The sequence below is a fragment of the Cajanus cajan genome, chromosome 3, assembly GCF_000230855.2.
Source record: "Cajanus cajan strain Asha chromosome 3, NIPB_CcT2T_4, whole genome shotgun sequence".
In the NCBI taxonomy this organism is placed as follows: Eukaryota; Viridiplantae; Streptophyta; class Magnoliopsida; order Fabales; family Fabaceae; genus Cajanus; species Cajanus cajan.
Genome location: NC_138519.1, coordinates 71,848,640 through 71,920,728, shown reverse-complemented (window position 1 = coordinate 71,920,728; position 72,089 = coordinate 71,848,640). Strand labels below are relative to the sequence as shown.

The 72,089-nt window shown below is 30.7% G+C and overlaps 6 protein-coding genes across 10 annotated transcripts; 3 read left to right on the top strand and 3 right to left on the bottom strand.

Moving 5' to 3' along the window:
* Positions 1-4,110: 4,110 nt before the first annotated feature.
* ROC7 (rotamase CYP 7) lies at positions 4,111-6,812 on the top strand. Its single transcript, XM_020355235.3, has 7 exons — positions 4,111-4,266; positions 4,518-4,596; positions 5,402-5,449; positions 5,540-5,563; positions 5,859-6,041; positions 6,158-6,233; positions 6,438-6,812. The coding sequence occupies exons 1-7, from the start codon at positions 4,201-4,203 to the stop codon at positions 6,574-6,576; spliced, it is 615 nt and encodes a 204-aa protein (XP_020210824.1). The 5' UTR covers positions 4,111-4,200; the 3' UTR covers positions 6,577-6,812.
* Positions 6,813-10,333: 3,521 nt separating this feature from the next.
* Positions 10,334-17,567, bottom strand: LOC109819139 (smr (Small MutS Related) domain-containing protein). Of its 4 annotated transcripts, none has more exons than XM_020384787.3 (12): positions 16,815-17,567; positions 16,407-16,432; positions 14,879-15,001; positions 14,557-14,642; positions 13,151-13,401; positions 12,785-12,898; positions 12,059-12,135; positions 11,883-11,939; positions 11,375-11,442; positions 11,180-11,298; positions 10,973-11,043; positions 10,334-10,778 (listed from the first exon to the last, which is right to left on the bottom strand). In XM_020384787.3, exons 1-12 carry the CDS (start codon positions 17,359-17,361, stop codon positions 10,650-10,652), a joined length of 1,668 nt encoding a protein of 555 aa, XP_020240376.1. In that variant the 5' UTR covers positions 17,362-17,567; the 3' UTR covers positions 10,334-10,649. The 4 variants fall into 4 exon arrangements, with proteins under 4 accessions (XP_020240376.1, XP_020240448.1, XP_020240523.1 ...); XM_020384859.3 differs by having other exon boundaries at positions 11,180-11,286; positions 16,815-17,566; XM_020384934.3 differs by lacking the exon at positions 12,785-12,898 and having other exon boundaries at positions 16,815-17,566.
* Positions 17,568-33,243: 15,676 nt separating this feature from the next.
* LOC109797559 (HSP20-like chaperones superfamily protein) lies at positions 33,244-36,183 on the bottom strand. Its single transcript, XM_020357634.3, has 5 exons — positions 35,997-36,183; positions 35,768-35,916; positions 35,612-35,660; positions 35,321-35,463; positions 33,244-33,596 (listed from the first exon to the last, which is right to left on the bottom strand). The coding sequence occupies exons 1-5, from the start codon at positions 36,043-36,045 to the stop codon at positions 33,510-33,512; spliced, it is 477 nt and encodes a 158-aa protein (XP_020213223.1). The 5' UTR covers positions 36,046-36,183; the 3' UTR covers positions 33,244-33,509.
* Positions 36,184-42,979: 6,796 nt separating this feature from the next.
* Positions 42,980-48,956, top strand: LOC109799581 (vacuolar cation/proton exchanger 3). Its single transcript, XM_020360167.3, has 11 exons — positions 42,980-43,282; positions 44,244-44,311; positions 44,406-44,434; positions 44,609-44,805; positions 44,920-45,135; positions 46,665-46,784; positions 46,896-47,012; positions 47,130-47,183; positions 48,085-48,201; positions 48,318-48,411; positions 48,629-48,956. The coding sequence occupies exons 1-11, from the start codon at positions 43,049-43,051 to the stop codon at positions 48,637-48,639; spliced, it is 1,257 nt and encodes a 418-aa protein (XP_020215756.1). The 5' UTR covers positions 42,980-43,048; the 3' UTR covers positions 48,640-48,956.
* Positions 48,957-50,425: 1,469 nt separating this feature from the next.
* LOC109800151 (NAD(P)-binding Rossmann-fold superfamily protein) lies at positions 50,426-53,193 on the top strand. 2 transcript variants are annotated; one of them, XM_020360890.3, is made up of 2 exons: positions 50,426-52,771; positions 52,887-53,193. In XM_020360890.3, the coding sequence occupies exons 1-2, from the start codon at positions 51,657-51,659 to the stop codon at positions 52,924-52,926; spliced, it is 1,155 nt and encodes a 384-aa protein (XP_020216479.1). In that variant the 5' UTR covers positions 50,426-51,656; the 3' UTR covers positions 52,927-53,193. The 2 variants fall into 2 exon arrangements, with proteins under 2 accessions (XP_020216479.1, XP_020216471.1); XM_020360882.3 differs by having other exon boundaries at positions 50,500-53,193.
* Positions 53,194-53,371: 178 nt separating this feature from the next.
* On the bottom strand, positions 53,372-69,222 carry LOC109804364 (ABC transporter G family member 31). Its single transcript, XM_083071218.1, has 23 exons — positions 68,722-69,222; positions 61,992-62,105; positions 61,620-61,715; positions 61,230-61,314; positions 60,865-61,021; positions 60,691-60,767; positions 60,448-60,592; positions 59,215-59,516; positions 58,848-59,129; positions 58,166-58,482; positions 57,706-57,866; positions 57,509-57,612; positions 57,253-57,409; positions 56,935-57,104; positions 56,487-56,819; positions 56,106-56,396; positions 55,936-56,019; positions 55,416-55,549; positions 55,007-55,234; positions 54,726-54,897; positions 54,553-54,640; positions 54,118-54,284; positions 53,372-54,033 (listed from the first exon to the last, which is right to left on the bottom strand). The coding sequence occupies exons 1-23, from the start codon at positions 69,039-69,041 to the stop codon at positions 53,752-53,754; spliced, it is 4,266 nt and encodes a 1,421-aa protein (XP_082927344.1). The 5' UTR covers positions 69,042-69,222; the 3' UTR covers positions 53,372-53,751.
* Between the last annotated feature and the right edge of the window lie 2,867 nt (positions 69,223-72,089).

Below are 72,089 nucleotides of genomic sequence, written 5' to 3'. Positions count from 1 at the left end.
TTACCTTTTTATCTCACACTGTGTTATTATTTTAAGGAATATTTTACGAAATAATTGGGCCTTAGTTCATGTTTGATTTAATTTATTTGGGATAATGCAAAAAGAAATGGATAATATAACAAAATAAAAATGAAATAAATAATGAAAATGTAATAAAGTAAGTTGTGAGATCAAATTAATTTGTTATGGTGTAAATATTATTTCTTTTTATAAGAAATAAATAAATAATTTATCCAAACCAAAAAAAAATAGTTAAGACAATTTATTTTCATTAATAATAATAATGTCATGGAATTGAATTTTATTTTAAAAAATATCATTTAAATTGATTGATTTAAATACTAATATAATTAAATGACACTATGCTTAATTTAAGATATAACTTTTTTTTATCAATGAGTGTAATTTGTATTGTTAACAGATTAAAAAAAATGTGTCTACTTGTAAAATCATATAAAAGGAAATTAACAATCAATACATCTTAAAATAGGTAATTGTTTCTTATAATTAGAATAAAAGAAAAGTGTACACATTTGTTTTTTATATAAATGATTGAAGGAAATAACTATGTTTTATTTATTATGACTTGTCTTGTTAATTATATTCTTTTTGTTATGTTATTTAATTGCATCATCTTTAGTTAATGTGAGACTTAAAATTTTTTCAATATATTTCTTCACGTGTAACACTATTGGATTTGGTATGTAAATAAATGATGAATGACCCTTTTAATGATTTAGGATAGGTGGGACACGATTTTTTTTCAATACACCTCACTTCCAACACTATTGAACTTGGTAAATGACCCTTTTATACGAAATTTAGATATCTTTGATACCATCTTAAGAAAGTGGGTAAAAAGTCTAACTCAACTTTACAAAATTGGCTTATAAGGCAAAAGTTGTATTGTATATATATACTTTTTAATTATATTATCTCTAATTGATATAAAACTTGGATGTTTCCTAATAATAATTTTATCAAAATAGCTTGCTCTTTAAATAAATACATTACTTAGAATTATGCTTGTTGAATAATTTATAGAGGGACAAATTAGTAAAAAAAAATTAATTATTATTATATTAAAAAGTAAGAATATCATTTATTTTGAAATATGTTTCAAATGTTAAAATTATAGTCATGACGAGACGAAGTAAGTATTTGTTGTTAATCACCTGAGCGGGGCCTCCGTTAAGGTGACCCCCTCTCCCCCTACCTTTTCATCATAGGCATGGAAGGCCTAACTAGTCTTATCAAAAAAGCTGAAGAGGCCAATGACTTACATGGCATCCAGATTTGTCGCAAGGCTCCCAAGATCACCCACCTCATGTTCGCTGACGACGTTTATCTGTTTTTCAAAGCCACTCACCAAGAAGCTCAGACGGTCTCTAATATCATTAAATGCTTTGAGAATGCCACCGGTCACGTGGTCAACTTGGACAAATCAGACGTTGTCTTCAGCAAAAATACTCCTATTGAGTTACGTAGCACCATTACAGATGTTTTGGGAGTTCAGGAAAACAGCACACCAGACAAATATCTGGGACTCCCTTCTTTCATTGGGCGCAACAAAAGAGAGGCTTTCAAATTTGTTAAAGATCGTATCTGGAAAAGAATTAACTCTTGGAGTAGCAAATCTATATCCAAAGCGGGCAAAGAAATCTTTGTCAAATCCATCCTCCAAGTTTTTCCAACTTACACCATGAGCATATTTCTCCTCCCTCACTCTGTCACCGACTCTCTAGAGAAGATGGTCAACACCTTTTGGTGGAGTTCAAATGGCAGTAACAAGAAAGGCATCAATTGGCTAAACTGGAACAATCTATCAACCCCTCGCAAGGATGGTGGACTTGGCTTCAAGAATTTGGACACTTTTAACATGGCGCTTCTAAGTAAACAAGTATGGTGCATTCTTACTAACCCCGAAGCTCTCGTGATTCGTCTGTTGAAGGCTAAATACTTCCCTGATAAGAGTATTCTTGAAGCAAACTTAGGTCACAATCCTAGCTACACTTGGAAGAGCTTTTGGAAAGCTAAACACTTCCTCAATGATGGCCTTAGGTGGAAAATCGGTTCTGGTAAAAGCATATCTATTTGGAACGAGCCTTGGATCCTGCACAACCAAACCTATATCAAATCTCCTAGTTGCACCAATGACGTGTACAAGCACCTTCACGTTAGTGACCTCATCTCTTCCGATACCCTCAAATGGAATCACAACATCATTCATCATATTTTTGACGAAGCCACAACTAAAGACATCCTAGCCACTCCCGTTTACAGCCACTGCACAGATGACTCTTACGTGTGGAAATGGTCCAATGATGGATGCTTCACGGTCAGGTCTGCGTATAAAGCCATAACAAGCTCTCTCCTCCCAACTAATACTATGGACCCCGACAAAACTTGGAACATCATTTGGAGTCTTCCTATTCCTGCGAAAGTGAAACATCACACATGGAGAGTCTATAAAAATATCCTTCCTACCCGTGCCCAGCTTCAAAAGAAAGGTGTGAGCTGCCCCATCAGTTGCCCAAGATGTGATGTTGGTATCGAGAGTTCTTGGCATGCGCTGTTTGGATGTTATGATGCGAGAATTTGTTGGTTGGCTAGTAACCTAAAGGATAAGATGAGCTCCAACATTGATCAAGCTAATGGTACTTCTGATCTTGTGAACAAAATCCTTAATCTTTGGTCCAAATCTGATGCGGCTGACTTTTGCATGATGATGTGGAGTATCTGGACTAGCAGGAATAATCTCTTATGGAAAGATATGCCTTGGAATACATTGGAAGTTGTCCACCGTGCCCGTAACTCCAGACAAAATTGGACTTTGGCTAACCAGCGGCCTCTTGATGCTAGAGGTATTCCTGGTCCCACCCCGACTACCCAATGGTCTCCCCCACCCCATGGTTCATACAAGTGCAATTTTGCTACATTCCCTAACCCTGATGAGAATACATTTGGAATCGGTCTCTGCATTAGAGACAGCTTGGGTTCCTTTGTGGGTGCACGTACCCTCAAGATCCCTGGTCTTCCTCCTGCCAGTATTAGAGATGCTATTGCTCTCATGCAAACCATCATTTTGGCTTCGGAAAATCAATATTCGCCCATCCTCTTCGAGTCCAGTAGTAGCAGAATTGAAAATTTTCTCCTTCATCCCAACCTGAAGGATAGAACTGAATTTAGTGACATTATGAACCATTGTAGAAATAAGATAAGTTCTTATGCCAACTTTAATGTAAGTTTCACTCATAGATCAGCTAATTTGGTGGCTTCCAACCTTGCAAAGGCCCCCAAATGTTATGCTAATCTTAAGGATTTTGCATACATCCCAAATTGTATCTTCTCTCTTTTTGTTAATGAATTGAGCTAAGGCTCAGCTCTTCAAAAAAAAAGTATTTGTTGTTAGTAAATAAATAAATACTACTCTATCCTCCTAAAAATAAATACCAAAATACTCTAAAATAAATATTAGTGATTAAATACTAAAATGTAGAAAGAATTATTATCGATGATTTTTGGGTTTGGGACAAAATGGCATTCTTGATGAGCTAGAAGAACTTCACCCAACAAATCTTCATAGTTTGTAGACCCAAATACCAGTATTGGGTTCTTATCTAACGAAGCAAGGTCTCATTCGGCGAGCGTGATGAATACAATGAACACGATAAAGATTAAAAGAGTGTGAAAAGTTCACGTGAAATAGATAGAAGACAAAAAATAAACTAAATAAAAAAAAATGAAAGAGGCAGTTATAAGATCAATTTAGTAAAATGTTGACCAAAAAGAGATATTATCTATTTTATTATTATTAGTGTAAAAGTATTGGTCATAGATTATAAAAATTATAGAATTATAGATTATAGATTTTTTTTTTTCCTTCAGAATTATAGATTATAAATAGTATGCAGTATGCTACACATTCCATCGGTCTATATTAAGAGAAGAATTTGTTACTGGAAACAGCATTAATGGCCCAAAACGGGAAGAGGCTTTAGTGTGATTCGTGAAGGCCCATGTAAGTAATCAACAAATTGGATCAAACCATTTGAAAGAAGTGCTTACGTGTCAAATGTCCATTGGTTCAGATGACAAACGCCAAACCGAGACTTCTCATATAAAACGACAATCCCAACACACACACAGTGTCGTAGTTGTAGCGGCGAAACTGAGATCATAGAGAGAACCAAGCAGGAGATGGCCAAAACGACGTCGTTGCTGCTCTGTACACTGCTCCTCTTCGGAACCCTGGCTCTCATCCAGGTCTCAGTTTCCCTATTCAAATTTTAGATTTGCTCCGATCTCTCTGGGATCGAGGGAATGGGTGCAACAATTGAGCTTGAGATCGAGATTCATTTTTCTATTTTATCAGAGGAAAAATCTGTTATATCTTTATTTTTTTTAAAAAAAATCCATGTTATAGAATTTATTTGAGTTGCAATTGGGTGTGGTAAAAATTTTAATTTTTAATTTTTAATTTTATTCAATTTTGTCGGCAATGTCTGGTTTTACAGGCGAAGAAATCGTCGGAGGATTTGAAGGAGGTGACTAACAAGGTTTACTTTGATGTTGAGATTGATGGAAAAGCTGCAGGTCTTTGAACTTATTTAATTCCTCGTTATGCCTTTTATTCAGTCGTTGTGTTGTGTGATTGTGTCCTTGTTTTGCTTTCCTTTATACGATTCTAACTTTGAAGTTAGGTGATGGATGATTGAGTGAGCTTATTTCTGCTTAGAGTAAGCTTCTAATATTCTAATTGAGTAATGGTGCACACAAACTTTCACACAAATCAATTCCCGTGACCAAATATTTAACTTATTTTAAAGAAATACTATCTAACCTATAATGGAAGGGATAATGATTCAAAATAGGTAAAGTATTGGTTAAATAAGTTTGATATTCATTTAGTGGAAGTGGTTTTGGATTTTGTGGAGATGTGAGAGGAACTGGTAGTGTGCGTGTGAGTGTGTAGATTCTTTTCTTATTAATGAATCCTTATAGCAATCCTAAATTATCAGAATTCCCTATTTCCCTCTATATGTAAAATTGGTAGGAAGAGTAAGAGTCTAGGGAGAACTTATCTCTGCTTGGGAATTGATTGGTGAGCAACATTTTCATTTTGTTAGACAGTTAGAGGTATAGTTTTCCCTTTTTTCCTTGATCCAGTATCCTCATGGTAAAGCTTTAAGTTAACCCTCAGGCTGGGGATGGTGGCTAGTTAAAACCCACCCCAGAATTGCAACTAACATTACAAGTAAAATTCAGTAATTCACCGGTGTCACATTTCACATCTACTATAGTTGATAAATAAGTTGGTGTTTCATTATTCCTTTCCCCCAGAATTTTGAGTATCAAAATTTGACCTTTGGTATTTATGCTGTGATAACTGATTTTCCAGGTCGTATTGTGATCGGTCTTTTTGGGAAGACAGTTCCAAAAACTGCAGGTACGATTTCCAGATTCTCTGCATTTCAATTCTAATCGATTACCATTGTTAACATTAACTGAAGCCTTGTTTTTATTTCTCTTTCTGCAGAAAACTTCCGAGCTCTTTGCACAGGTTAGCTTGTTTCTGCTGCTTCTATGTATTGTTTTTATCATATAAGCAGAGGATTTGTTTCAATCCATTTGTTGGGTTTCATCTTCAGCTGTGTTGCTGAAATAAGTAAATAAATAGATTCACCCAAACAAGGACAGATGTTTGAGTCTAATAACATTCCCTCCTCCCTTGTTTAATAACATTAGATAATGATATCACTGTTTGAGTTTATAAGGTGATTATTTTCATCTTACAAATTAAAATATATTATCTACTTAATTTTACATTTTTATTCTTGTTTTGTCCATATTATTAGGCGAAAAGGGAACTGGTAAAAGCGGAAAGCCTCTTCATTACAAAGGTAGCTCATTCCATAGAATTATTCCTAGCTTTATGATCCAAGGAGGTGATTTTACGCATGGCAATGGAATGGGTGGAGAATCAATTTACGGAGAGAAGTTTGCTGATGAGAACTTCAAGATAAAGCATACTGGACCAGGTAATATTCTTCTATTTTCTCCTTTTATAGTTATACACTTATAGTTGTGTGATGAACATAAATTCAAATGAACCTATGATGGGATTAAATTTTTTTTTCTATTTTGGTGTGAACAGGACTTCTATCAATGGCAAACGCTGGTCCTGATACCAATGGTTCACAATTTTTCATTACAACTGTGACAACTAACTGGTAACTAAATCTACATCAATAACTTAATATTCGTAGTGCTTAATACTTTTGTGAAGGTCTTTATTTCTGGTAATCTTTTATGCAGAATGTATAGTGTGACTTAAGATATATGAAAGAGTTTCTTTGGTATTTCATTTGTCATAAGTTATTGTCATGCATTAAGAAACTACTAATTATTAATGACTTAATATATATCTATGATAGGTTGGATGGAAGGCATGTTGTTTTTGGTAAAGTTCTTTCCGGTATGGATGTTGTTTACAAGATTGAAGCTGAGGGAAGGCAAAGTGGTACTCCCAAGAGCAAGGTTGTGATTGCTGACAGTGGTGAACTCCCTCTATAAATGCACTTCTCAATTCTCAACTTGGACCTGTTGAAGGTGTTCCCAGTTTTCATTTCAATTCCCTCTACGAGACTAATTATCTTTTATAAGCATCTGCTAATAGGTTAATGGTTAGTTGTATGTTTGTGATACCCCCAGTAGATGGAGTTTCCCCCTTAATTATAAACGAAAAATGGCATTTGTGAACATGAAATTTGTAGAGGAAAATCCTAGTGAACATGTCTGTCAAAGATAAATCATAGCCCTTAATGTGGAAGTATGTTGAACTAGGAAAAAAAATGGACACAAAATCGACTTATGTTCTGCAGTTATAGTGGATGGTTAAAATTGGATTCAAGTAATTATTCATGTATAATTTTAGCATTAAGATGAAACTTTTTCCACGATTTTATTAAACGTGAGAATAGTGATACTATCTGAATTGGATCAATTGTTTTAGTCCTAAAAATTGGTGGAACAAAAAGTTGTTGTTTATAACTACTGGAAATGGCTGGCAAATTTAGTTTGAATTGGTCTTAATTTTGTATAAAAAAAATATTTTATAGCTAGGTTCGTGCATAGCATGATACTACGTATTTATATTCTAAAATTATTTTTTAAAACATTCTCTTTTGAACAATTTTACTTTTTTATTGGGTGAAATTTATTAAAAAATTATAAAAATCTTAGTTTCACATTCTATTTAATAGACTTTAATTATAATTTTGTACTTTTTAATAAATTTTAACAAAAAGAAAGTGTTCAAGAGTGTTAGAATTTTTTTCCTTGTGATGTTTAATGTGGTTTTTGTACGCTAATACAAAATTTTATATAACCACTGAACATCCTTAAAACATATTTCAAAAATACAATGTGTATACGGTGAAAATCAAATTATTTTGTCCACATTTTTTTAAAGTTACGAAAAGTATAAATTGATTTATCTAAACATAATATTTTAAAAAAGGAGATTTAAATCAATAATGCAATTTTCAAACATTGCAAATTTCTTGAATTGTAATAATTGTACATCCAATTACAATGCATTTATCAACTCGAATTTTAGATTTTAAATCCTAAACTTCCAGAACTGAAAGAGTTTATTAAATTTAAAAAATAATATTAAGAAAATTTATAAATGACATATTCTTAAGTTATAAAAGACGTGCTCTTTTCAAATTCAAATATAAACAAGGATGAATTGTATTTTTTTATTTTTCTATTTTCATTCATTTGTAATTTTTGTCTTCTTAGTTTTTAAATAAAAATATTTAATCATTCTAATTTTAAAAATATAGAATTTAAGCTCACTTGTCAAATTAACATCTATTAATTATTAAATCTCAATATTTACTTATAATTAAATTATGTAATATATAGCGGTGACATAATATTTGAAAATAAAAAAAATTAAAATAAATCATACAAATGAAATTTATTAATAAAATAAATATCAATTATTTATTAAAATAAATATAAATAAAAAAAATTTATAAGTTATTTTTTAAATTTTTATTCTTATATGTCATATTATTAAATATCATATCATTAATATTATATCAAATTGATGGTAAGACTAGAATTTTATATTTTTAAAAATAGGGTGACTAAATGTCTATTTTAAAATTACAAACTAAAATACAAATTAAAAAAAACTGAGACTAAAAATGTAATTTAATCAATAAAAAACAACTAAATTTATGCTTAATATGAAAGTTAATCGGCATCATTTAATTTCATATCTTAATTAAAATATTTTTTTTCTTAAATTAACCTTCATGAGAAATCATATTTAAAAAAATTCATTGAAAATAAAATCTTGATTAAATAAAAGACATCTTGGAGATATTATCATTAAATATGCATAAAATTAGTTTGATTCATTTATATTTTAGAACATACATTTTTATTTTGCTTATATTTGAATTGGATGAAGTAGATATTAACATAATAGTCTTAATACATTACTATTGTCAAACAAATCATAATAAGAGAAATGATAATTGTAAAATAAATTCGTTTTGTACAACACTTTTTTTTTTCTTCATCGAATCACGTGAAGATGGGTTAAGTCACAATTTTAAAATACACCAAAGTTCCAAAGAATTAGGTTTTATCTATATTAATAATAAAAAGGATATTCTCTTATATGAATTTATTGGGAGAGTTCAACCTCTTTAATAGATTTTAATATTTTAAAAGATTACTCTTTAATTTTCAGCTAAGAAATACTCTTATTTACCGAAATATGTATATATATAGAGTTATAATAATATCGGTGTAACTTTTACTAAGTATTACACCTCTCAATAACTTTATATTAAATGCGAAATTTGTAAATTCAACCACTAAATTGAAAGTTCGTATCACTTAGATCATATATACAAAATTTTATATTAATCCAAGATAATTTAATACTTCATTTTTATAAAACAAAATTGATGTAATATATTCATTTCAAAATATACTAAAATATGAACACTTTGATCACCTTTAAATTGTTGTTCAATTTTAACAAAATTTGATATACACATATAAAGTAATATGAACTTTCAATCTAATGGTTGGACTTACAAAATTCACATTTAATATAAAGTTATTGAGTAGTGTAACACTTAGTAAAAGTTACACCAGTGTAATTATAGCCCCTCGTATATATATATATATATATATATATATATATATATATATATATATATATATATTCTTTTTGGGTATACACATTTTCTGTACTAATTTATCTTTATGATTTTTCTCTTTCAATTTCACCGTAAACTTTCCACTTCTTACAACTTTCAAGTAAATTTTTTTTTTTTTTTACTTTATATTGTTTTATTTAAAAAAAAAAAATTGAGAGATACGGAGTGTCTTATTTTTCCTTAGTGTTCATATAATATAATTATCAACATTAACACTAATAATAGATAAGTGAAAACAATGGAGCGTAATGGACTCGCAAGCTGAATGGATCATAAAAAGCTTCACAAATGAAAACATGCAAGAGGAAGGTTGTTAATGGACATGGTTATGGTAAGTTAGAATATTTTTAGCTTCATTTTAAAAAAATTATATATATATGCAAGAGGAAGGTTGTTTATTTTTACTTTTGATAATTAATGTATGTTTACTGAACAATGTGTCTATTCATTTTCTAATGTACCTATTTCTCCTCTAACCACCCAAAAGATATAGCAGTAAAATAGGTAATAAATACTTTAAAAAATTAAAACATCAATCATTTTCTTAATTCTTATGCATAACCAATAAAAAAAGGGGAGGGACTATAATGGTCAGATGATATATCGACTTATATGACATGAATTTATGTGTTGATAATAATTAATAAATAATAAATAAATTCTCATCTAGAACTGACACAAATGAATTGAATACAAATCTATATAGAGATACTGACCGGTAGCCATCTGTTAAAACGGGTGCATCACGTTAATTCAGGAAGAAAAGATGCAATACCCACGTCAAATTTAAGCCAGAGCAATTCTAGACCTTTTTAATTTTTAGCTTTATAAACTGAATTTTTTAAATCAAAGCAATATCGTAGAAGCTTCGCAAATGAATCATGGAACTAAGGGAGAGATGGAGAGGAATGACAAGAAACATCCTAGTGGAAGGTTATTGATCATTCAATGTAATAGAATTGAGAACCAAAAGCATTGGGCCTATTTCTTAAAACGAGTTTGAATTTAACTCAGACGTAAAGCTTGCAGAATTAAACATACGCAAGTAATCCAAAATGGCTCAATAACAAGGGACGCAATTGACCAAACAACCATTAAAATAAACTTTCATACCATCTTAAAATTTGGGCTAGGACTTTAAAATTTAAATATCTTTACATATTCATGTATGTACACCTTTGGGTCATTAGCCTACTCTGGAAATTTAATTCTGACTCGTACGACCAGACTCAATAGAGCTACAGGTTCTACATGATATGATAGACCCAAGATCTAGCTTGGCTAACAAATAATAATGTACATGTCAATGTCACGTCTCTAATTTATTTATTTATAGCCAGGCTACTCATCTAAATATTGTACAACAAAATGATGCACTTGGCTCGTGCAACATGCTTAATCATTACTATCACTGTCACTGTTTTCCACAAAGCTATACTCTCTGCATCCGTTGAGTTTAATCAACACAGTTCCCCGGTTCTCTTCAGTCCATTCAATTGCTTCTCTATCTAAAAGGCTTATAATCTGTGTTAAGCAAATGACAAGACACCGCCATTTAGAAATAGTTTTGGTAGGATTTAAACAAGAAAAAATAAGTCAATTTCCTTGTAGCAACCAAGTTCCAAAATATAAGCCAACATGTATATTCATTGAACACTATGTTTCACTACATATCAAAACATAAAAGATAGGATAGAAGAGGGTGGATTAAACCATACTGATTGTTTCAGCTTAGACATTCCAACACCATGTGATCCACATCCTGTAATAACCCTTAGTGTCTGGACAGCTGAATGCAATGGGAAAAAGTAAGCAAATAAAATGCAAAAGCAAATGCAATTGCAATTGCAATTCAATAATGCAATTCTATTTTAGTCTAATGTCATGAGATAATGTGAGAACCTAGATCCTCAGAAAATGCTTACAGGGAACATATGATCCAAACAGAAGGTGAAGTTTCAGCATTCTCATTGCTTGTTTCACGTGCTGCCCATGTAAATCAATGGTTATCACATTTTCTATGCCCTTGTTTCTGCATATATCACTAACAATAGCTTAATACACAATAGGAAGAAAATGTGAAAAAGGAAGTTATCTGGCTTTGGACTTAATGCACCAACCTAGCTACAAAAATATCATGGCTGGCCCTAGTGTCAGCTTTCTGAGCTAATTTAGTTTGTTCTTTTCCCTAATCAAACAGAGAAATAGTTAGCATTATATAACAAGGTGGCACATACTAAAGGATCTGACAAAATACAGGTAGTGTACATGTAAACCACCACAAAATAAAAGTAGTCAGTTTCCAACCAATAGACCTTGAAAAGGAATAGACTAGACACGGTTGTATTTGGATCATAACCCGATCTTATCATATACTTTAACATATAAAAGGGGATTAAAAAAAAAAAGAGAGAGAGAAAAATATAGAGAGAAAAGGAGAAAACATAGGAAAAAATTCAGACAAAACCTTCCTGCCAAGATAGACCAATATTTAGGGGGGGGGTGTCTCAATACAATTTGCTTGCTATAACGTAAAAGATAAAATTACACCAAAATTGATGATTGGTACAAAATAAGTGTCTTGTTTTTCACTCAAAATCCCATCGTTCTTTTCAAAGAAGAACGAACCTGTTCAGAAAGATACGCAGCATAAGCTCGATCCCCTTTGGTATACGCTGTTGCAGCCTGCAAAATAATGTCACCCATGTATGTTCTCAACTGATACTTGAACTACATAGCAAACCGACTTAAAGAACACAAATTGAAACAATCCCAGGAAAAGGCCAAATGTGAACTGAATTTACTTTCTTATAATAAGATTTCATTGAATCGTAATGCTGCTGTGAGTCTTCCCTAAACACATGATATTCATCTCCTTTAGCTACAAATGAGGTAAGCAAAATAAGTAAATGAACCGTCATGGTTCAAATTCGATAGCCTCAAGGAAATAATCAAATTGAATCATACAAAAATAAAAAATATATATAAACAACTAAATACATGATAAGATTGATGACTTTGGAGTAAATGAAATTCATGGTTGAATAGCTTTGAAATTCTCCATTCCTCATTTTTTTTAAGAATAAGAAAATTGAATAGGCCACCAACGCCAAGGAGTAGTGCTTTCAACTAGTACAGGTTGTCAGGACAGTGTAAACACATACTCTGATAATTAGTTAATTTTAACAGAACTTATAGTACTTTCTTAGAAATATAACATTAAATACTTTTACTTATTTCCTAATTTGATGCTTTGATCTCTTTCCCATTTACCAATAATATATCACTGACCCAATTTTTCCTCCAATTTGTTTAGCATTTTACATTTTTTATGAATAAATTTATTTCATATTTTACTCTATACCAATTCCTAATTTTTTCTAAAGAAAACCATTGAAAACGAGACAGCACAAGCATTGCTTGAATTGTGTTGCTCTTACTAATCAAACTCAGAGACCAAGCAAATCAAACTCAAAAACATTTTTCTGGCCATATTCAACAAGATCCAGACTTTTTCAGTCAGATCCAACCTTTTCTAGCAAATTCTACCAATGTACTGTAGCAGAGGTAATCTAGCCAAAAACACTCGATGTATCCTCCTTGCCCCGACTCAGTTTGCTCAGGATGGCAGGCCCCCAAGCCACCTGGCCACACCATATGGACAAGTAACTCAACCATATGAACTTCTTTAAGCCTTAAAGTGAGTGAATTGCAAGCCAGCATGCTACGTAAGACCAATGACAAAGTCCCATTTCAAATCAATGATAAAAAGTAAAACAGAATGAGAAATGAGCATGCATCATATTCACAAAGGCACTAACCAACGATTACTATTCAAGACATGCAATATGCAAATAGATGCAAGTAAAAGTATTTCAAAAATTGCCATTATGTACCATAAGTACATTGCTGAGATTCTGCAACATGTTGAGAAGGATTGAACCTAGGTCCCAAAGACTGAATTTGCTTTACTACATTTCTCCAATTCATGGTATCTTTGCCATGTTCAGTGCTTTTGGGAATGTTAAACAAAGACTCCAACACCTTCTGAGGAATATCAGAAGCCTTCTGAGGAATATCAGACTTTGTATATCCTGAGCTAACAGCAGAATCAGCTTTAGAACTAGAGAGGACCTCCACATATTTCCTAAAACCAAGAAACAACTAATCTGGTGGAGTTAGGTTACAAATACCAAGAACATTGATTAAGTGGACATTGGGATTCAGATGCTAGGTGTAAACATAAACTAAAAGCAAATACTACAATAGGAGGATATCGAAGAAACAGGCAACCAAAATTAAAAAATAACAAGTTCTATTATCAACCCCTATAAATTAAACATTAACATCCTTCATGTGCGAGAATGTTTTTAGAGACTTTTTTTCGACAAGAGGTTTTTTAGGGTTTCTTTTAACTTTTTATCTAATTTGATTTTTATTTATTATAATTATTTATAATCAAATTTTAAAATTTTAAAATAAATTATCGATAAATAAAAAAAATATTGTGATACAATATAAATTATTTATCATAAATTTAAAATATAATTTGTGTTTGAAATTATCTATTTATACAAATTTTAAATACAATTTATATATTCAAACATAGTATTTATTTGTATACATAATTTATTATAAATTTTAGTCATATATAATAAACATTTAACCTATGCAATGTACAAGCTAAAATACTAGTTCTTATTTATTTTGGTATAATAATTGTGTTGAGCTTTGAACCTACAACAAGGAAACTACCCATGCCCCTCACCATTAACGCAATCTTATATTATTAATTCAATCTGTACAAAAGAGGCTTGTGTATTTTTTGTTTCAAGGGTATATCTCAGCCTCCAGGGATTGTGCTAAGATTATGGCACAGGTACGTGATTGTATTTACCACAATTCAATACAAGGAGTTGAGAATGATAATGTTTGGCTTGCTAAGGATAATTACAACCCTAATAACAGGATTTCAACCAAATGATTGTACCCTGAATAGTTGTATCATATTCAGTCACTTAGAAACATGAAGAATACAAATGCACATGTAAAGATTACTGCCAACTAAAATTTTAACCTTCAATAATTTTATTACCAGGTTACTTTAGCAGCTAAATATCATGATATGACAAAACAGATTAGATCACCGAAAGATGTTTAGATCAGCGAAAGATTATTTACAATAGTCATTTCCTTTTTTTTGGAAGGAGGTGCATCATAAGAGATAAATGAGAAGAAAAGGTTATAATTTATTGACTCTAGCACGAACTGGCAGCATGATAAATACATCGATATAATTTACCTGCCAAAAGATCCGACAGGCCATAGATTATCAGAAAGATCACCATCTGATGAAAGAGACGTGCTCTCTGATCTCCTATCTATCAACTGTGACAAAAATTTGGCAATTAATACTATGTACAGCAAGAACACACCTCCAAAATCGACAGTTTTGCAACACTGTAGAGGTGAATAGACAAATAATATAAAAAGCTATATGATACAACTGCAGTAGCTTAAGCACATTACCGAACTTTTTGGAAGAGAACACATGACCAGTTCAAAGATCAAAACAACTACAAATTTGAAACGAATGGTAAACAAAATTCTATCCTGCCACTTACATTGTCATTGGGGTCAACAAGGAATCTCTCATCATCTATGTTGTCTACTCTGTAGTTAGGATGTCTACCAGTACCGGATTTCTCAATAGTGGATGCAGCTAAATCAAGCAATACATCTGAGGCCTGGAAAATCATATTTACAGCTAATCATATTACAAAACTAGCATAACTTTATTTGATTAGTGTAGCTCCTTAAAACTCCTGTAGACATGTAAAACAAGATCCGGCAACACCACTACTATCCATTTGCACAAAATGTCCATGGAATTAAAACGAAGTAAAGCTAGAATATCCACACATAATAGCCACAAACTCAAACAAAATAGCAGTGGGATACGAATAGGGACTTGGGTACTATAGGGTGCCTAAGTCTCACATCAAGCAGTATGGGATGCCAAGTGAATAGTTTAAGAGCTTGGTTCTCGCCCCTTAACAGTTAGCTTTTAATCACATACAAACTTAAGAAATACAGATACAACACAATAAGCAAACATGATACGACATGACCAAGGGACTCGTATCATAAATTTTAAAAATCATTGGAAACAATAAGGCTATGACACAACATGTAAAAATATAAAAGGAAAATTTTAAACTACTAGAGAAAGTATGAGTCATTATAAGTACATAATAAAATGCTAAAATTTATCTAATTATTGCAGTATTGGTACAGAAATTAGAGTCTGTGCTAATAATAAATGAGGACTAACATTTTGACACGACATGACTAACATTTTGAAGTCTGTGCATACCAAATAAGGAAGAAAAAAAAATTATATTTACCAAAATATTGCTCCGTTTTTATTCTGTTTCCGGTTTCCCAAATTCTATTTAGTTCAGATATGAAGTATATATTACGTCTAATTGAAAGCCAAAAGACTTGGGACAAAGAATCATTAAATTAAGAATTGACAACAAATCAACATTTAAAAGAAAAGGCATTTTTGACCTCACTGTTAATAAACAGACGTGTAGAATAGTAAGATTCAACAGTAGCATTTAGGTGGGGCCGCATGAAGCAGTTAGGTAAGAAGAAAAATTGCTGCTTCATTAATGAAAGTTCCATAAAAAGGAAAAATTAGCACCAAAATATTGTCTCCCAATTCATATTCAGTTAGGACATCATGCCAAGATTTTTGTATTAAAGAAGACTTGTGAGAAAATAAGAATATAAAACAGAGAGGGGATGAGATGAAACCAAAACTAATATATCAACTTCAACTCAAAAGTGATCTCCAATCAACCTGTAAATTCCATACATAGACCCCACAAAACACAAACAAAAGACGAACAGGGGAGAACCATCCTGCTCTAAACATATGCAGTTATGCACCACAACAAAACCATCCTGCTCTAAAAATATGCACCACAACAAAACCAACAAAAAGAGCACAAACAAACGACAATAAACTTTTTTGAGTACACAGACAACAATTAACTAAAAGTAACAAGTGCAAAATTAAAAACAGTACACTAACATCAAGAGTTAAGGACATAAGTGAAGTACAATCTCATATTGTCATCATACCTTTTCAATATCATATCCACACTGACCTGCATGCAAACACAGATTCCAACGTCAAGAAATAAATAATAAACCAAAAGAAGCTTATCTCCTAAACAAAATTTCATAATTCAAAATCTCATAAAAACAAGTATACAATTTTAGCTTGCTTTAATGCACAAGCAAAGACAAAAAGTCTAAAACTAAGATCAAATCACCTGGTAATCTCTATTGACATTTAATTAAAATTCTATAACATAAATTACCAAGGTAAAATTTCAATTCTGACAACAAAAAAAAGTACCAGAAACGTCTATGAAACTGCACATAAGTTTTGTCCAAAGACAAATCCTGCATCTATCCTGATCAAGTTTCAACATACAAAATATAAAATTGAAAAAGAGAGAGAGAGAGAGAGAGTCAATTACTCACAAAAAACATCTCTAACAATAGCCAAGTTAAGATCACAATCATTCCCCAGCATAGAGCAGAGGAACTGCTCTGCCTCCTCCATGTCAAAAACTCCTCCATTACCACTAAACCCCTTGTCCCTCACGTTGTCCCTCCTCACATACTCCTTCCCCAAAACCGTTGAAACAGTGCCAGTTGAAGCCACCACCTTCTTCTTCTGCCTCCCGCCTTTGAAGCACCCCAAATCCCCCTCCCCCTTTGACCCCAATTCCGACCCCATGGAACCACCACCACTGCACGAAGAAGAAGAAGAACACGAGAAAGAATCTTCGGATCTGTCCACAAAACCCTTTCTTAGGATCTCCGAAGCCTTGTTGGGATCGCCCCTTGCAATGTCATAGGCTATGGAAGCTTCCTTCACAGAGGACAAGGCGAAAGCCTCCACCAATGCCTCCAAAACCCTCTCTTTTGTCTTCTCTTCTTCGTTTCCGTTATCAACAACAACCCCTTTTTTCTCCACAATCTTCTTCTGGGGCTTTGGCCTCTTCTTCTTCCTCGGGTTCTTCATCTGTGGAACACGACAAAACGGATCTGGGGGTGGCAAAGGAACGGAATTTCAGAGGAAAACGGGGTCGGAGACTGGTTGTGAAGGTGAAAGGATAAATTTTAGAGAGGGAATGATTGATGGGTATGTAGGGAGGAACGGCATGGGAGAATCTGTAAGTTTCAGAGGAAAACCCAAAAGCCTAAGAAAAATGTATATATGTTTTGTTGAATTGAAAAGATATATCAATAATAGTTATTTTGTAGATTTAGTAAAGTGGATAATAAATTGTGCTAACCTTAAAAAAATTGGATAATGAGGAATTAATTAATTTTTCTTTTATTTTTAGATTTTTTTATACCAAAAAGATTAATTCTTTTTATATTATTAATCAATCTTTAAATATTAAATATAAATAATTATATTACGTTTTTAGAAAAAAAATTTAATTAATTAATTTATAAAAAGAATTAACTTCTTTTTCAATTTAATTTTTATTTATCATAACTATTTATGAATTAAATATTAATATTTTAAAATAAATTATCAATAAAAAAATTTGCTACAATATAATTTTTATTATAAATCTAAAATATAATTTATACATTTAAAAATATCTATTTATATAAATTTTAAATAGATATCAAGAGTTTTGAAGAGGAATGTCCAGGAAGAGATTAGGAGCGACTTCCACTATACATCAAGAGTATTTTGATTAACGCAACGAGATATAGGAGAAAAGGAATTATTTGTATGCAAAGTCATATGAGGAAATTGGGTAGAGGAGAAATCCCGTAAGATTATAGGTAATTTTATAAATATTTCTATTTAAAAAATTGATGATTTAATTAAATTTTGCATGTATTGAGGAGTAAAAATATGCAAACAATTTGTAAAAATGATGATCTGGAGAGATAACGAAATTGTAAAAAAGTGTCTCTAAGTTAGGTTTTAGAAAAATTAGAGTTTTATTATTTGAGTTAAAATTTTATAAAATTAATGATTCAATCAGGTTTTATATTAATTTATAAATGTGATTGTTATATTATTTGGTAAAATTGATGATCTTGATGATAAATGGATTTATTGGATGTGCTCTGTAATTTAGGATTCTTGTAGATTGATGAACACCTTTAATTATATGAATTAATAAGTAATTGAGAGATTTTACTTATGGAAGTACCTTAGTATTTTTGTAATATCTTTATGTGTAATTAACAAAATCAATTTTTGTTTGTTGCGTTAGAAAGTAGACACTTGGGGCTATAATTAAGACTCTTGAATCGTGTAAAATGTTAAGAATTGATTGGGTTATGTGAGTTATAAATTTAGTCTCCATTCTAGTGCGTGAAAGATTAAGTTTTGTGTTGTCAGCCATGCAAGGTGACCTTAACAACATTTTTAGGCTTTGTGTTATTCACAGAAGTTGTAGCTTTGGGTGTTGGATTTCGAATGGCTTTATAATCACTCAAAAAGGATGTCTAAAACTCTAGTTATGATTGTTTTGATGAACAAGGGTCAAGCTATCAGCGTGGATTATATCTATTTTAGATTTTGAAATTTTTAGCTAAATAGATGATTTTTTTAGAATTTCATGTCTTCATAAGAGTTGTAGGTTATTCTCTTATATTTATTTTTGAGATATGTTTGGGCTTATTTGGATGAGTATAACTCTCCGTGTGTTGTTTTCTTTGATAGTTGTCAAAGGGAGATACATATTATTTTGATGTTCTAAGGTGTTATCATGTGGATTAAAAATTGGTTTAAAGTTGTATGATATTATGTTGTAGAGTTAGTTCATGTATGTATGATGATGTGATGTGAATTCATGGTGAATTGCATGAGGGGTATGTGAATCATTGTTTTGTGTGGATATATCTATATTGTGTATGTGATGTGGAATTGAAATATGAACTGTGATGTGATGATTGTGCACAATTGTATGCGTGATACTAGGCCACAAAGGCGTGCATGTGATACGGTGCTATTTATATGTTGTTGGGGCATGGTCGTATGTGTGATGCGTCAGGTACAATCGTATGCGTGATATTGTTGTTGGTAGTGGAATACATTAGCACAATCAGGTGTGTGACACGATGTTGGACGTGTGATGCATTAGCAGGGGCGTGTACGTGATCTGGTGTTAGATGTGTGACACGATGTATATGTGTGAAATGTTTATATGTACATATGTGAATTGTGATAAATAAATGGAATGTGATTGACTTGAGGATTGATGATATTATCATGCTTCAATGATAAATTTTGTGTGTGTATTATATGACATTGACTTTGTTCGTGGGAGTTCTCTAATGTGTTTTTCATATAAATGCCTTCTTTTCTTAGCGTATGTTTTGTGGTTGTTTTTAGGTGAGAAAGATTCGGACATGAGTGACATGCAAGGTGTCAATAGTTGAGTCATGGGATTGCTCGGATAATATGACATCAGGGCAAGGGGTTTTAGATTATTCATTTTATTGTAATTGTATTTTATATTTTTTTTGTTAGTTAAATCTATGAAGTTATATTTTATAAATATTTGTTTTAAATTATTTGGCCATTAGAAGTATTTTAATTGTGAACCATTTTACCAGAGTTGGGGAACTATTTCTTTATATTTTTATATTATGTGTTGGGGTAGAATGGGTGTTATAGTCGCTCAATCCTTTCTCTCCTGTTTCTTTTACTCTTTAATGACAACTATATTCCTCTCTTCTCCCAAATATTGAAAATGGATGATGCTATTTGTTATCCTTTTTGATTGCTTGCAGTTATCAACAACATCCAAATGATGGCTTATGGTTCTCGAGAACAAGATCCAGGTAATGTTATTCTTCTTATTTTTTGTATCTTTATTGTTTTCATTATGAGTAGTACAAATGGGTTTGCATGTTGTGAAAGTTTCTCCCTTTATCATGAAGAAGAAGATTTATACTTCATTTCTCTTCTTTTGTTTTCAATGGGGTATTTTTAGAGAGAAACTCATACATTCTTCTCTTTAAGCTTGAATTTTTCTTTTCACAAGTTGTCATTGCATGTCTTCTTTTCGACCCCTTCTTTTTGGTTCCATGTTGTAGGGTTGGAAATTTAAAATGTGCAAAAAAAGGGGAAAAATATAAGCATTATGTTGAGGCCAAAAAAATCACTTGAAACCCTTTGATTTGTCTGTAATCCACTCAACCCACTACCTGATCAAACCAATGTCTACGTCGGTTAAAAATGGATATGATTATGTTAGTGGTTGGGTTGGATCAGATTGGGAGTTTTAGACCTGAACTCGACCATTACTTAGGTCTACTACACTTAACAACTTAACGACTGATAGTGGAAGACGATTAGTAACTTAGAGTTATATGTCTACTGGTATCTGAACATGTATTATATATCATTCATATGAAAGTGAAGCAACTACACAAATATATATGATATAAATACAATAATCCAATAAAAGTAAATTATACAACCTAAGTTTTCAATCAAGCAATCAACTAGCTACTCTAAGGTAGCACAAAAAATTGGAATTGCAAATCTCAAAGTGGCTTCCAAAACAACTCCCATAGAAGCATATCCCTACTCTACTCCTATACCAAGTATGATCATCGCAATGCATCCACATGGAAACACACAAGGGTGAGTTAGAGTTTAAAGAAAAACATATATATTACACAAAGTATCAACAACATTAATATATCATCACATCTTCATTGCACTTCTTATCAACATGTAACATCACAACACACCTACAATATATATATATATATATATATATATATATATATATATATATATATATAGGGAATGTTAATATACTCCCACCTATTTTTTAGTTAGAGTACGTAAGCAACTTACACCAAAATTTTAGGACAAAAAAATTACTCATTTATTTTAATTTGATTAATTTGTATAAAGGATATTATAGTAATTTAATTTAATTTAAATGAAAATAAAATATTTTCTTTTTTTATTAACTTCATTCTCTAAGTCATTTCTCTCTCCTATTAAATTCTTTCTCCAACTCATTTGTCTTTCTTATTAAATTATTTATCTCCTATTAAATTATTTCTTTAATTCATTTGTCTCTCATCTCTCATGATGCCTCCCCTCTCTCTGAACAAATAAAAAATTAGTTAATAAAAAAAAAAGAAATGAATTGGAGAATAATGTTAATAAGAAAGAGAAAATATTTTTTTTCTTTTAAAATTAAATTAAATTACTATAATATCCTTTGTACAAATTAACCAAATCAAAAGAAATGAATGATTTTCTTATCCTAAAATTTTGGTGTAGTTTGCTAACATACTCCAACTAAAAAATAGGCGGGAGTATATTAGCATTCCCTTATATATATATATATATATATATATATATATATATATATATCAACATAAACAACTCAATCTACCATAGAACAATATCAACTAGAACATTACTATATCAACTAATCAATTTTTTTTTATCAAAACAACACAGTAGATACAACACAGCAACTACATGTGTCATCATGCATTTCAACTAGGAGATCTCTTACTACACATGGTGAATAGTCTAAGTGGTTTGACTCTACCGAACTAATAACACAAGGTGATCTTTTTAGGCTTACTAGATCAACAATAAATTGGATATCAATCCACAACACAACAACTTGGTTTCTTGGATATTACCACTTAAATAAGGAAGTCTAGTACTTACATCAGGCTAAAACAACTAGGTATGGGTCTACCATGATATTAGTTAGCTTAACTAAGTCTCTTATGAAATTAGTCCACCGACTACCTTTCAAATACTACACCCTTATAATACTCGGTTAGGAACTAAGTTCCTGACTTCATACTTTACTCAAGTGGTCACTTGTAATTAGTATAACTTGACATTGCCCCTATATTATATTCGCTTTATACACATATTCCTTTACCTTACCCACATACAATACCAACTAAGGTCCTAGAGGAGACTCAACTATTTGTTTCAAGGGTTAATTTTCAAGAAGGGTTTTCAATAAATTGGACTCTCGAAGCATCATAATACAATATCCACACAATGGGATATACAAATTTAAAACAACCTCTCCTCTAGCCCTAAGTTAATTAACACAACTTTCAATAGCATGCCTAAATGTCTAAAGTATTCTCAACATTCATCATCTCAGCAACATAACAACATCATGCTTAAAACATATTCAACAAAGCTACACCATCAACACACAACATACAACTCAACCAACTTTCAACTCTCAACCATCAATCATCTCTAATTACCATCATATATCAACATATATATAATAGTCAACATTAAACAACTTAAAACATGTAACAAATCAATCTAGTATACTCACATGCAACAATTCATCAACCAAACAACAAGTTTTCATTCAACAATCAGTGTTCGATGCCACATACCCAACGCCTAATGCCATCCAGGTAGGGGATCCTTTGCCTCAATCACGCTCAGTTCCATACAACTTGATCATGATGTGGATTAGGTAGAAACCCCTGGGACCTCATGCCTAACATGGTAAAGTTCCATGTTTAGCCCTGTTTCAAGCAAAAAGTCTCCACCTAAATAACATCCAGCGTCACCATACTGGTGCTCAATGTCATTTAGGAAAAGAGTTATGACTTGGCCATACTGGGCACCACTTCCCCCAAGGACCTGACATCACCAAGTCAAATACCTTTTAGTACCTTCGCACATGACGCCATTCAAACCACACTCCACGTCATTCTAACTCAAGACAAGCCTTTGTCCTCACGTCTGAAGCCACCGATCTTGCACTCGGCATGACAAGACAAAAGAACTCATTTTGAAATTGTGCTTCATGCCTCAAAGGCTCGCCTAACGTGATGAGTATTTTGCATCAATGCAAAACTCAAATCTACCTCAAATAACCTAAAACATAGCACATTTGCTACATGCAACACTAGAATACACACATACATGTTATGTAAAACTCATACACAACACCATCTCCAACATAAAATCATAATTAAACCAAAACATCAACATTTTTTAACATTCTCTTTCCCCAAACCATAACACTCAACTCCTAACATACAAATCCAAATCAACCAACTAAGCTATGAATCTCAAGGATCCAAAACAACATTTAACTCATAATGCATTCAACAACTTAGCAACTAAACTAAGAACAAGGACCCAACTTCCTTTACCTCGGAACCGAAGAGAATTAGGGAAGAGAACAAAATAAGAGCATCGAGCTACTCTAAGCCCGCTTTGAACAAATCACTTCTCGAATTCAAGGTTTTACTGACCTAAATCAACAAACAACACAACTTACATGAAATTAAGGGAGACGAATCATTGTACAAGAGAAGATTTAGAGGAGAAGGAGATTGACGGACCAAAGCACTTCTTTCTAAACTTCCTTTCTCTAAGCTTTTGAATAATTAAAATTATGAGGCTCAATTATAAAGGAAAATCTTATATATTAACTCTTCTTAGGGTCAAAATAAACCTTTATCCAAAGAAACCCTCAAATAACTCAAATTCATAAGGAATCCTCAGATCACAAAATTCCTCAACACAAAACAATCTACACAATACCATGTAATTAAATAAAATCGACAACACTCTAGGACTTATTATTATGTTACATAATTGGCCACCTTTAGTGGGTTATCATCACCTAACTACGTTTCTCATACACAAAATCTAAACTTAAAACTTTACTTAATAAGATCGAGTTCAATAACACTCAAACCAATGAATTATTGGTATATGTGTCTAATATATATAATTTGAAAACAATTATCAATTTTTAATAATTTTACATGTAATTTAAAAGGCAAAAAAATACAATGTTGTTAGACCAATAGGCACAATACTTTTTTGGCCTTATTTTACTAGCCCAACCTAACTTGATTGACTCTTCGAGCTATGACAAATTGGTCTAATCTTTTTCGAACCTAAAAATAAATAACGCGTTCTAACTTGACCTAGTGAGTCAATAAATCAATCTATTAGGATGAGTCAATTTTATCATTTCTACCAATTAATCAAGATCATAAATTTGAACATATTGTTCAAATCCAATAAAATGAATGAGAAAATATCAATGAATAAAAAACTATATATAAAGAAATGTTACTTGATGACATGAAATTAAAACCAATTGTTTGTTATAAGATTGAATTTTTTTATTGATTTTATTTTTCTATTCATACCTTATCATTTTTATTATTTTTTATTTGTTGTATTTAAATATATATATATATATATATATATATATATATATATATATATATATATGAGGAGAGTTCAAACGACACCGGTGTAACTTTTACTAAGTGTTACACCGCTCAATAACTTTATATTAAATGTGAATTTTGTAAATTCAACCGTTAGATTGAAATTTCATATCACTTTATATGTGTATATCAAATTTTGTTAAAATTGAACAACAACTTGAAGGTAATTAAAATGTTCATATTTTAGTATATTTTAAAATGAATATATTACATCAATTTTGTTTTATAAGAATGAAGTATCAAATCATCTTGGATTAATATAAAATTTTGTATATATGATCTAAGAGTAAAGAACTTTCAATCTAACGGTTGGATTTATAAAATTCACAATTAATATAAAGTTATTGAGCGGTGTAACACTTAGTAAAAGTTACACCGGTGTCGTTTGAACCCTCCTCGCTCTCTTTCTCTCTCTCTCTCTCTCTCTCTCTCTCTCTCTCTCTCTCTCTATATATATATATATATATATATATATATATATATATATTCTTTTGAAATCTTATAAATTCTTAGGATGTAAATCTATTAAAATCTATATTACAAAATTTTTGATTATAAAAATCTTATATATTATTACATTCCTATAACATTTTTAAAAAACAGTAAAATTTATTATATTCTTACATAGTCTTTTAAAATTTATAATTTTTTTAAATTTATAAAAAAATTTCATACTGAAATAATTTTATAAAATCTCATTCTAATATAACTTGATTTTTTTTACCGATACAGATGCATAATTTAAATTGTTGAAATAAAAGTCTAATTTTAATAAAATTTTTTATGATCTAATTTTAATAATTAAATAACATTAAAAACACTTACAAAATCATACCTAAATCTTATTTTAAATTGTATTTTAGTTCTTTAATTTTTGGTCCAAAATAGTTTATATTTCAATACTTTAAAAATGTTGGTTTTATTCCTCATTCATTTATAATTTAAGTTAAATTATATTTTTGATTCATTTTATTTATTTATAATTTAAGTTAAATTATATTTTTATTCATTTTGTTGTTCTATATGTTAAAATGTCCATCTTAATATTTTATCTTTGGATCAATTTGATCCTTCTAAAATAATGATTATTTACAATATCATGACATGATTTTAAAACAGTTTTGACTGATTTAAGATGTAAAAATTATTATATTAAATTCATGTATATAAATTCAGTTGACGTTCAAATCTAAGAGGACTATACATATAATAAAAATGTTGATTATGACTTAAAATCTAATGTATCATTTGTATGTTTTGTGAAATCTTTTGTTTGTATAGTCTTATAGGTTCAGTTTATCTATATTTGTGCTCAATTTGTCATATTTTATAAGACATAGTTTTAGTGTCTTGCATCCCTATATATACTTGTTTTGGGGATCCTTTTTAAGCGTTCAACACAGAGAGAGAAAACGTGAAGAGTAAGGTATTAAGTGTAAGCACGGAGAGCTGGAAAGAAGATAAGTAGATAGGCACGAAGAATCGGCTAGAGAAATCAAAGAGTTTCTCAAAATAGCAAGAAGTTGCTCTATTGTAAAGACTTGACCTTGTTTTCAAATAATGAAATTTGCTGTCACTAATAGATGTAGGCCAAATTGGCTGAACCATGTAAATTTGTTGTGTTTTCTTCTCTTAATCTTTTTCATTTTGCTATTACATTTTTTGCATTTATGTTTCTACGTTATTGTTGGGTTTTTTTTGTTTATATGTTTTTTGGTTTGTTCGTGCATATGGTTTGTTTTGTTTGTTTTCTTTCTTTTTTAGAACCCACTAGAAAATTGCATGAAAAACATATTTCACGAACAATTAGAAAATAATATGAAATTATATTTTTTTTAAATATTTTTTTACTTACTTTTTTTGTTTGAGCTTCAATTACATTCAATGATTTACATGTAATTGAACTTGTTCTTACCTGAGATTGGTCGAGAGGGATGATCTTTTGAGTAAGATTGGTGAGCCTTCTTTGCTGGGTACGTCGACTACTCCGAGATGGGGGTGGTACCTGCAAAAGAGACTTCGATGCTCAAGTTAGTCTTTAATAGTATAATTGTCTCATATATATAGTGCACGTACCTTGATGTGAATTAGGATTTCCCTCTTAGGCGAGGGTAACGTTGTTTTGGGCCCGAGATTAGTCTCGGCCTGATATATAGTGGGCCTCTACTTTGGCCGATGTTACGTAGCGTCTATCCGATGTCGTTTAGTGTTTTAGTGCCGAGCTCAAGCTCGGCTCCTTGACGCAGATAGTACACTAGCCCCCCGAGCTTTGAAAGCCTTGGGTCGAGGAGCTGATATCGAGTTTGGTGGGGGGTCGCGACTCTTCGTCTCTACCTCTTGGGCAAAATGCCATGTGTCATAAAATGTGGCCTCGTTTCTCAAAACGCATGGGCGGCTTGTAATGAAGGGTGGCAGCTCGTAATGATGGGGTGCACCCTGTCATTATGAGCCCCATTTAATGCTCTGTTTCTTTTGTCATTTTTCGCGTTTTAAAACGCTTGGGCTTTTTTCCCCTTCGCGCATTTGGTCTCTTCCTCACTTGCTTATTAGAGCATCTACAATGGGAGTTGCTTATAAGCAACTCCCAACCACTTTAAATGGGTCCTACTATGCCACGTCACTTTTAAGCAACTCATACTATATTTTTATAATTTTTACTCCAATAGAAGTTTCTTATAAGCACCCCTACTTTTTTACAACTCATACTACACTTTTTGACACCTCACACTATACTTTATTATAAACTTTTTAAAAATTAATTATTATGAATAATATATATATATATATATATATAAATAACAAATAAAAAATTATAAAATAGAAATACTGAAAATGTGTTTAATTTAATTATTTTTTAATAAAATTTTACAAAATGTATTTTTAATTATAAAATATAAAAAATAAAAATAGAAAATAAAATATAAAAAATAAAAACAGAAAATAAGATATAAAAATAAAAAATAAACGTCTCTCTCTCGTCCCCTCTTTCTCTTTCAAGCTCTCTTTTTTATCTCTCAATCTCTCTCTCGTCTCTCATTCTCTCTGGTGGCTGGTGGCTGGTGGCTGGTGGGTGGTGGGTGTTGGGTGTTGGCTGTGGCTGGTGGCTGGGGGCTGCGCGCGGCTGGGTTTCTGGTCGGGGGTTGCGCGCGGCTGAGGGGTTGCTCGCGGCTGACGGGGTCGGTCAGGGGTTGCGCGCGTAGGGGGAGGGGGTTCCGGTCGGAGTCGTGCGCGCAGGGGGAGGGTATTCCGGTCGGAGTCGCGCGCGCAGGGGGAGGGGGTCTGGTCGGAGCTGCGCGCAGGGGGAGGGGGGTCCGGTCGAGTGCTGCGTTGGGGAACGGGTTCGCGCGGGGAGGGGGTTCTGGCGCGGGGACTGTCGGGACTGATTGTTTGGAGGGTTCCACGTAGATCTGATTCAACCAATCAAATGCTTCTTCTCGGTGCTAAGCACCGTTGCTTGCAGAAGCAACAAAGAAAAATTTTTAAGCAACTGGGTTGCCACGTAAGTTCACTCCAACGAGAATTTCTTACAAGAACCGTTCCTTAACGTTAAGCAACCCAGTAAGCACCTACCGTTGGAGGTGCTCTTAGCTTCCCATTCACGCGTGCCTTTCCTCTGCACACTTCTCTCTCTGTTCCCCTTCTCCGTCGCCGTTCTCGGTAACACCTTCCCCGTTCTTCGTTGTTGTCCTGTCTTTGTTCAAGGAGTACCAAGTACTTCTTCTTCTCCATTTTCCTCTTCCCTTTCCGTTAGTAGTGCTGTAAGTGATGGCTGGTGGGATTGGTCAGAGCTCTGTTCCTCCCAAGGCTATTGCTGGGCGGGCCAAGGGGAAAGGAAAGGAGAAAGCAGTCCCGTAAAAAAAGGGGGTAATAACCCCAAAGACTCGCACCCCGCCATCTTCGTCCCCGGGTATGAGTGGGTTAGGGGGGACATTGGGGAATTTGAGAGTGGGTTTAGGTCATTTCTTGATGTGAATGCGATGTGGAAATCGTTGAGGATCTGCAAGCTGGCCATTTCTAAGCTTATCTGGGTTGAGCCCTGCTAACCTAGTGAGCGCGTGTACATGGCGAGTACTCCGAGTACCCCCTTCTTCTACATGTATCAGTGCTTCTTTAGGGATCTTGGTGTGTGTTTATCGTTCACCGAGTTTGAATGTGCTTTTCTCAAGTTTGTCAACGTGGCTCCCTGCCAATTGCACCCCAACAGTTGGGGTTTCTTAAGGGCTTTCCAGGTTTTGTGCTCGACCCTCGGGATGGGTGTGTCCTTGCCTATTTTTTTACATTTTTACCAACTCAAGTTGGGCGAGCCTCCCTTGGGTTGGGTGTCCCTCAGTGGGAGTAAGGCCGGGGGGTTGTTCCAGCTTTACTCTCAATCCTACAAAAATTTCAAAAAAGAGTTTTTCCGGGTCTGACCTGTCGAGGCCGACCCGAGGGTTGGGTGTCCCTTGGGTTGGGTGTCAATAGTTAGATTTTATGCAATAATATTTGATAAATTTTTTAACAAAATTTGAATATAAGGACCGAAATAAGATTTTTTTAAATTATAGGGACTAAAAACAACAATTTTAAATTTGAGGAACAAAAACAGATTTACCCTAAATTTAAAAAATTAAAAACATATTTAAGTCAATTAATTATTACAAAAGATAATAATGTATTAGTAGTTTTGATAAGTCAATTAGTTTAAATTAAACGTGAATTTAACAATGCTTGTTGGTTGTGGTTAATTATTTTCACAAGTCAAATTTAGGTTTGAGATTTCTCAATTCTCTTGAGTCAATTATTAGATGAAGCGCGAACAAGTGTTTTTTTTGAGATTTTTATATCAGAAATATTGTGCTTAATGATTGTGATTTTTTAATTTATATATGAAAAATACCCAAAAACATGATAACTCTTGTGATTCACAAAGTCAAATTATGTACAGTTTTGAAATATAAAAGATAATAATAACTTTTTTTCATTAAAATTATAAAAAAATATTTTTTTATTTAATATACCATCAATTTTTTTTATAAGTTGATTTTTCAATGTAAATATTATTCATGAGAAAATATAAATTCATAAATATTTAGTAAAATAAATTATTATTATTTATTAAAATATTCATGTAAAAAACATAATATTATAAATTTTAATAAAAGTATTATTTTCTCTCTTTGGATTTATGGTTTGTATAAGAAAATAATTATGGCAGGGATGTGCAAAAATTTAGAGAAAATATTTACATTAAAAATGTCGAATGAAAAAGTTATAAAAATAAAAAAGGATTGTGGTGTGGAAAAAAATTTATAGAATGATAGTGTATAGGAGGAGTGCTAGCAACACTAACGTTCACTTATTTATTCTATTTTTTTTTGTTAAATTCTATTAAAAATTACAAATTTTTTAGAATTTAACAACTCATTTAATGAATTTCTTCTTATTCAATAGTAGTGCTTGTCAAAATTTATAATTTTCAATTAATAGTAGCAAAGAATAAAAAATAAATAGTGTTTGAGTGAATATTATTAATCAGATAGTTAGTATTTCTCAGTATATAATATTATATTAAATTCATTATATGTATGACAAATAGTAAAAAAGAAACAAAAATATATGAATTTATAACTATCAAATAATCGTCACCGTAACATTCATTAATTTTATTAAATGGTCATTAATATTAGTGATTGACAACTTTTATTGTCACTAATTAAATTTATTTTATTTTTATACACTTCATCTTCACTAACTTATTTATCAACGTGGATTCATTTATATTTATCTGTGTTGATAACCTCCTTCTTCTCCAATATTAAAGATGACAAACTAGGTTAAATTTTACCAAATATTAGTGTGTCAAGTTAGATATTCTAGTTTGCATGACCTATCCCGCTAGTTTGGTGGGCAGGTTGGCTTGCTGACTTGCCTAAATTTTATTTATTATTTTTAATGTTAAATTTAATTAAGTCACATTAGATTTATTATGTATATAATTTGTGTTTGATTATACAATATTGTGTATTTGATTTATTTTATTATATGTAATTTGAAATTTTTTATATAACAAATCTATTGGAAGAATTATTAATATTGTTATAATTACATATCTATTTTATTATGTTGCAAATTTGATATTTATTGTGCAACAAACCAAACCAAATTTATAGTAATTTGAAATTTGTTTTATTATTTAGGTATACTATTTTATTTAAGTCTTTTAGATATTGAGAAAAAAGTATACTAAAAGAAGTATTCAAAATAAATATGCATTTTTTTTAATTTTTTTTAGCTAATTAACCCATCAACCTATTAACCTATCTTTAAGTAAGACAAATTAAAGTATTCAATCTATTTTTATTTAGCCAAATTGACCTAACTCAACTCATTTTTAACGATCTAATGTTGACCATATCTAAACGAATAGAATTTTCAATTCAATCCACTTTGACATTCTCGAAAGACTCTCTTCTCAAAGCCTTGATGAAGTGTGTCTTACATAGCAACTCAAAATCTCTTTTCTCTTGTCACTCTTTGTCTTTATCTATTGTCTCACCCTAGGTTCACAATTGGTCATGTCCATAAGTAACGACAACACTTCAATCAACAACGCGACAATACCTATAAACAAACTTTTGATTAGCCATTAACACTAAATATCAATTTTTACTTTTAAGAAATTAGTGATGACTTGTCTAAAGTAAGTAACTTTCTATAATCGATCACAATGGTTGACTCATAATAAGTTGATTGGTTAACTAGTCCACTAAATTATTCATAGTTATATATTAATATCTTTAGTTTTAATTATAAGTAATAAATTAGATTTTTTTAGTCTTAATTATAAGTAATAATTATTAATTTTTAAAATAATTTAAGGTTAATGTTTTTTTTTATACCTTTCATATTTTTTTGACTCTATTTTCTATGCATTCTCATATAACTAACATTAAATATAACAAAATAAATAGTACATTTAGAATAAAACTTGAAATTATGGTAAAATTAATTAAAACTAATCATATTAATTACATTTTTCAATTTTAATGATTTGTCCTATGTTAAATAATCAGGATCAAAGATAATATTAATTTATATAATTTGAATATTAATATAGTTTTTATATTTTATTCTAGTATGACATGTAGATTTATTTTAGTAATATAAATATTAAAAAACCTATATATATATATATTTTTTATTTTTTTTTGTCATTGTAAAGAATATAAATTAATATACAATTTATTCCTTGAAAATAGCGGGAAGCTATAAGACATTCAAGGGAATACACTACCCTTGTAAATTTACTTAGTTTTATAACTTAATTTGACAAATCTCCCACAACATATAGGTTATATATATATATTTTTTAGTAAAAGTCTATACATATAATAAAATACATACTCCTTTTTTAACACAGTTTTAAAACTATTTTATCCGTATAAATTCTTATAATCACTCTTTTTCATTTTAATTTCACCATAAATTTTCACTCTTAAAGGCTCTTACAATCTTGGTAATTGTTTATTCCATCAATATTAACTGTCTTTTCTTTTAGTAGAGTCTTGAAATGTCTTTTTTGTTATAATAAAATAATAATATAAAGAAATCTATATCATGAGACAAACTTAAGCGATATTATTAAGATACATAACTTTTGGTTTCATATATAACTCAAATCTCTTTATTTATCGTGTGGTATTTTTTCTTTTTATTTTTTAATTTCTTACATATACATATAGCATAACATGCAAACATATTCGAGTTGTGTTCATAATTCATATCAATCCAATTAGATTATTCCTTCAATTTTAGTATACTTGCTCCAATATGTGAAACTGGTGCATGCTTTAAAAAAAATTACTTTTTCTCTGATCCAATCTTAGATGTAAAGCAAAATGATTTTTTTTTCAATGTCTGAAAATTATAATTTCAAAGAATTATAAATCTAAAAAATCACAATTGCTAAGATGATTAAAACATATTTAGTTAGTCATAAATGTTTCTTAAAATATTTATATATAGTAGTAGAAAAAATAAACATTTTATGTCTCTTTTGAAAAAATAAATAAATAATGAAAATTATATATTAGTGAGTAGTTAATCAAAGGGTATAGATATTTTAAAGAGTAATTTAAGTAGTGATTAAAAAGATAAAATCGAAAAAAAATGTGCACACAAAAAATAACTATCACCTTTATTATAATTATAAATTACTAGAAAATCAATGATTTTTATTGTATTAAATATGAAAATAAAGATAAGATGACATTTTACAAAAATAAAACTTATAATTTAACTAAAAAAATGCTAGATTTTCAAGACTTCCATGAGAATAATTTCTTAGAAATCATAGATAAAAACCATCTTCAAGAAACTGTTTCCTAGAAATATCATTTTTTTAATTAGTAAACCAAATATGGAAAACTAACTTTTTCAACTCCAAATTCCTGAAAAAGTTAAAAAAAAAAATTTGTTTCAAATGCCTCCACATATTAAATAATTATCAAAAATCTTAGAGGGACTACTGGGTACTTACCACAACTCGTCGTGAAGACAATACTTTTCTTTTTTATTACCCGACACAACCGATAGGATGATATTTTATATCCCTACCGACCATTCCTCAATCTGGTATGGTGATCCATAGAAGACTTTAAAATAGTACACAACAGACCTCAAGTTATTATTGTCCACGTCTTGCTAAAATGCTCCTTGTTTTATATACATATTAAATGCCAAAAGGGGGCACCAAAGAGATTATCAAATACCACACGATGTCAATACAGTCAGACAATCATTAGAAGAAATGCATTAAGACTGCCTTAACTAAATGACATCTAACAAGGAGGAGACAAATACCACAGATTATTACCATATGATCCTCATCTTATAGCAGGCAAACACAAATTACGGCACCTAAGATCATCAATCTGATCGGATTCCACCCATGAAGGTCCTTGGATCTGGACAGTTTCCAGTAAATTGAGCTTGTGAAAAATCAAAACCTGGGTTCTGCAGGAGGCACAACAGAATCGTGAGAAAAATAGTGGTTTGGGGGCAATAATATCATCATCATCTGAAAAATTAAAACATGGGTTCCACACAAGCCACAACATATTGTCCCACTAAAAAACTAAATTATATAATGTTGTTAATGGCTACCAATAGCATAATCCAATCTTTATTTGTCGCTACAAACAGTTATGAACTTCACCATTATCTCTTTTATTCTTTCTTGAACATTAACCTCATCCAATTGCAATTTAAACCATAATTAACCAAAGCAGTATTCTAGCTAGGGATGTAGGATTTTACAATCAAAGTTACAAACTCAGTTACGGTCTTTCACCCCCCTCCCAATCCCTGGTAACATCTCGAATTTAACAACCTTGTGCACCTCAATCTAATGAATGCATCTAATAATGAAATCATCTGCCAAGTTCAAGAATATTCTTGGAAGGTCTAATAGGAGCAACACGCAAGTTCATTAATAGCTAAAAGTCATGCCAACTATTCAAGCAATGTTGACATTGGTGGTGAGATCAAACAAACACTAAAATCAGAGTACATCAACTTGCAATAAGTAGAATTTTAATCTTAACATCGTGTTCAGTCACATTATACCCACCCACAAATAACTAGTATGCAGTAATGAATAATATGCCTGCTAATTACCAGATCCTCTTCTCAATGTTATACACAGTTTAGGCAAAAAACTATATCAACCAAAGAACACACTTTGGAAATGGAGGAATACAACCTATAAGCCAGAATGTTAGATGGTTAAACCCATCAGATGAAACATTCGAATGCACTAACTAGCAGGACAAGAAACACAGAGCAAAATTCTTTATTTTTTGACTGTGTTTAGAATAAACAACAGTTTTGAGTATACAAATCATATCAAATAATTAGACTTAATATCTCAGGAGTCAGGACCCATGACAGCTATTGCAGCTTAACATTAGTAGTTAGGTACTTCGTATTATATGAAAGTGATATTCTATCCATCCAATACAGAAAAAAAATGTAAACTTTGACAAAGACAAAGACTAAAAATTCAGTCATTTGATACATTAGCACAATCAAAACTTGAGGCCCACATAACTAGGAAAAAAATAGTAATAAGGAGTTTGTTTATCTCAAAATGGTAGGGAGAAAAACAAGTTGGACTGGCAAGAAGAAAATACTCAAGCAGAAGATTCAGATGCCAATAATCCATAACATAAAAGAAATAATCAGAACACATCCATGTGTATCTGGGACCCAAATAAATCAATTATAAACTTCCTCACAATGTGAAAAGACAATACACTTGCAGATGGCATTACAATGTTACACAGTTGAAGGTACTGATGTATAATGTTTTTAATGCTTTCACCAAAGACTTACATGATTTTGAATGCCCATCTCACATCTATTGGGAAAATGTAGTAGAGTGAGTTATTATTATGATGATAAAAGAATGAACCTCTCTTTGAACACAAGAAAAATGCAAGGTAAAAATGAACCATCCAAAATTCTGTGCATCGCACAGGTAACTCAATTAGTAAAAGAGTAAAACAAAAGAGTATCACTATCATTTTTCAATCTGCAGACTAAAAATGAGTTACTACAAAATTCAGATCATATCAGCAAAGTACACTGAGAAAAACATGCAAGACATATCACGGGACAGCAAAAGAATTCCAAATCCCAACACCCGGTAAAGCATTGTGATGAAAGGCAAAACTCACCTCCTCTTGAAATCTCTGAAGCATGAGTCGCTTCTGCTCAAGATCAGTAGAATAAGCGTCCAACTGACCCTCACCTAATATGGGAGAAGCCCATGTCTGACCTTTATCTCTCTTCTGCAGTGTTATGTGCATTATGTCATCCTCTGCAGGTCAAATTCCAAAATTAGCATCAACCAACAAGCTCAACTGAATCAACACCAAATATATCATATTTATTTCATCTTAAATAGTGAAAACAAAAACCTAGCTCAATTGATTACAAAGCCAAATAATACCATTTAAAACCTTTACCTAGGGTCCAAAAGGAAGAATCTGTCTTCACCGGGCTAGTAAGATCATGCTGAAAAATCACGCAGAAATAAATAAGGGGAAAAAATACACGAGAAGATTAAAAAAAAAAAACGATAAAATGAGAAAGGAAATGAAGTGGAGGAAAATTAGGGTTACGTTGAGATACGGAGGATTGCCTTTGATGCCAAGTTCGAGGTGCTTAGACTGAATCTTGCAGTAGAATTGCTTGGAATGGACGTTGGGAGGAAGGGTTATGTAAATATTGACCTCGTCAAGGGTTTGATCCCACTCGAACACCTTTTGACCTAACACCACACACACGTGGGTTTGTTTGATGAAAATCAGAACAAAATAAAAGTATAGGGATAGGGAAATTGAAAGTTACCGTTGTGGACGAAGCTGTGACGCTTTTCGGGGGCTAATTTTTCCGCCATTATTGGTTATAGTGTTTTCTGCACTCACCTTCTTCTTCTTCTTCTTCTTCTTCTTCTTCTCTTCTGTGTTTCTGTTTCTTCGACGGTGGCTAGCTTGGGTAACACGGTCATATGACCCACGGTGCGAGACTTTTGCGTACCGTTAGATTAATGAACTAAAAAACGAATGGTAATGATTTGTGATGCAACACATGTTGAAAAAAGTAGGTTAACAAGTTTTTTTTTTTTTTTTTTCCTTAAAGAATTCACTGAATCATTCATCTCATCCAACAATAACTTTACTATAACAAAGTTTGTTTAACGAAAGTTGACGGTAAGCTTAATTTTCTTTTGATTAAGGAGTGATGTATATGAAAATATAAATATAAATATTAAATATTAAATATACACTCCTAAACGAATATCACCTCCATATTACTTAAAATATTCTATTTAAATAATTCACCCTATTCGAGCGTGTTATATACGAAAATTTCAATTACTATTTTAACTAAATTTATTTAAATTTACTTTATTCAATAATTCGAATTTATATTAATTTAATTATTAAATTAAATTTTTTTAATACATATATTAAGTTTATAATTTAAAAAAAAAAATAAAACTATTTAATACACTATTTTATTAATTTCAAATTAACGAAAAATCATAAAAATATTATATATATAAATTTGAATTAATGAAAGAATATTAAATAATTTTTTTAAAATTTACAAATTTGATATATGCATTAAAAATCTTTAGTTATATGGTTAGATAGTTAACTTAATGTAAAATTTAAATTATTGAATTGAGTAAGTCTAAGTCTAAACAAATTTATTTACAAAGTAAGTGAATCCCTCCCATAAATATGTGTAGTAAATTGTTACATACTCTCACCTTAATTTTAGTTAGAGTACATTAACAATCATCACCAAAAATTTTTAACAAAAAAGATAATCAATTATTGTGTTTTAATAAATTTGTTTGAAGTACATCATAGTAATTTATTATTTATTTCTTTAAAAATAAAACTTATTTTTTCTCATTTTCCATGCATAAATTGATATAAATAAAAACACGATTAACATGTATATATGTATAATATATTTTTCATTTATAACATATAATATGACGAAATGTGAAAAATTTAAAAATTGAAACTTACACATGAAAAATATCGTCTTCTTCAAACAATGAGTTTTCAATTAGTCTAAAGGGAATTACTTTTATTAAATCCAATTTCATATTGATTCAATGATATGTCATCATTGAGTCACATACAAGTTTGATCTAATAGCTAAATTGAATCATTAACAATATCAATATGTGATAAAGGGTTAATAACATACTCTTTAATACACACATACTTTCATTGATTAAAAATTATTAAAAACTACAAATCATGAGAGAGAGTCATTAAATAAGGTGTGAGATTCACTAAATTTTTGTATTTTTCAATAAAATTTAACTTCTTTGAAAAAATGTATTGTTATTTGTTAGCATCTCTCTTTATAATAAATCATTTAATCCAAGCCAAATTTTAAAACACTAATTAATATTAAGTAATTTCAATCATTTATTTGATTTAAATGGTGAAAATTTACTTATCTCTTATCTTATCACTTAATATACTCTTTATGAACATATTAATTAAAAAACGAATTTATTTTTATGAACTATCAATGTAAATATTTTATATTATTATTATTATTATTATTATTATTATTATTAATAATAATAATATAAATCACCATATATTTGTGTGTTTAAAACAAATACCAAAACACGTTAGAAACCTCTTGGGAAGGCTATGAAAGCCTCGTCTATACTATAAACAAATTGAGAGAGTACAAATGAAAGTTTTAGCACTGTCCACTTCCCAAGGAACAATGTAATAAACAACCTTCTCAAAGTTAACTATTTTAGAAGTATTCACAAATTAATAGGGCAAGGAAAGTAGTGCATGTTAGGAGACAAAAAGGGTTATCTAAAATGAGTAAATTTTACATTGACGTCGGGAGATCAATCTACAATGGTTTTCCTTTACAATATGTATGCTGGAAAAGACAAAGAATAAGCCCTTATTTACAATGGAATTCGTCAACTACCAAAAGCGCAAGGTTTCGTGAGAAAGAGAAAGTTAGAATAGTGAGGTTAGGAAGAGAGGGAGCATGGGCCTCTAATTAGGGAAAATTGCTCACGAAAATGAAAATTTTGGTGAAAACCTGGGTTAAAGGCTTTTGTAAAGTTGCTAATTTTCTATTGAAGAAAAAAACATAGGAAAAATACCTCCCCTTACATGAACAACATGTGTGCTTATACACAGGTAAGATTTCCAATTTTCAAATTTGGAAATTCAAATTTTGAATTTGAAATTGTGTGTTTTATTTTTTTTTGTTTTGAAAGCTGAACTACGTGAAAATTCACTATATATTATGTTGTTTATAATAGTTAAAAGATAGAGAATATTATACTCAAGTAATATATATGTAGATGAAATTGAAACACCAATTAATGAGACCTAAAACAAATTTTGAGTGTGGCTTATTTACTTTAAGTGAGATAATAATATCTTGGGACTTTTTGCCAATATATGTGATGTTTTCGCTTTACAAAAATTAATAACAAATAATCTGTGATATGGACTTAAAGTTTGAATTTTAGTAATCTTATCCTTGAGTTAATTTGAATGAACTTAACACATTTTTCAGAGAAGTAGAAAATATTGTTCTAATTGTGTATTTAGCTTAAATCAAATGTTGGCAAGGCATTCTTGTCATGATGCATATGGTTAAAGGTGCAAGGCCCCTACCTTATTTCCTCTCATGGTCAAATTGAAATCCTCCATAACACACCATGGTTCATCGACCTTAAAGGATGTCCAAATAAAATTCTCCAAATGAACTTTTTCAACAAATTACAATCTGCCATACACAATAAAAAAAGAGTTGCAAAATTTTACTATGACGTGCCTACATTGGTTTGGTATTCATCATGACATCTTCACCCAAAACCAAGTCATCTCTCAAACACCAAATGCCACTTGGTTGGCCCCTAACATGACGAACAAAAAATCCATGAAAGCCTAGCTTTCCCGTGATCCTTTTGGCCTTCATCCCATTTACATGGGTTTTAAGGAGACAAAGAAAACTAGAACTCTATTCCCAATTCACATATAAGGGGAATGAAGCTTTTACAAGCTACTCCCATGCAATTCCATATTAAAATAAAGTTTAATTTTTCTTTTCTTATATATATATATATAATTTTATCAATTTTATTTTTTAATTTCTATAATTAAAATATTCAATTTTAGTCTTTATATATCTCTTCTCTTTTAGTTCTTATAATTTCATAAATTTTAAATTATTTTTGATTCTATAAAATATATAACAGAAAATAAAAGGAAACAAAAACGACATAACTAAAATCAAATATTTTTAATTATAAAAATTAAAAGATAAATTTTATAAAATTATAGGAATAAAAAATAATCAAATCTTAAAATAATCATTAAGGTAATTGTAGAAGTGGGATTTCCGTCTTTATTTTAACTTCAAAAACACTTGTCTCAAAATCTTATTGTTTGAGACAATAGAGGTAAATGCAAAAAATCTAAATTGATCCGAACCGATCCATAACTGATCCGATCCATATTAAAAAATCCGATCCATTTTGAAAAAAAATCCGAACCGAACCACTTTATAAACCGGTTCAGTTATCCAATCCATTTTTACAAAGTGGATCGGTTCGGTTTAGTTTGGTTTTCTAAAAAAACCGATCCATATATGAGTAAAAAAGTGGATAACTGCACCGCACCGAACCGATCCAATTTCAAAAAAACCGATCCATATTTTAAGAAAACCAAACCGGTCCACTTTATAAAAAATGGATCGGTTAACCGATCCACTTTTATAAAATGGTTCGGTTCGATTTGGATCGGTTTTTTGAAAAAACCCCATGAAGACCCCAAGAGGTAATTGAAAATGTGTCGACGTTAATTTGTTCATTAGGTGTTGATGTAGCTCACGGAAGACCACAATGCGTGCGACCTAAGAAGTAACGTGGAGTACTCATTAACGTCAAAGACCAAAACCAAAAATATATGTTATAAGGATTCTTTTGATTTTTTTAATATAAAAACTAAAATAAAAAAAAAATATACATATTAGATCAATAAAAATGCATTAAAAGAATAAATATATTTAATATTTTAAAAAAAAACTATAAGATACACTACAATAAATCTATTTGACATATAACTAAATATAATTTTAGTATTGATTTTAAATGAGATTTAATAATACATGTATGTCATTATAATTTATACTTATATTTTTAATAATGTACTAACATATATTGTATCTAAAGTATATGTAAAAATAATTTTTAGTAACATTTATTGTATCGCTATTAGTGTATATCATTATATAAAAATTTTTTTGTTGCAATACTTTTTACGTCAAATGATTAATAAGAATGATCGATATATAATGATTTAAAATTATTTATATGCTAAATGAGTTGCATAAAAAAGGAAAAAGCCTAGTTTTCATATACTAATTTGGTTGATGCAATGACAAGACAAGTGACTTATGCCGGTTAATTAAGTAGTCTCATGTTTGATGGGAATGCTCTTTTATAGTAAATGATAAGTGTCATGTTTGCTTTAATCTTTTGGTATAATTTGAAACACTTATCTTTATTTTTCTTTGATTTGAGCCATTGATTTGACCAAAATTTATCTTAATTTGTAAGTTAACTTTGGTTTATAACTCATGTTTTTTTAAGTAATTTACAATTTTTTTAAATGTTATTTTGTAGATAAAAGGAAAAGGATGGAAAACATTGAAAGAAAACAAGTGAAAAACTTGATAAATCATCAAGAGAGAACTCTTGTTCTTAAAGCTAAGTTCTTGGTTAAATTTTGCGAGAAATTGATAACTTAATCAAGAAGTTTAGAGTCTAAATTGTAAATGATTAAGGTTTGAGTATCTTTGTGAGTTGAATGACAATTTATTTTTTAGTTGTAGCTAGATTAAAGCTTATTTATAAACATGAGAAGATGATTTGGTGAAATTAAAGTCATAAAACTTATTTATTGTGTTAAAACCAATTTTTATATTTTAAGTGTTTGTAAAAATACTAAAAAAACTTATTATAACATTTATCTTTGTTTGAACACTTTAATTTCCCAATCGATCAATATTTTCATTTTTAATAATTTAGTTTAATATAATAAGTGAGTTTTGCCAAATATTGCATGAATCCCTTGTTTTTTTTTTTGAAGCAAATGAACTTAACTCATTTCATTAATGATAAGAGATGCAATACATGGAGGAATAAAATCGAAAAAGTGGTGACTAGCAGAAGATCTAGCCACCCTTGCTAAAGTGTGGGCGACCCGATTGGCTTGTCTCCTAATAAACCTAACCTGAAGGTTTTGATGGGAACGTAACAGGGATCTACATTGATTTATAATATTATATATTATATAAATGATATTTATACTTATCGTTAAATTATTTGTATAATTTAATACACTTACCAACGAGATAAAAATAAACAAATAAAGAAAAATGCTAGTTTTCATATGAAATTCATTGTGATCAAATTTTAATCATACTATGTTAAATCTAAATTTAAACAACCTAGAGATTGTGCCACTTAAATACATTTAATCCATTGTATTTTCCCCAGATGCATGGTGCATTGTATACAGTACTACGGTAGGAAACTTCTTGCCTTACTGAATATCTTTAAGAAGAAGCAAAGTATCAAATAACGAAGTGCCGACATACGTTTTCTACGTTAAAACTCCCAAAATTTACTTGTTATGTATCAGCCAACGCTATACGGGTTTTCATGCTTAATTTGGAGCCTACGTCATTGTGGAATTATTTTTTATTTATAATTTTTCTTTTATTTTATAAAATGTTTTTCATAATTGCAAAATTAGTGTGATTTGGTTTTAATGTATTTTTTTTACCTGTAACCCCTTTAATCCTTCAATAGTTAAAATGCTCATACTTAAATTTTTTCTCTCTCTCTATATATCGTTGATGTAAAATATTTAATTTTGATAAGTTTATGATTAAAAATTTAATTGATTATTTTTAATATAATTTTATATCTCAATTATGATAATAATAATAAAATTTAAATTTAAGATTTTGTGTATATTATTTTAATCTTCTACTACTAGTGATTTTTTCAACCATATTTTTGATATCATTAATTCAAACTCAAAATATTATATAAAATATTAATTTGAATATAAAATTACTCAATTAAAATTTAAAGGATCAAAATTGTACAACTGTAATACTTGAAGGATAAAAACAATAATAGAAAAATAGTTATTATTATAAGTTTGTTGTACAAAATCCAAATATAAAGTAATTTCTTGTTAATTTCCGTCAAGTTTCTTGATTTTTACTTTTTTTAATTAATATCTGTACAATAAAAAGCATGAATTCATACGGGATTTGTGGTAATTATTATGAAGCATTTTTCATGATCATATCACACTGCTTTGTAAATGAAAAGTCCAAATTTAATTTACCAAATTTTTAAGCTCATATTAATTTGTAGTGACTTTTATATGTTACATATGTGCAAACAACAAAAGTTAAACACCCCCCAATATCACCTCACTACTAACATCCAATAATAACAGACCCATCATCGCTTATGCGATCGCAGTGTAAACTACTCATGCTAACAAGAACATGTGAAAATTCCTCGAAACTTCAAAGCTTCAATTCTTCATAAGAACTATACCCGGTACGTATATACAATGGCAGTTTCTGATCATTAATCTCGTCTCACAAATGAATGTACGAATCTATCATTGTACGTATAATAGAGGCAATAGTATACCATAAACTTCTTACTATAACCAAACTAATTAACAACCCAACTATATAATAGCCTTCTAGTTCCTTAGATACTATACATATTTTACCTCATTCACATCTTCACTAGTCATATTAACAAGTCTTAATTTCGTTTCTCTCATATGGCACACCATACCATGGAGGAGGACTTGAACATAGCACCACCACCACAGGCACAGAACCTTACATCTTCAATGGTGACAAAAAAGTGGCCATTTCTGGTGACAAAAGGTCGTTTCCAATTGCTTAGGAATTTCAGAGCAAATTTGCAAAAGGTCATTTTTGGTACTAAGCTTGCAGTGCTTTTTCCGGCTGTCCCTTTAGCTGTTGTGGCAGATTTTTATAGCCTCGGAAGGGTAAGTATGAAACAAACTGTTTCATTATTTTCATGTTACTTCTTGTGTAAATACCATGTCAATGTGTTAATTAGCTTACATAGGAATGCTAGTATCTGATTCGGGATGAGGATTGTTAATTGATACGAGAATGTTATGACACGAGATAGTTATAATTAATAATAAGACCTAATATTAATGTTGGGATGTAAAATAGCTTTTAATAGTTTGCTGATATCAAAGTTTTGAGTTTGTTAAGACAGTTATTTGTGATAGCTGTATTCTCATTAGAGATGTATAAGTACTGATGGAATCACTTTTTTTTATAGGAATGCTATTAATTTATTTATGAAAAACGGTATCATAGGCTATTCTATATTCATTAACGAGTCAACTACCATATTAATTTAGGACCAACTCAAAAGTGTTGGACTTGAAGAGAAATATTAAAAAAAAGTCTAAGTTTTACTTCAACTGATGATAAAATCTAAATAATGTATTTAAGTGGGGTTATTCACACTTTACAATTAATTTTTCAAGGTTAAGTCAAGTTTAAACTCAAATTTGGCATGATATCACAACATGTTTATATGAAAATTAAGAGTTCTTTGAGATCATTTATAGAAGTGTTTTTCTTTTCTCACTTTAGATAGCACTTTTAAATATTATATGAATATGTTATATTTGAAGAAGAGTACCTCCGAACATCGCATTTTTATGATTCTAGTCAATATTTATATGACACAAATGGGTTTTTAATTTAATATACTCAAAAGAGTTAATACAACTCAATTACGTATTACATAGTGATCAAGTGACATGATGGTCCCAGACCATATAATAATCTTTTGTATCAGGAAATAGTGGTTGCACAAGCTATCTAAACTACACATTAGACAGAAGTCATAGAACATGTTTATGTAAGCACTGCGGTAATTAGTTACATTTATATTTAATTAATTACTTTGTTTGCCATATGTAGCCTTGGATTTTTGCTTTGAGCTTACTTGGACTCACCCCGCTAGCTGAACGTGTCAGCTTCCTTACTGAGTAAGTTTGCACGTCACTTCCTATCTCAACATTATATTATAGTTCATGTTTCTAATTCCTTTGAATCTATTTGATTTTTCACTCAAAATTGAAGGCAAATTGCGTATTACACTGGCCCCACAGGTAAAAATCAAATCATTTTAATCTCATCTTGATTCAGATACAATAGAATGCTAATGGATAGAAAATTAAACAAAGTGAATTAGGTAATTAAGTAAAGAATCATGGTAATTGAAAAACAGAATGCAACACTAATTAAGCTTTTCTTAGTAACATTGTGTGACTGAATATTTTCAGTTGGAGGGCTTCTGAATGCAACGTGTGGTAATGCAACCGAGATGATCATTTCTTTGTTAGCACTTTACCAAAACAAAGTAAATGTTGTGAAGTTCTCCCTGCTGGGTTCTATTCTCTCAAACCTTCTACTAGTTCTTGGAAGTTCACTTCTATGTGGAGGCTTAGCCAACCTTAGGAAGGAACAATTATATGATAGGGTACACTACATAAGGCTTATTCACTTCTTGATTCCATATCATGGAAATTTTGTCACTGTTTATTGTTGCTGACCCTGAATTTGTTTTGTTATTTGGTGATTGAATGATGAACAGAAACAGGCAGATGTAAACTCACTGCTTTTGTTGCTGGGGTTGCTGTGCCATTTGCTGCCACTAATGTTCAGATATGCCTTAGCAGGGGAATATGCTTCTATTGCCACTTCTACTCTTCAATTGTCAAGAGCAAGCAGCATTGTTATGCTTATTGCATATGCTGCATACATCTTCTTCCAGTTGAAAACGCATCGACAAATTTTTGATGCACAAGAGGTGATACCCTTAATTCAGTCTATTTGGTTACCTCTTCTCATCTCTTCTTTTTCTCTTTCTCTTCTCATCTCTGTCTTCATGGTATAGTTTTTAGAACAAAGTTTATGAACAAATGTATATAACTTGGGTCTCTTTTTCTTATAATGAACGAAAACAAGAAAAAGAAAGGTTTAGACGAGCACTTTTGCTAATGCTAGTGCTGTAACTGTTAGGCAATAATTTTTTTCCCGAAAAATAAATGTGCATTGATGCATTAGTAATAGGTTTAATAGACCTTTTTTTATCTCGTGACTCGTGATATGGGTTGATTTTATGAGTCACCTCATGATATATACATAGATTTCCTAAGAGAAAAAAAACATATTATTTTACTTTTCTAGTCTTTTTCGTAATCACCCCATATGTTCTTTTATTAATTTCAATTCTTCATAAAACTGACATGTGAGAAAAAACATAAATATACCAAATGACAATTTTATATTGCACATGCTTATCATGTGGATTTTTTTAATAATCAATAAATGAATGAAGAAAAAGTATTCGGACGAAGATTAGGTGATAGTTTTCGGCGGAGCAGAGAGACAATTTAAATTTCATGAACACATTGACCTTGAGGCAAATAACAAACTTAGATATTAAATATAGGATTCTCTAATATAGTGATATACACTATTTTAAAGGGTTACAAACAAGTGTTTAAATTATTTTTAGGAAAAACAGAAAACAAACCGTTGGAGCCTTCACATAACCAAGTTTAATTGTTTACACATTTTTTTTTTGTCTTAGAATTTTATCCTAATCATAAATACTCCCTCCATTTTGTACTTAACAAGTACGCATTAGAAGAAAAAAAAATCTTAAAATAAAAATCATATAAAAAAAATATTAAAATAAAAATCATATCAACTTTTTGATGTAATATTAATTACCTCTTTTTTCTTTATACTTTTAATAATATTATATAAAAAGTGATTTTTATGTTGCACTATTTTTAATAAAAAATTGATTATAAAGTCAATTTTATAAGATTATTATTTTCTTTCATCTATTTGTTAATAATAATTTAGGATGATATTATGAGAAAGAATAATTAATTTAACAAGTAAAATTAGTAACAATGAAAGGAATGTTAAAAATTATCATATAACTCATTTTGTATCAAGTAATTAGGAACTTGCTTTTTTTCTTAAATTAAATAAATGAGTTGGAATCCACCAATAAGTTGTTGATTTGAGTAATACTAAATTTGATTTTTTAAACAAAGTATTATATTCGAATCTTGTGAATGAAAAAAAAAAGGTTAAAGAAAAATTTCACTAAAAGTGATTAGTCAAACCTTCTAACAAAGATTAATTATTAGTGAAACCAGTAAATATTAAAAAATAATTAAAATCTAAAATAGATTATTTGATATCAAATATCATTAGTGTCAAAGACAATAAAAAAAAAAGAGAAAAAAATGCTCATATAACTTGACTTAGTAGTAAGTTTTCAATACAATGATAATTATCCATGGGATTTGGTCACAGGAAGATGAAAGTGAAGATGGAGAGAAGGCTGTGATAGGATTTTGGAGTGCATTTACTTGGTTGGTTGGTATGACACTTATCATATCTCTGCTTTCTGAATATATTGTTGCAACCATTGAGGTACATATTGATAATTATATTATTCTTAAAGTGCATAAATTCAGAAATTTCAATAGCTTGAATTAAGTGGAGATTAGATTAATGGTTGTCAACCCTTTTATGCTTAACTAGGCTGCTTCAGATTCTTGGGGCATTTCTATTAGTTTCATCAGCATAATTTTGTTACCAATTGTGGGGAATGCTGCAGAACATGCTGGCTCAATCATATTTGCTTTTAAGAACAAGTTGGTAAGGTTTATATATCAATTATTTTGTAAAGCATAAGTTTCAATTTTTTGAAAGGCTTTTTAAGTTTGTCAATATTAATTTTAAATCTATATCAGTATGGTTGAAATTATCATGCAGGACATATCATTGGGTGTTGCTATGGGATCTGCAACTCAAATTTCTATGTTTGTGGTAAGGTTGAACTGCTAAAGTATTGTTTTATTGGCTTAATTGTATTTTTTTTTATCACTTATGTTATAAGATTTGTGAATTTTGCTATTTTAATTCTTGAAATTGCACATTTTATTATCAATTTTCAAAATTTTATTTAGTTAGTTGTCTAACTTGTGTATCAAATTCATTGTTGATTCTACATATTATGTTTCCAAAAAAAAAAAAAATAGAAATGTTAAAACATCACAATATAAGAAAGAGATTTTAACTAGGCTAGTACCTCATCTCATAACAATCATCTACAGTATATTGAAAAGATTATATAATACTAAAAAGAAATGAAAAAACAAGTACAAAAATATGAAGACCATACCTCTCCCTAAAGTAAGACTATACAATATAAGGAGGGATGACATATCACAAAAAAGAATCGAAATGCCTAAAATTAAGTCTGGCTAAACTATCAACACAACTATTACTCTCCCTATAAACATAAGGGAATCTAAACCTCATATTTAATTAACTCAAGCATATTCAGTCAATGTATACGAAAGCATCAAAATAATCATGGAATATCTTAATGACAAGCAGAGAATCTAACTCCAACCAAAGAAACATATTATGTTATTATAAATTGTTGATATGAAATACAATAATGATGTGATATAATTGTATCATATCGACAATTAATGCGTAACATTAATAATTAATTAACAGAGTAATAAAAAGTATAAAATTTGAAAAATTAGGTAACAAAATATATAATTTTAAAAATTATGTGATAAAATTTGTAAAATTGTAACATATGAGTGAAAAAAACTACGAGTAAGGATATTTCCTTTTACATTTTACATTATGCCTGAAATTTGGACAATAATGCGATGAGAGCAAATTTTGCTTATCTAATTATAAATGTCAGGTTCCATTAAGCGTGGTTGTTGCATGGACAATGGGCATAGAAATGGACTTGGATTTCAAGCTCCTTGAAACTGGGTGTCTTGCTTTGACAATTATCGTGACAGCATTCACTTTGCAGGTAAACTATGCATAACACCTTCTGCATATATATATATTATATATGATCACATTATCTTTTCACTTATTTATTTATTTATTTTATCTAATATGATTTTATTTTATTTTATTATCTAGGATGGAACTTCACACTACATGAAAGGACTGGTTCTTTTCCTTTGTTACATTATCATATCTGCATGTTTTTTTGTTCAGAAAACTCCACTAATCGGTGAGTATATATGTATATATCTAATTATTAGTGTGTCCAGTGGAATTTTTTGTGAAACATTTATAATCTTTCACTACAAAAATGGATAAACAATAAAGTAATGACTTTATTTCATTGGTAAGTTTATATTCAAAAGCAAAAACTAATTACCAGTTTTTATTACGAGTTTGAAATCAAATGATGGTGGATTTAACTCTGATAATTATGGGTGTTTCAGATGATGCATAGAGTAGGGTCAAATTCTGAGGTAGACCATGAATTGGGATGGATGGAGAGCTTCATCCCCTTTTATTTTTAGGTGGAAGCGGTGTCTTTGAAACCAAGGCTTGGAGGTCCACCACAAATTAAGTCACAAAAACCATAGACTATAGATTTTAATGTTTTCCCTATAATAAGGTATATACAGTGTGACATTTTGGGTTATTTCAATTCCCTTTTCCTTTTCTTTGCCTTTTCCATGTTTCTCGCTTACTCCATAATCATATCATTTTTCATTCAATGTAGAAAATAGCTAGTAAATAAAGAATCTTGCCTTTATGGAGAAACACTCTTTTATGTTTTCTCTTTACGATTTGATTCTGTTTATTAATCGGCATCATCAAAGTTAATCTACTTTGTAAAATCCTAGGCCTATATATATATATATAATTTATTCAATCATCATACATTGTTAATATAAAATAATTCTATATTATAGACTTATAAAAAAATATTACTAGTATGATTTGTAAAGTAGTTATATAAGATTTAATAAATTTTTAATGATAGTTTGTGATTTTTCTCTCATAATCATTTTTTTTTCCAATTCCAGTTTTTTCTCTCCAAGTTGTTAATCTTCTTGACAAAGAACTTCCTTAGTCTGTTATCTCTGTTTTAATTTTGTTTTATTTTTTTTTAAATAAATATATAAATACATGAATTACTTTTTTTAAAGTGAAGAAGGACCTCTTCAAAGAGACGAGACGTCACTGCTGTCTTGCAAATAAAAAATTCTCACAAAGAAAAATATTTAATCACTAGCTAATCACATGCGCTTCTAACTATAATCACTAACTATTTAAACTAATCATCAACTAACTCAACTATATTATAATAGATATTGAAAATCTGAATTTAATAGAATGAACAAAATCATATAGGACAAGTCTAAAACAAAGGCTTATATAGACTAAGAATAATAATTAACCCACTAAGTGATCGCATGTGCATCTAACTATAACCACTAATTACTTAAATAGTCACTAACTATATTATAATAGTTCCGCTATAATGTTACGCCCAATACTTCATTGCTACACGAAAAAAAATAAAAATTTTAACTGAAACAATATTTATAAAATAACACTTTACTCTTTCATCTTAATTTTTAATTGTCCGAAAAAATTGGGTGGAGTGTTTCAATTATTTGTACATAATAATTTTGGATTAGTTTTTTTTAAGATAGAAAAGATTAAAAAGATAATTATAATAAACCTACATCTTCATATTTCTAATTATCCCATCCTCTCTCTACCTAACTACTGGACTAGTTCCAGTGATTTTTTTTATCAGTTAATTTAGCTTAATGCTTGTCCGTATTAAAATTCCCACAAAATCAGTTATATAAAGAAAAAAGAATTCCCACAAAATGAGGGTACACGGTTTCCTCCAAATTGAAAGGAAGAATCATCCTACTCTTGGAATCATAAAAACCTATACATTCACACCTATTTTGTTGTAATCTTTTAAGACAATAAAGTTGTCCACATAATGTAGGACTAACCTATGTTTAAAATTCACCCCGAGGAACAAACTTTTTAACAAGTATTTATAAAGAAAGAGAATAAAATGAATTAAAAAATTAAAGAAAAATAAATCAAAACTTATACATAGATTTAAATTAGTCTTTGTATATAACTTTTTATTTAAAAAATTCTTATGTTTCATTTTTCCATAATTCCATATATATATATACATTAAAATAATATTTGATTTACAAAAATCATGTTTTACAAATATAAATTAGTCTTTAGATATAAGTTTTAGAACATTGTGTGAATCATAACTGGAGACAAAAAAAAATACATTAGAGTTAAACATTCTTATATTATAAAAGCTTTTATAAGAGTTTTAAAATTGAGAATTTGACATAAATCAGAAACTATTTTTTTTATGTATCAAAATTAAACTTATACTAAAGGGAGTACAACAACTCACACATTATATTCAATCAATCTAGCTAGAATCATTGATAATAAGAAACTAATTTAATTTAGGTTTACTTCATTTTTCTCCACTTTGCTCATCGGCATCGAAGATTTCCCTTACAGCTACAATCTTTTAAAATAATTTCTAGACTATAAAGAAGAGGAAGACCGACCTTCATGAATGGTTTGACCATATATTTATTAAAGGAGTTCCTTAGGCATTAGGTAGCTAAGATAGTTATTATTGATATAATATAACACGTTAATATTTATGTTATTTTAACTTGCTTGTAACCGCAACGCCAGCATTGCAACGGCCATAGGCACAACTTGCTGGTTGAGTTTGGAACTTAACACTCCTTAATGCCTCAAACTATTTCCAATGACGAAGTGGGTTTGGTCAAAATTATTCAATAATAATTTACATTTTTTTAAATACTACCCTTAGAGTAGAGTCAAAGACTAATTAAAAAATTTGATTCAAAAGATCGAACTCTTTTTAATATTGATTTTTCTATAAGACAAAACTCAAGTATAATATGAATAATATTGTTGATGTTGTTAAAATTGAAGTAACATTTTGCTAATATGCTAGTAAAGGATTTCATTAAAGATAATTATTGGTTATTGAGATAAAACTTAAATTTTGTTTAATGAATAACACTAACCATAACTATGATGGTGTAACTAAGTATTATCCTTTTTTATATACACAAAATTGAGGATCGAAACCCTAATCAAATACTTGGGCATATCATTATTTACCAACCATACTACATAATTCTAGTCATAAAAGTACATATTTGTAGGCATCTTTAAAGAACTCTATAAAATAACACACTCATGTCTCTTATCTTCACAACAATTAGCATCTATCTTACTTGGAATTTTAAACTCAAACCGCTACCTTACAAGTTACAACTGTGCCAGCCCAGAAACACTCCTCAAAAGAAGAGCTTATAAACAAGTTGATGGGTGTTAGAACAGTTCGAAAGTCCACATTATTGCAACCCCATGTTCCAAATACACACAATGAGCCACCACATTCATTAGTATAAAATGGTTTCAGTTTGCAAGGGAGGGTCAGCATCATCTAGAGCCCCCCATATGGCAATGGCAACCATAGAGGAGACAAAAAATGTTGCTATAATCTTCGGGGTCACAGGACTTGTTGGGAGAGAATTAGCTAGGAGGTTGCTTTTGGAACCTTCTTGGAAGGTTTATGGCATAGCTAGAAACCCTGAAACACCACCAACCCTTAAAAGTCCTTGCTACCATTTCATCTCTTGCAACTTGCTGAACCCTTTGGAGACTCAAAAGAAGCTGTGTGACCTTCATGATGTGACTCATGTGTTTTGGGTCACGTGGGCTAGCCAGTTCCCACTAGAGACACAAGAAAGTTGTGAGCAGAACAAGGCCATGATGTCAAATGCTTTGAATTCCATGCTCTCAATAGCCAAAGGTCTAAAGCATGTTTCCCTTCAGACAGGGACCAAGCACTATGTGTCACTGATGGCACCCTTTGATGAAGAGAAGCTGAAGCTCCACTATTGCTACCATGAAGATTTCCCCAGGATGGGAAGATCCCTTAATTTCTACTATGCCTTGGAGGATTTGCTCATGGAGAAATTGAGTGGTAAGGTGTCTTGGTCTGTGCATAGGCCTGGTTTATTGTTGGGTAGTTCTGTTAGATCATTTTATAATTTCATGGGGAGTTTGTGTGTTTATGGGGCTATTTGTAAACATTTGAGGCTCCCTTTTGTGTTTGGTGGGACAAAGAAGTGTTGGGAGGAGGCTTATATTGATGGATCAGATGCTAGGCTTGTGGCTGATCAGCACATTTGGGCAGCCACAAAAGGTGACATAGTTTCCAACAATGGCCAAGCCTTTAATTCAATTAATGGACCATGTTTCATTTGGAAGGAGGTTTGGCCTATTGTTGGGAAGAAATTGGGAGTGCAAGTGCCACAGGATATCCTTGTGGAGAATTTTTGGTTCTCAAAAGCCATGGCTGGGAAGCATCAAGTTTGGGAGGAGATTGTAGAGGCAAATGGTTTGGTTCACACCACTTTGGAAAATTTGGCCAATTGGGAGTTTTTAGATGCATTGTTCCGTTTCCCTTTGAAACTCTTTGGGAGTAGGGATAAAGTTGATGAACTTGGTTTTGCTGCAAGGTACAATACATTGAGTTCAATATTGTATTGGATTGATTGCATGAGAGATGAGAAGCTAATTCCCTAGAGGTTTCTTGTGGTTTGACTTCAACTTTGAAATGTTTGGTGACAGAAGTTTATGGAGCAGGAGCAGCAGAAAATGGAGTTTTCCCTAGGAAAATTAGTGGCAGGGTGTGGCTTGCATGTGCTGGTTGACTAGCCTTTTATTGCTGCATAGTGCATACTTTACTAGTTTATTTATATACAGATGGAATCATCCAATTTAATAATGAATAAACTTATTTTCTACATTACTGTCCCCTGGTGTCACCAATGTATGGCTACAGGTGGAGGGGTTAATTTGTCTTCATCCATTATCATAGCTGCATGCTTTTTTGTTCAGAAAACTCCACTAATCGGTGAGTATATATGTATATATCTAACTATTACTGTGTCCGGTGGAGTTTTTTGTGAAACGTTTATAATCTTTCACTACAAACCTCTATAGATTTTCTAATATAAACCTCTATATTTTATTTAGTCATACACCTCTATTTTTCATGTTCTATCATGTAGCATGCAGTAATTATCAACAAGCTGACATTAAAAAAAAAACTCAGCTAAATACGAACGGTAAATATTACTATTTATCTTCATATATATGTACGAAATCAAAATATACTAATAGATTCTTCCTTTTCTTACAAAAGTTCAACATCCTTAAATGTTGATATCCCTTCCTAGTTCCTAGTTTGCTAGAACGAAGAATAGGTATATTAATGACAGAAAATAGATCTTCAACAATAGCTGATGAGGAAACATGTCAACACACTAATTTGACCACCATAACCTGAACTGCATGTGATGCTCCCTTCAGTTCATAGTTCCATGTTTTTCAGTTCAACATGACTCTATTCAACAATGAAGTTTGTCCAGTAATGTAAAACCATAAATTATGGTTTTTAGTAGCGTTTTCTCTGATCTTGAACTCTATTCTTGAATCACCTCTTTTGGAAATTCAAGACTTTGATGGATATAGCAAAGGAACCAAAGAAGAGGATGTTGAAGCAAATAAGCACAATTGCTGACAACAACACTGATGACATCCCAATAATTGTAGTGTCATATCCAAGAGTAACAGCTATGTACTCTTTAACACTGCCCTCAAATCCAGGTCCCACAATCATCTGTTCCACATCACCGAGCTGAGATGTGATAATACCACGTAGGGTCCAAGAAACAGGGCAGATATAATGGAACCAAATCCACCATATAGGAATATGCTGAAACATTGCAAGACTCACTGATATGAGGGACAAAATAGTTAGATACATGTAAAGCTAGAAAGTTATGGTCCGTTTACTCACAGATTTTGGAATAAGGAAACCAGATACAAGATTCCATAGAGAGTAAAATGCAGAAGAAATAACAGCTGCAAAGTGTTGTGTAGGTGTAATTCCAACAGCCATCATGCCGTAAAAGGTGAAGTAGGTGAATGTTAGGAACATGAAGAGTAGATAGAGGAAAAACTTTCCTGCATTAGAGAAAAAATCCATGGTCTTGTGTAAGTGTTTCTACGAGGACGAATATAAGGATACTATGTAAGAAATTTTAAGTTTGTAGGTAGAAAATTTCTTAATTTTAGGCAACAGACCATACAAATTTCATTTCATGTTGAACATCTTCAACTACTATGATTAATGTAACTGAAACTGAAAAGTCGATGTTTCTATGATAAAAATTTCGGTGGATAACAAGTCCATGATGCAGGAAACATATTAGTATGAAACATGAGATCTTACCAATATCCCTTTCAAAATTAACCATGTAATATGTGATTAGACCAAATACTATTGTTTGAACGGCAATGTATGGGATCTCCACCAGCCCCTGGGAATGAGATAAAGTAATCATGATATGTAATCTGCAAATGAAATTTAACCTTGAAAATCATTCCTAGTAGAATGACACCTACCTGGGCCATTGCATATGCCATTGGTGAGTACATTCCAGCTGCTTTCTCTCTATAAAACACTGTCCTTTCTATTGAAACAACAGGTTGTACAGAAGATGCATTATTTACTCCAAGGAAAAGACATGCAGAGAAAAGTGCACCCATAATTACATACACTTGTTGAGTTGTTTCCCTGCAGAATATTCAGTGACATGGTTATTGACTTATTGTAACTATTTTTGCTTTTGTTTTCATTGATAAGATAATTTTATATGACAAAGGAGATTATAAAGGGTGCATACCTTTTTGTACCGATGTCCCAAAATATGGTACCAAATATCAAGGCACATATTATTGTAAAGAATAACCTCATTGCATTGTAGGGTGGACTTCTCCAGTACACTAGATTTTGCTTCCATAAGCACTTGCCAAATTGTGCGCATGTGTTTTGTGAATATAGTGTGTCAAACTTCAATGGTTGTGAGCCAGGAGGAGGTTGTCCACTTTCCTTAATATTTGATAACACCCCCCTGAGGTAAAGATGTGATAGAATCATTAATTATATGCATAAGGTTGTATTCTGATTATTTTTAAATTTCTCAAAAATGGTGAACTTTTGTTATTGTTATTATTTATCTTATTCATAGATGTTATCCATTCCTCAAATACAAGGGAAACCATGCCATAGCACGCATGAAAATAAATAAGAACCTGAATTGTTCAGAATTTTCGTAAACTTCGGCGAAGTCTACACCAAGTTTCTGTTCAATAGCTGGTGTGGTAACCTCAAGCATCCATGTAGCTGGATTGTAGCCGCTGGGGATTGGAGAAATTCCTTTAATATTCTGCAAAACAAATAGGAATGAAATTTAATACTTTTAAAATATAATTAGTCAACTCAACAAGATATAAAAGGAGAATTTTCCTTCAGATGAGAATTCAGTTTAGGCTAGCACAGGTTAGGTAATGAAAGATGCGACATCAAGTGTAAGGCCATGGTTGATAATACTCTATAGTTTAAACTCTAAAGTAATATAGAAACTTAATTTGTTCACAGATCTTGTATATTCTTAAAAAAGAAAGAAGTAGGAAGATTAATTTGTGACTAAAGACTTCCAGCATGGTGGCTCTGGTAAAATATTTTAGTAGCAAAACCTTAACTTACTGATCCTCACACTACTAAGTAATGGAACGTAAAAAAATAAAAGAAATGACTGAAAGATAATGTTACCTGGAAATATTTTATCATTGTATCTGATTGCCTACCAATCTTCCCTCCATATATGACTCGTCCTCCACGTTTCATAAGAAGTAACTGGGGATGAAAAATCAAAGTTTTAACACTTAATCATTACTTATAACCGTAATAAATTAATTGGAAATAGTAATTGAACAACTAACCTCATCAAATGCTTCAAATATATCAATACTTGGTTGATGGATGGTGCAAACCACTGTTCTACCAGTATCAACTGTATTGCGAACTGTTCTCATAACAATGGCTGCTGCACGTGCATCAAGGCCAGATGTAGGTTCATCCATGAAAATAATGGAAGGGTTTGCTACAAGTTCCACAGCAATTGTCAGTCTCTTTCTCTGCTCAGTTGATAAGCCAGAAGTACCAGGCATTCCAACCAAAGCATGTCTTAAACTATCAAGCTCCACTAGTTTCATTACTTGTTCAACAAATTCCTGAGAACACATCATTATGTTAAAGAAATTGATCATAACTAAGCACACTAAAACTATTCGTTATTGTTACTTGTTCAGCAAGGAACTTACTTGTTTTTTCTCTATGCTCACTTCCTTTGGAAGCCTTAATGATGCAGAAAACCACAGGGACTCCTCAACCGTGAGCTGAGGAGAATGTATGTCATTTTGTTCAACATATCCTGCTATTCTAGCAAATGTTTGTTGCACTTTTGGATAGCCAGATATTTTGATATCACCCTCAATATACCCTCCTGTTTTCCTTCCAGCAAGAACATCCATCAAAGTGGTTTTTCCAGCACCACTTGATCCCATCAAAGCTGTAAGGACACCAGGTGCAAAAACACCACTCACATTTGACAAGAGCTTCAATCTAGTTTCTGATATTCCTTGTTTTGCTATCTCCTGGAAAACAAGCAAGTTCATTGAGAAACAGTTAGTGGTGAAGCAACTCCTACTACTTGTGTTTGTCTTTGAAAAAAATGCATTCATCAGAAACTGAAACTACAAATGTCCCCACCTTTGGCATGTCAACGTAATAATTGACAGCGTGGAATGTCATTGTCATAGGTTCAAAAGGAAGAATCATTCCCTTGGCTTTGCTGTCATCATCACTATTACCATTTTTGTCAGAACTCTCTTTCGAGTCCTCATCATCACCAAGAATAACAGCTCGTGCCTTTTGGAGTGCTGTGACATACAAAAGCAAAAAGAGCATAAAATTGGTATCTTTTGACCGCAGAAAATGACGGTCCTTGGATATCATCAGATCAACCATTACATAACAAATTTGATTAAAATGAGAATAAAAAGATCAGAAAAATTGTTCTAAACTTACGGTTCAGAGAGCTCAAGCCCCAAGTAATCAACACGTTGAAAAGAATAGTGTAGAGTGTTAAAACTCCAAAACCAATCCAATACCAGTAATCATTAGTTGGTATGTTGTATTCATTGAGAACATTGTGACCAACTGTGTCGTCCCCGAAAGTAGAATGCTAAAACACAAAGTTTTCATTATTACATAAATCTTCTATAAACCACTAGCCATAAGGATAGAAAAGCAAGAATAAATTTGATTAGCATCTATGAAATACCTGCATCCATCTTGTGGCAGTAAATTCATTGACTGAAATTGCTCTTTGTCCATAGGTAAGAGGTGACAACCAGTAACCCCAAATCCACCAGGGCTTAATCATACCTGAAAGAGTAACAAGTAATAATCAAATCATTAGCAACAAAAAAAAACTGCACTATATCTGCACTTCATTCAATAGTTCTTGGTGCCGCCTACCTTTTGGAATAATAAATCCTCCCAGCAAGAAGACAATCATCAATGCAGCTGTTCCAAATGTATTAGCAATGACCATATCGCGTGCAAGAGAAGCCATAAACCGGAAGAGACCTAGTGCCATTTGGTGAAGCATAAATAGCAAAAGCATGTAGCGGAAAAACCTGAAATGATAGTCAGAATGCAAAGAGTATTAGTCTTGAATATTTTTCTAAAGAAAAAAAAATCCTATCCAAAAAGTCATTGATCTAGTGATAAAATCTTGAGTTTGAGTCTTATGAATAGAAAAAAACGTGGTTGGAAGGGGAGATACCACTAAAGGTGACTAGTCAAGTTCTTCAATAGAGATTACTTATTGGCAAAGTTATAATACTTCGTATCAATAATATATATATATATATATATATATATATATATATATATATATAGAAAAGATCCCAACAAATGATGTAAAGGAAAGTACCTTGCAGGAGCAGGGGCAAATCCAACAGAGTAGTATACAACACAAGTCCATACAACGGCTTCAATAAGGGAGTAGGGTACCCCAAGAATCCAAGTGGACAAAGACCACGCCCATCCAGGGTAAAACAAATTGCCTCTTTGTTTGTAAAAGACAGGTAGCCTAGCTATCATGAGTGATAACTCAGAATAGCCATTGAACATCATGTGCACCAGTCCAAAAAATAGCGCAGATTGGTAGAGATTGCCATAAGCCTCATCCTTTGCATGAGATTTTGCTTGTAGGAACATTGTGCATGTGACAACTCCAACAAAGGTAACCTTTCACAGCAAGGGAAATTGTTAAATTTAAAATTATAAGAAAATGCCTTCAATCAATTTAGGAATTCACGAAGCACAAGCCTATATACTAACTAGTGTTCTGTGAGTGATATCAAGAAATCATATACATTACGTGTTCTATTTACATATAGTGTGTATTTTTTAACTCTAAACCTGTGATCATCTTGTTTATATGTTTTCCATGTTGAATTGATATGCAGGGAAATGTGTTGGATGTAATCTATAATCTACTTAAATTAATGGAACCTTCCTAACTTATCATGAATTCTGCTTGAACAAAAACTAACAATTGAAAATTAATTTTAGAAACAAATGCATCATTATTTAATTGAGTTTATATATACCTGGCAGGTCCTAAAAATATAGAGAAACCTATGCCCATTGAGCAAGGTCAATTCTCGTGACAAACAAGCCTTAAAGAGCTCCCATTTTGGCACAGTAAATCTAGTTTTGGGCAAAGCTGAAGGATGACTCTTTGATTTATCAAAGGGAGTAATAGTCATGGATTCTATAGACTTTCCAAATTTGGAGTTTTTAAAGGCTTCTGCAATCTCTGGTACTGAAATAAATTTATATGGCTTTGAAGGATCAGCCCAGTATTGAGCTTGATCTTTTTTAGAGGTCACCTGACATAGGAAAATACCAAGTTTTAAGCAATAAACTTCATAAAACATTTGAGCTTGACCACTAAGAGCAAAAATTTAGAAATACCTCTTGAAGAAAATCTGCAACTCCCTTGCGTGGTGGAAGTTTGAATCCTAATGATTCAAAAAACTCTAGCACATCTTCTCTGGGGCCTTGGTATACCACATGTCCATCCGACAGAAGCACAATATCATCAAAGAGCTCAAATGTTTCTGGTGCAGGCTGAAGTAGAGCAATCAACACAGTAGCTTCCATTTGATGAACAAAATTTCTTATGCATTTCACAATCTGGAATGTGGTAGAGCTATCAAGTCCAGTTGATATTTCATCCATAAATAGTGCTTTTCGTGGTCCAACAATCATTTCTCCTGAAGAAAAAAATATGAAATGCAAAAGTTTGTCATTGCTTGCTACAATTTTCAACTTCAATCAGTCCCTTCATAATATCTTAATCTTTTGGTAAAGACTAAGTCTCAACAAATACGGATTGAATTTTGTATCATCTAGAAACTTATGTGTCCCTAGAACAAATATGGATTCAAATGTATGAAAGTCTGAATTGTGTTAGTTTCTCTATTATTATTATTATTATTTATATATAATTTTCTTATCTTGGGAATCAAAATTAAAATTACGATTGAAATCTCCTTAAATCCTATCAAAAGCTATATTTCACATTGCAAGTGGCAATAATTAGCTTCATTTAGAAAACAGAAGAAAAACATACAGCAATTAATTTGAACCCTTTTGTATGCTACATTAAAGAGGTAATCTAGTTAGATTAACCTAAGAATATGTTGGGATACAAACAAGTTCCACATTGATAAAATAAGAGAAAAAATAATAACTTATAAAAGTACACATATACTCCAATGTTAGAGAGGCCTTTTGGGTAACGACCAAAAACAAAACTGTGAGGACTTAGGCCCAAAACGGACAATATCTCATCATTGTGCAGTTGTGTATGTAATAACCTTATAAAAATAACCCTCATAAAATAACCTTAATGTTAGAGAGGACCCTCATAAAATATCCCCTCAAACACATACCATAAAATAATCTCAACGTTAGAGAGACCTTTTGCGTGATGACCAAAAGTAAAACTGTGAGGACTTAAGTTCAAAGCGGACAATATCTCATCATTGTGAAGTTGTGTGTATAATAACCTTATAAAAATAACCCTCATAAAATATCTCCTCAAACACATACCATAAAATAACCCCTTCAGAATACACCACCACAAGAGCACAATTTCAAAATAAAATTGCAACAAATTCCTAGAGAGGAGAGACAGATCACCAGTTGTAACTCTTCTTTTTTGGCCACCAGAGACCCCTCTTAACATATCATTGCCTACAACCGTATCTGAACATACATCAAGACCAAGCACTTTCAAAACATAATCTGTCATCACACTGTGCCTTTTGCCACCAACAGCCGTTGCCTGTGGAACAAAATCAGTTTCAAAAGACACACATTAGAGGACCACCTTGAACTTGCACATGTGCATGAATTTTCAGATATTATTTAAGATGAGCCAACCTTCATAAACGCATCAATTTCTGGACTAGGAAGAATGTTCTTCTCCTTCTCTAAGAGTTCCAGATTTTTCACAATCTCTGTTTATGACATTAGACCAGGAAAACAAGTAATTAAATTGTGAAGTGGAAAATAAAAATTGTACATATTGAAATTATTATACTATATACCACATACCTGCATCACTTGAACCTTGACATCTGTTGGCAAAATCAAAAGTTTCTCTCACTGTCAGTTCTGCAATGTGATTATCAGTTTGGCTAGTGTATGCAGAAGCCCTTTGAACACAAAACTCGTTTTGCTCATGGCCATTGTATGATATACTACCACTTTTCTGCGAAGGTATTACAGAAACAAAGTTGTAATGTAATTCTAAGATGACTGATGAGAATGGTATTTTGAAGAATGCTATGACGTGTCAAAATTCTTAGCATAGTTTAATTAATGTAAACCAGAGTTCTATCCTCAAAAAAAAAACAGAGAGAAAAAAATTAGTTCTTTAGGACCTAGAGAATCGTAATCCTGCCTAGAATTTGTTCTACCTTGAGGTTGTCATCAAGCTTTCCTGCAAGAGCCAAAAGTAAGGTAGTTTTGCCTGATCCTGGAGGTCCTAACAGCAATGTCATCCTACACAACACACATAACGTTAAGCTTGATATTCATTACAATACAAACATATATGAAACTCTAGAATTTCTCCATCAAAAAATTCTATTATAACATTACACATTGAAATATTAATATAGTATTTGTTTCATTCATCATTATAATAGTAAAAATATAATTGTTTCCGCTCACTAACCCGTTTCATATCTTTGGCTAATTTAAGTACTTTGAAATTATTGTTTATTCATACACATATGAGGTGGAGTTCCATGAAGAAAATAAGTAATGTAAAATAGCAGGAAAAAAAAAAACAAAAAAAACCTTACCTTCCAGGTTTGATAACGCCACTGATATCATTCAAGATGGTCAAGGAATGTCTTTGAGGACGACCTATTCCTATGCCGGTTATCATACCCTGGATGCCACCATCACCAATATGAATCAATTTGCATCATGAGTTTGTAACTAATCACAAACAGTCATGGATAAAGACATATAACAATGGTGGAAGATCTCAAGGGCTAAGTGATTGTGCTTTTGTATTAATTGTTAAACATATAATATAATCAAAACTTTGAACATAATGTCATTAAAACGTAATCAGTATTTTTACTAAAAGTTAATCTGATTAGTAAATTGTTTTCTCTGGAAGTTCAGCTGCTAGTATGAGAGTGAGTAACAGGTAAGAACCTCAAGGGGCGTCTCGCGTGTAATTGATCAAAGTTGGCAAAGCTCTTGAACCTATCTGAACATCAGCTTCAATTGTCAAGTTTTTGTACCTCACTTCGATGCTTGGCACCTCCAATCCAACCCTTTTGAATTCAACCACACAAATAATTAAAATGCAAAATCATATAGACCCTTTCATGCATGTAATATTACAAAACAAGCCTCAATCTGGGATTTTTTTTTCCTTCTACGGTGTTAATATTGATTTATTAAAATTCTTAAGAAAATGGTTCGAAGTCTAACTCATCCTTATAAAAATGACTTATACAGTGAAAATTGCTCTTCACTTATATATGTTGACAGTTGAGATTTTTGTACCGTCATAATTAAATATTTTAAAATATCTGTAATTTTCTATTTTGCTTGTAAATTTTGTTAGAAATTGCTTATATTTAGAAAAAAGTTATTTGTGTAGGCAAGTGAAGTTTATTTATTAGTTTAGTCATATTTTGCTATTTGCTTTACCCAATCAGGGGTTAGTCACTTATAGTATTTAAGAACTTGTTGTAAAGAATTTTAAAGTGTGCAAAATTGAGTTCATAACTCAAATATATTATATCAATTTTTGCCTCTTTTGTATGTATGATGTTACAAATTTTCTAATATGAACCTCTATATTTTGTTTAATCATACATCTCTATTTTTTAAGTTTTGTTTTTAACATGGTATCAAAAGCTTCATTGATCTTTAAAGGTCTGACAGAGAAGAGGAAAGAGAGAGAGAGAGAGAGAGAGAGAGAGAGAGAGAGAGAGAGAGAGAGGAGGAGAGAGAGAGAGAGAGAGAGAGAGAGAGAGAGAGAGAGAGAGAGAGAGAGAGAGATGAGAGAGAGAGAGATGAGAGAGAGAGAGAGAGAGAGAGAGAGAGTGAGTGTAGTGAGTGAGAGAGGAGAGAGAGAGAGAGAGAGAGAACAAAAAAAACCTTCAAATACAAAAATGGCTTTCGGTAGTTCTTTACCCACACCACCTATATTTGAAGGTGAAAATTATCACTTGTGTGCTACAAAAATGAGGACTTATCTTAGAGCTCAAAGTTTGTGGGTTATAGTGAAAAATAAAAGTAATCCACCTATATTACCAGAAAACCCAATAGTGGCTCAAATGAGGAGTCATAATGATGAAGTGGCAAAATAAGGAAGAGCTTTTGCCATCATACAAATAACACTACATGATGATGTATTTATTAAGATTTTGACTCTTGATACAACAAAAAAGGCACGAGATAACCTGCAAGAGGAGTTTCAAGGGAGTGAAAGAACGAAAAACATCTAGGTGTTGAACCTAAGAAAAAGTTTGAAGCTATAAAAATGAAAGAAAGTGAGTCTATTATAGATTTTATTGATAGACTTTTGCCATTATACAAACAGCATTACATGATGATGTATTTATCAAGATTTTGACTAATACAACACAAAAGGCATGAGATAAGCTGCAAGAGAGAGTTTCAAGGGAGTGAAAGAACGAAAAACATGTAGGTGTTGAATCTAAGAGAAAGTTTGAAGCTGTAAAAATAAAAGAAAGTGAGTCTGTTGGAGATTTTATTGACAGACTTTTGCCATTATACAAACAACACTACATGATGATGTATTTATCAAGATTTTGACTAATACAACAAAAAAGGCATGAGATAAGCTGCAAGAGGAGTTTCAAGGGAGTGAAACAACGAAAAACATGCAAGTGTTGAATCTAAGAGAAAGTTTGAAGCTGTAAAAATGAAAGAAAGTTAATCTATTAAAGATTTTATTGACAGACTTTTGAATATTGTTATCCAAATAAGATTACTTGGTGAAAAACTTAATGATCAACATGTTGTGGAAAAACTCTTGGTATGTCTTTCGGAGAGGTTTGATCAAAAATCTCTTCTCTTAAAGAAAATAAATATTTCTCAAATATCAATTGTAGAGCTTGTCAATTCTCTACAAGTTATTGAACAAAGAAGATCTTCAAGGATGAAAGAAAATATTGAAGGTGCTTTTGTGACATATACAAGATGCAAAAAAACAGGAAAAAAACAACCATGGAAAAGGTTGGAAAAACAAGTTTCCACCATGTCATCATTGTAAGAAGAACTATACTGAAATTTTTTGTTGGTTTAGGCCAAGCATCAAATGTAGGGCCTACAATCAGTTTGGTCATGTGGAGAAGGTTTGTAAAAATAAAACAAACACAAGGAACATCAAGCCCAAATTTCAAAGCATGAAGTGCAACATGAGGAACATTTATTTGCTGCTATGTCTTATTCAACGAGCAAAAGCAAAGAGACATGACTCATAGACAGTGGATCCACAAATCATATGAGTCATAACATTACAATTTTCAAGGAATTAAATCATTCTCAAATCCCCAAAGTCACCATAAGTAATGGAGAAAGTGTTAATGTCAAAGGTAAAAGAGTTGTTGCTGTTGAAACTCCTTCAAGTATAAAATATATTTCAAATTGTTTTAATTGTGCCTGAAATAAATCAAAACCTTTTGAGTGTGGGACAAAAGTTTGAAAAGAATTATTCTTTGTGTTTTAAAAATATGTGATGCACCATTTTTTATCCTTTCGGGTGTGAGCTTATGTTCGTTAAAATGATAGATAAAAGTTTTCCAATAAAGTGGAAGAAAAAAGCCATGCATGTTAATTATTTTAAATAAAAATGAAGATTTGAAAAAGAGTCACTTGAAGAGGCATTATAGGCTCTAAAATGTAATTCAAATGGGCTCATAGTAGAAACTACTCATGATAAGGCGACCTTTGGAAACAACAAACTTGAAGAGAAGAAAGAACATAAGGTTTCAAAACTTTTGGGATTTATGGGGAGTTCTTTTTTATGGGTCATGGAAACTGTAACAATCATGGTTATAACTTTGGCCAATGGAGGAAATAAATTTTTTAATTGGAAAATTTTAGTTGAAATTATTGTATTTCTTCTTATCAACTCAACAATAAATTTTATAAAGAAGAACAATATTGATAATGTTGCTACAACTCTCATGAAAAAAGTTTTTCATGATGGAAAGTGGATTAAGGAAATTACAAGGGTTCTTATTTCAAGTGAGAAAATTAATGTTAAACTTAGAAATGTTAAATTTGTTGATGCTCATCTACTTGAAGGAGATCCAACAAAGAAGTGTTAAAGATGATACAGACAAAGGTTGCTTTGCTTGTAAATTTGGTTAAAGGTTGCTTATATTTAGAAAAAAGTAAGTTCTGTAGACAAGTGATATTTGTTTGTTAGCTTAGTCATATTTTGTTGTTTGTTTTACCCAATCGAGGGTTTGTCACTTTTAATATTTAAGAACTTGGTATAAACACTTTCAAAGTGTGCAAAACTGAGTTCATAACTCAAATATATCAATTGGTTTTTTCTAATCGGAACCTCTATATTTTGTTTAGTCATACACATTTGTTTTTCATGTTCTATTTTCAACAATATATACTTATACATTAATTTGGTCATATCACTAGTCAATGTGGAATCTCCAACCCTTTTGCATTCAACCACATAAATAATTAAAATGCAAAAATCATATATAAACCCTTTCATGCATGTAATATTGATGGGGTTATTTTATGATATTTGTCCGAGGGAATATTTCATAAGTGTCATTTCACACGCAACTCCACAATGATGATATATTATCCGTTTTGGGCCTAAGTCCTCTTAGTTTTACTTTTGGTTATCATCCAAAAGGCCTCTCAATCATTGGAATACGAGTGTGTTTTATAAGTTGTTAGTTTTTCTCTTATTTTATCGATGTGGAACTTGTTTGTATTCCAACAAATATTACAAAACAAACCTCAATTTGGGAAATTTTTTTCCTTCTTCGGTGCTAATATTGCTTTATTAAAATTCTTAAGACAATAGTTTAAAGCCTAACTCAACCTTGCAAAAATGACTTGTAAGATGAAAATTATTTTCCACTTATATATTATATATACTTGTACACTAATTTGATCAAACCACTAGTTGATGTGGGGTCTCCATTACACCTCCGTCACACTAATTTGGTCATATACTACTAGTCAATGTGAGATCTCCAACACCTCCCCCACTAGTGGAAAATCAGTCTTTTACGTCAGCATTTTCTTGTCAGTCATAAAAATACCCAACATAAAAAATATGCGGTGGCATTTTTGAGATTAATTTAAACTTTTTTACGTCGGACCAAAGGGGGTCCGACGTAAAACTTAAAATCTACGTCGGATATGAAGTACAATCTGACGTAGATTTCAATTTTTATGTCGGACCCCTTTTGGTTCGACGTAAAAAAGTTGTTTTATTCCCCCTAGCACCTTCATCTTCTTCGTGCGCGCAAGTGTTTTTACATTGTTTTCCTCTAGGATTTTTCTCTAGCGATTTCTGGCAACGGTGGTATGAGACCTTTGAGTGTTTTTTTTGTCATGGTGAGCGGTGATGACAACGACGACGAGACCCATTTTTTATTCTGAACCTATCTCTCTGATTGGGTTGAAGCATTTAGGTGTTTTCACGGATTGAGGTTAGTGCTTTCATGTGTGTGTTGATCTTTCTGTGTAAAAATGTTGTTTTATTCCTGCACGCAAGTGTTTTGACAATGTTTTCCTCTCCAGCGATTTCTGGTGGTAGCGGTGTGAGACCTTTGGGCGTTTTTCGTTGACGGTGCACGGCGACAAGACCCATTTTTTTTATTATGGACTTATCTCTCCGATTGGATTAAAGCATTTGGGTATTTTTTGGACGTGTTCATGGATCGAGGTTATTTTTTTGTTTGTCTGTCAACTATTTTATTTCGGACATGGAGGATGTCCGACGTAATTTTACATCGACTAAAACACCCGACGTAAATTTACGTCTCCCGCATTGACGTCAAACTTTTTTCCGACGTAAAAAGTCAAAAATAACAGATGTAAACTGTCTCTTTTGTACTAGTGTCCTCATGTTGATGACCGAATATCTCGAGCGTAAAGTTTGTAGGATTGACCAACTTGTAAGGTGATGATTAATTGTTTCTCACTTATATACCCCATTATAACATTATTTCTAAACGATGTACGATCTCCAACACACACCCTTCACCTCAAAGACCGAACATCATGAGCATAAAGTTTGTAGCAATCAATAGTCACGAAAATATAAGTTCTCATATTCTCAGATATCATCTTAAGAAAATATATTAAAATTTAACTCTACCTTACAAAACTGATTTATAAAATGAGGAATATTTCTCACTTATATTTACTATTATGACCTAATTTCTAAAAGATGAGCAATGTCCAACTGAAATTGTTTGAGAATATGATAGACACATGCATGGTTATTTTGGAATTTTGTTTACATTCGATTAAGAAACATAATAGGCAAATCAAGCCATCTTTTAAAAAATCTAACCCCTCTCCCGTTTAATAAATAACTCTTTTTTTTATATTAAAACTATATTCTTTTTATACATTTTGAGAGTATGTATTTCCTCAAATATAAGGAAAAAATTAACGCTGATTAACAAAATTAGTTAACATTATTTAATCTTACTAACTTCATTTAAAAATATTTTTAAAAATATCCTTAATTGAAATTTGGTATAAAAAATAAGAAAGGCTCATTAAAAATATAATCTCAATTAATTAAAAGGTATTTTAGAAATGAAATCATTAAATTGAGTAAAGTTAGTTCAAATTTCTTATATTTTGGTTCATCAGACATGAGTTTGTTTTATTATTATATTTCAATTTGGAGGCACTTGTTATGAGAAAGAGACAAGGAAAAAACTAAGCTATAAATAAAAGTGTTTATTATTTTTTTTTAATTATAATATTGGTATGAAATATTTATCATTAGAAGTAGTGATTAATTTTCATCTGTGAGCGCACATTAAGTAAGTATTTTTCTTTTAATATAACTATTTTATATTCAAAGTTAAAATTTAAACTCTAAATAACTTAGTTAAAGGACACAAGTCATTATTATTTATGTCAACCAATATTTGTAAAACTACATGTATATAATAATACATAGGAGAACTATTATCAAAACACTCTCTAACATAATTTTTCTAACACATTTTAATATTAGTTAAAATTTATTAAAAATTAAAAAAGAAAAAATACATTATATGAAGAATGAGATTTATCAATATTTATAATTTTCAATAAATTTTAATTAATAAAAAAATTATTAGAAAGTCTCATTAATATTTCTCTAATATATACACACACATAATATGAATATATGTTTAATGAGAATTACAAAAATAAGAGAATTAAATCTAAGTCATACAATTATATATATATATATATATATATATATATATATATATATAATCAAAATTCATGCCGTGTCCATTACTTAAACAACATTTATTTTTTTTTTAAAAAAAGTAATTTGTATATTTTAATCACAGTCGTTCACAATAAGATGTAATAGTAAATATTTATTGGTTTATTGAAAAAAATTTCCTTAAATATATTTATTATAAAAAAATAACATTATATATATTAAAAAAAATTAGTTATTCACATTAAATTTTATTAATTTTATATTATTTTTATCGTTGTTATAAATATTAAAAAGAAATAATTTTTAAAAATTATACATTAAAAGAATGATATTTTATGAAAAGTATCGAGACAAAAATGACTAAATTTTGCTTATACTTAAAAAAAAAAATCTTATGATAAATAAGACAAAAAAGAGTATGATAGATAAATAGATAAAGATGTGAAAGTGTTTTAGTTTACTTGTTGAAGCGTTCCTTGATGGCAGAAAGGAGCTTGTAGTTGTCTTGTTCATTGGTGGCCAAAGCATTATTGACGAGGCGTTCGCGGTGGAAGCGACTCAACTTCGTCACATCAATCTGCTCCAAAATCTCACCGCCAACTTTGTTGCCCGTAGACTCCTTCCTCATCAACGCCGTCGTCACCCGCTTCCGCGTCGGCAGCCGCAGCAGCGCCGCCATCTGAAGCTCCTCTTCGTCCTCCTCCACCCATTCCGCGTTCGAGGCCTTCGCAAACGACTCTCTCCCCGCCTCGGAACTCATGTCGAAGCTAAACGCTGCCATCCTTTTTCTTCCTCTCTTTACGAAAATTTCAAAAGAAAAAGAAAAAAGAATTACTTATGAGTTCCTTCCTCTTCTCTCATTTTTTTGTTCTCTTTCTCGTCAGAGAAAGAGAATACGAGAAGAGAAAGGAAGGGAGATTTTTGGTTGAATGAAAGGATTATTGACGAAAGGAAAGAAAGAATGAGGAGGAGCGTTTTGGTTTAGGTATTTATATGTTTACGTCTGCCACGTCAAACGGATGCATGGCTAATTATGTTGTGATATACAAATTTGGCATCATATGTTTCCTCCTCTCATTTCCTACATTTTCTCATTGTCTTCTTGTCGTCCTTTTCTAGAAAGTGTTTTTTTTTTAATTATAAATGATATAAGTTTAATAACTTTTACGATAATCATCTTAAAAGTTATATAAATTATGATTTTTATATAGGTAATACATTTTCATTAAATTCTATTAATTAATCAAAATCAAAAATCATAATTGGCAAAATTTTGGAAGTGGTTATTATAAAATTTAACAAAGTTATTATGTATGACATATTGTGATTGAATATTATAACGTAGAAAGCATTTACATTGTGAATGTGTGCATTATTTTCTATTATAAAATGCATGTAAATCAGTAAGTCATGATAAATATATATATATATATATATATATATATATATGATAAATATATATATATATATATATATATATATATATATATATTGAGTCTGATTTTATTTAGTATAAATTATCAAATCTAATTAATTAGTCAATCAGAATCAAAGATCATAATTGACAAAATTTTTGTAGTTATCATAAAATAATTCAATTATGTTTTATTCATGTAAAATTAATGTTTTTATTTTGATTTTTCAAATTTTGTTTCTATCATTCTAAAATTTATAAATATTGCTTTTATCTTTTAAAATATTTTTATTCTTATAAAATGATTAAATTTTAGTTCTAGTCCCTATAAAATATTTTTTATTTGATTTTAATTTCTCTAAAATCTCAAATAACTATTTTTTATCCTTAATAATAATTTTAAAATAAATAAATAATATTTATTTTAAATATTTTTAAAAAATTAAGAGATGTCACACACTAATATATAGTATTACTAATGTGTATAATACCTAAAATTTAATAGTTACTTGACCTTTTAGATAAGTAATTAAAAATATTACATAATAATAAGGATTAAAAATAATAATTCTAAATTTTAGAAAGATAAAAAACAAAAACAAAAATAAGAACAAAATCAAAATTTATTTATTTTATAAAGACGTACAAAAAAATATATTTAAATCTTATATAATTTAAAAAATTTATTATACATAATAGATTGCGATTGAGCATGATAAACCTTATGCATCAAACACTATTATACCATCTATAATCACAAAATAATTAAATTGAAAATAAAGTTTAAAAATATCAATAGAAAAAGTAGATATTCGAGTTTAATTCATGTTTAAAATTGCACATGAGAATCAATTGACACACAGATGGTAAGTCCTACAAAATTACCAGAAAAAAAAAATGAAATGTTTATACAAATATATATACAGAATGGATAAAAATAAATAAATGTATAGAAAATAGCTACAATTTTTTAAAACAAAATTACATAAACTATAATTGATCTTTTTGTAACAGTAAATAAATAAATACTCAATTTGGTCTCTAAAAGATGATACAACTTGAAAGATTTTTTATGGTCTTTAAATTTTAATTCTATTATGAAAGTTAGTCCTCTCGTTACACTCAATTATTAACTGTATTAATTTTTTAAATAGTCGATAATTAAGTGAGAGGCTGATATCTATTCTCCTTTCTAATTGATTGTTCTCTCTCGTGATCGCCTAATATGCATCATAATGAAAAATTTTGGTACTTTTTGATAAGTAATGAATACTTTGCCATGTTCTAAATATTTTGGTCATGGGTGATCTTGTTAAAGTGAATGTTATTGTTGGGTTTCGTGAGATTTTTTGTAGTTAATTTTTTTGTCTCAATTATCCTTAATTTCTTCGTTTATTCTAAGTACATTTTTATGATTGTAAATCCTAAATTATTGAATTTGAGGTTTAGCGAAAAAAGATAAGTGTTATAATAAATATTCTTAGTAATTTTATGAACATTTAGAATGCAAAAAAATTAATTTTAGCACAAGTATAAAATATGTTGGGATTAACTTCGCCAGACACTTTCTCATGCTTACGAACAAACTTTAATTTATTTATAAGTTCAAAAAATATCATTCAACTCACGAGTATACTCAAACCTTAATTTCTTACAAGTTAGAATCTAGGTTATTTAACTAAGTTATCAATTTGTTGCATAACTTAACCAATAAACTAGTTTTTAAAACAAGAGCTTATGAATGACTAATAGCATATACTCCATTCCTAGAAATAAACATCATTGGCTGCTCTACAAAACAAGTATTTTTCAATCACTTTAAACCCACAAAACAAGTTAAGGGAGAGCAAATCATGACAAGCATTAAGCAAAGAAAAGAGTTATAAAACTGAATAATAACTAGGATTATAATAACTTAGAATGTGAATATGAGAATATGTATGTTACATCAAACTCTAACAAGAGTGAACTTAGATACTCATAAATATGGAACACAACAAAAATGACGAAGAAATGAAAAAACTTGATCTTAAAGTCATGAGAGTTCTTTTAGCTATCTCACGCACTTCCAAAAATATTCTTTAAGATATAAACTAAAGTTGACATTCTAAAATTTAAGATAAATTTATCAACTCAAGAACTCAAATAAAAGAAAATGAAGGTAAATGTTTCAATATTTATACTATGAGATTAAAATAAATATGACACTTAAAACAAATATGACACTTAAACAGATTAAAAGTGTTTTAATTTAAAGATTTTTTTACTATAAAAAGTTTTTTATTTTAAATAGATAAACTCTATTTTTTCTTCTTCTAAACTTTGTATCTTAAAAGACTATATATATAGATTAAATTATTGACCAAAATTACACATATACTAAATTAAATAATTCTAAAATATGTTTAATCACTT

Excerpts from the sequence above, each read along its gene's own strand:
- ROC7 (XM_020355235.3), top strand. The coding sequence starts at position 4,201 with ATGGCCAAAACGACGTCGTTGCTGCTCTGTACACTGCTCCTCTTCGGA. Across the intron at positions 4,267-4,517 it reads GAACCCTGGCTCTCATCCAG|GCGAAGAAATCGTCGGAGGA; the intron begins GTCTCAGTTTCC and ends CTGGTTTTACAG. Across the intron at positions 4,597-5,401 it reads GATTGATGGAAAAGCTGCAG|GTCGTATTGTGATCGGTCTT; the intron begins GTCTTTGAACTT and ends CTGATTTTCCAG.
- LOC109819139 (XM_020384787.3), bottom strand. The coding sequence starts at position 17,361 with ATGAAGAACCCGAGGAAGAAGAAGAGGCCAAAGCCCCAGAAGAAGATT. Across the intron at positions 16,433-16,814 it reads TATTGTTAGAGATGTTTTTT|GTCAGTGTGGATATGATATT; the intron begins GTGAGTAATTGA and ends GTTTGCATGCAG. Across the intron at positions 12,136-12,784 it reads GGTAGAATTTGCTAGAAAAG|CTAAAGGAGATGAATATCAT; the intron begins GTTGGATCTGAC and ends CCTCATTTGTAG.
- LOC109797559 (XM_020357634.3), bottom strand. The coding sequence starts at position 36,045 with ATGGCGGAAAAATTAGCCCCCGAAAAGCGTCACAGCTTCGTCCACAAC. Across the intron at positions 35,661-35,767 it reads GCAATCCTCCGTATCTCAAC|CATGATCTTACTAGCCCGGT; the intron begins GTAACCCTAATT and ends GTGATTTTTCAG. Across the intron at positions 35,464-35,611 it reads TTCTTCCTTTTGGACCCTAG|AGGATGACATAATGCACATA; the intron begins GTAAAGGTTTTA and ends TTTGACCTGCAG.
- LOC109799581 (XM_020360167.3), top strand. The coding sequence starts at position 43,049 with ATGGCACACCATACCATGGAGGAGGACTTGAACATAGCACCACCACCA. Across the intron at positions 43,283-44,243 it reads ATTTTTATAGCCTCGGAAGG|CCTTGGATTTTTGCTTTGAG; the intron begins GTAAGTATGAAA and ends TGCCATATGTAG. Across the intron at positions 47,013-47,129 it reads TTGCTTTTAAGAACAAGTTG|GACATATCATTGGGTGTTGC; the intron begins GTAAGGTTTATA and ends ATTATCATGCAG.
- LOC109800151 (XM_020360882.3), top strand. The coding sequence starts at position 51,657 with ATGGTTTCAGTTTGCAAGGGAGGGTCAGCATCATCTAGAGCCCCCCAT.
- LOC109804364 (XM_083071218.1), bottom strand. The coding sequence starts at position 69,041 with ATGGCAGCGTTTAGCTTCGACATGAGTTCCGAGGCGGGGAGAGAGTCG. Across the intron at positions 56,820-56,934 it reads ATTACGTTGACATGCCAAAG|GAGATAGCAAAACAAGGAAT; the intron begins GTGGGGACATTT and ends CTTGTTTTCCAG. Across the intron at positions 55,235-55,415 it reads GAAAATTCTGAACAATTCAG|GGGGGTGTTATCAAATATTA; the intron begins GTTCTTATTTAT and ends TCTTTACCTCAG.